The following is a 51,375-nucleotide window of genomic DNA, read 5'->3' as shown; positions in this document are numbered from 1 at the left end:
ACAGAAGAGACAAAAAAGAAGCAAGAGAGAGACGAAGGACGAAGGAGAGGGAGACTAAATGACTGGAGAAAGACATTTGGAGATGGAAAGGAAAGCTAACTCTGCCTTGCAAGCATATGATGTAGATTATTTTATTAGATGGCATTAAATCTATGGAAAGAGTTCAATTCCATTTAGTACAAATGGGAGTATTTGAAATTTTTCTCGAAAAAAAAAATATATATATATATATATATATTAGAAGAGTCTATGATGCATATCCGCATATAAAAGAACCACATTATAGTATTGCTCTATATATATTTATCTTGATATAGGTTTTCCCGTGTACAACCAAAATCCAAGATTCTAATTGCATGAAGGATTAATGCTGCCAAATTGCGGGACCTTGTATCCTTAAGCTAGTTTGGTTTGTCTCCAAGTTGTAAATTTGAGTTTTTTGCTATTTTTTTTTTTCCGATAACTTTTGTTGGTAATGCAGGTGGCATATGAAGGAGGTAATCAATGATTCAGTGAAATTTCGTTGTTTTCAAAATGCATTCTTATAACTTTGTATCATGAGTATACATACAATCCAAATGTTGTTTTAATTCCTTATGTATGGTAATGATTTTTTTTTCTTTTTTCGGGTATAGATACTTAGGAGCTAATTTTATCAACATAGGAAGAGTTATGTTCCACTATTGATAACTAATATAAATTCGTGTGATGTACAGTATGTATAATCATAAGAAATGATTACAAAAATAATCTATAATAATTAATTATATTCAAATATAATAATGACATATGAAAATTTTTTTTACTAATTATCTTACTGTTATATAATATAGAAATATATATATATATATAATATAAGAAATAATAATTAAATAGTAATATTTAAGATTTGATGTTATTATATATATATATTACATGCACATTTACATACAAATGTTAAATTATATTATATCTATTATTTGTTATAATAATAATTTAAAATAATCTGAAACAGTAAATTAAAGAATAAATAAAAATTAGATTTATTGAAACAAATAATAATAATAATATTAAATATATCATCAATATGTAACAAAAAAATATTCATCCATTAAAATTATTTCAATACTATTGATTTCTGATTTATCATTAAAGTTTGTGACCTTTCAAATTTTAGGGCTCAAACTTTGAACATTTACTGCATTAATCTTATTTATATAGATATATATATTTATAAATTAATGCTGATTATGGCTATGCAGATATAGACTGTGAATGGCCAGGAGGTATGCATCAATCTTACTTCTTTGTGGTTCTATTTAAATTGTATTAATTATCTTCTAAACCTAATAAATGTGGTAAAAGCTTTTTTATAGTCAATCAATGCATTACAAAAACCTTTATTTTGGCTTTAATAATGCTAAAACACCTAATTGTTCACTAAGTATATCTCTTAGATGTTTTGGAAATTAGTGGTTCTACTGTTAGACTGTTTTTGGGACACTGGCATGAACTCTGTGTTTATTATTATTATTATTTTTATTTTTTTTTTGTTAAACTATTTTCTAATTGAAAACAGTCTACTGGTAAAATGACTAATTCTTGGGAGATCTTAAATTTAAAAAAGAGCATCTGGACTGACCAAACTAACCAAATCAAAGAAAAAGTTTGATTGAATTGATTCCATACAGGAAAGCAATAATTCAAAGGGTCATATGAACAATATTTTTTATTTGAAAGCAAAATAAATATAAAATATTGTTGAAAAAATATATATACATTTATTTGTATAAAATATGCTACAGTTCATAGGTGAAATATAATTACACCAATTTTATAAATTTTGAAGGTGCAGAATAAGTAATTAAAAAAACTCACAAAGTAAACTATATAATGCTGGTGCAATATTTTCCTAAAAGAAATATTTTCTAAGACACATTAAACAATACTTATTAAATGTTCTCTCCGATTTCTTAATCTTTATTAAGGGCAATTTAATTTCCATTAAACAAAAAAACTACAATATGATAGAAAATTTATAGATTGCTAGCCAAAAGCCAAAGTAAATGGAAAAGCAAAGACAAATAAAACTAAAGGGTTTTTAGCATCTATACTCTCAATTATTATACTTTCGAATTTTGGTATCTAATTTAATTTTTTAAGGTACTTTGATCCTTAAATTTTAATTTTTTTGCATTTGGCAGTTAAGCTTTTTTTAAAATTTATTTTTAATAGTTTTGAAGCATACAGATTACTGATAAAATTTTTTGCAGGTACATCAAGTACATTGCATATTTTTAAATTATTAGAAGAACAGATAAAAATAATTTGTGAATGAATAGTAGATCAATAATTGAAATTTAAGGATTAGTGGTAAAATAAAAAAATTAAGGGATTAAAGTGAAAAATTCTAATAATTAGGGGGCATATAGGTGCTAAAAATACGAAACCAAACGGTTAAAACCACACTCACTCTGCTACTCTCTTCAGACTGCTCTCTTCTAGTGGCGGTGGGTTTTGGGCAACACGATGCTTCCGTTTCTTCGTCAAAGCTCTGCAGAATCGCCTTGATCACTACCCCTTTATCCTTTCTCTACGATTGTCTTTCAGTAAAGCAACCAAAGCGTCGCTATCAGTTGAACATTCTATTACTTTCACTCTCTCAGTTATTTTCTCAAACATCTGGCACTCAATATTCGCACCTCTGCAAATTTATTCTCTGGTACATCGGAAAAAAACCATGTTGCGGAGGTACCGATACGAAAATTTACGAATTTGGATTCTTGATTAAGATCATTGGCATTGCTATTGATGGCATTGATGAGGTTTTTTGCAGGTCAATTTTGGAGTCGTCATTGCAGCGTGCTGTTGGAATAATCCCTGGGTAGTTTACAAATCTGGTATTTAAATTGTAATTTTCTATGTCAAATTGCATGTCAATGTCGATTAGGTTAAATTGGGAAACACCAAAACAATAATGATAGTTCAAAATTATTGGTATTAATGTGTCATTGTATGCTTATGTGATTACTCTTAAGAAGTTTGTATCCCCTATATTGACTGTACCCATTGCATTACTAATGTGATAGTATTTATCTTTTTTAATTGAACATGAATTGGATTTATATTTCCATTTTTACCTTCTTCTTTTTTTCTTTTTCTTTTTTCTTTTTTTTTTTTGGGGTGCAATTTTGTTTTTTCATCCTTTCAACAATTGCATCAGATACCCACATTTCTTGGAAATGAATTTCAACTATACCCCAGAAAAATGCATCTCCAAATCCTGGTTTTGCTGCTGCCAAATGGTGCTGCATGGGTCGCTTTTTTGGCTCTTTGTCCAAGGTTTGTATTCAATCTTCTGCAGCATTTATGTGTTTTTCTTAATTCTCTGAGCATTTTTTTTAAGCATGTATGCATCTAAGTGACTTTCAAGTACATTTCATGGGCGTGGGTTGTCACATTTGTTTAAATGAAAAACATGTTCTTTAAAAATAGAAAAAAGGTGCAAAGAAAAGAAAAACTAATTCTCCATCCTATGCTTAACAGGGCTATATTAAATAAAATAATACAACATATTAAAGGTATGTAAAGATCAATCCTATTTTTTGAGGCCATAAGGGGAACATAATCTATTCTCCTGATAGGAAATTAGAAGAAGAATTCTTCTTCTTTTCCATTTAAAACTTTACTGTTCATTTCACTCTGAATGACCAGTAATGATGCTTTAACTGCACTTCTTTGTAAAATTTACCTCTTTTTGCATGCCCATATTACTTTGATGTCATGTTCTTGTGAATTGAAGTGCACAATTTTTGTACCTGATCAATTACTAGGCTTTCTACTGTTTCAATATATGCTTGTAATATATTCTCCCAGACATATTCCAGCTGCCTAAATGAGTCATCAACAATCTGTAGTAATGGTTTACCATCAGTATCAGCGTCAGTCATATATCATGGACCACAGTTGGTTAAATGTGCAGCAGTGCTACCTCCTTTCCCCATCAGGTGCATTACAACAGTGGGAAATTCACTTGAATCAGCCTCACATGATACATCTGCATCTGTTTCCGTTGTAGCTCCCTGCATCAAATTTAAGAGGCTTGATAAAACTGCCAGACACATAATGCAGGCTAGCATCCAATTTATTGGATGATAACAAATAGCTCAGTCTCTCTTCCCTCCCTTTATTTTTTCACGGTTGACATTGCAGAGTATAGATAAGGAAGCTGTTGAGGAAGTGAAGGCGCATAGAGAAATACCAGATATAAAACCTGGTTATATCATGCAACTGAACGTGGTATGCTAAGTTATTGTTTAAGGGATTAATTTTTCCATTTTTCTGGTAACGGCAAATGCGGGTTTGTTAGAGAATTAAATTGTTACTTATAACCTTTTATATGTAAAAAGGAAGTAGCTGAGAACAAGCGACATGTTTCAATTCTAAAAGGCATTGTCATAGCAAGATGTAATGCTGGTTTAAATATTACGTTTAGAATAAGGAGGCTAGTGGCTGGGGTTGGAGTTGAATCCCTTTTTCCACTGTAAGTAGATCTAGAATTTATCTCCTTTAATTTTTATTTGAGTGGTAGATAGCCTTTTGGACTTGCTGCTTTTATATGGAGAGGATGCATTATTATTGTATATGCTGATATTGCTAACTGTATGGTTATACATTCTAAATAATTTCAATGAGCGCTTTTAGTACTTTCTGTAGACATCACTTACCTCTTGTAAATTCTATTGATGGTGAAAGAGACAGTAATTTATTGTAATAAGATGGTGGTGAAAGAACTATCTAATCACAATTGTCCGTCAGTCTAACTTTTGATTCCATGCAATTTTGCTTGTTGATCTATTATTTCTAAAACAATAATTAATTATGCTAGGTAGTAGAAGCAAATTTTGCCTTAATACTATCAGACTTGAACCTCAGTAAAAGTGGGCATTGCAGCTGATTGACAGCCAGTGTAAAATTATCACTTCCTTTGAATAGAGGTCCTTTAGCAGATTCCCCATTTTTAAGAATGGAAACTTGTTTTCTGTTGCTTAAGTATGTTAAAAATGATCTCATCATCGCATGCTGAGATAACAAGAGTTTGATTCCTTAGTTACTGTTTCAGATGAATAACTGTTTATTTAATCTGCTTCTTGGTATAATATTTTTTTTTTCCTCTGAAAATTAATCTGTGGTGATCATAGAAATTTCTGACGTCCCATGTATACGGTTTACCTGCTTGGATCATTTGTTTCTAAGTTGAATATGCTCTCTCAGCTTCACAAAATGACCATAAGCGTTGGGCAATTTATGATAGGTATTCCCCTAATATTAAGGAGATAAAGGTGCTGGACTAAAAGAAAGTGAGAAGAGCCAAGCTTTACTATCTCAGGGACAAGATGAATGCACTTAAGAAGCAATAATGGCTTACTTAGACTGCAGGATCAAAAAGAACCTTCGTTGTTAAAGAAGATGGTGGTATGCCTTGCTTTTTGTTAGAAACGTCGCCACAGTCCTAGACTCCTAGTAATTTCTTTCGCTTTTGTTGTTATTTCTTTTTATGCTGAAAGCTTTTATTGTTAGTTCACTATCCTATGAATATTGCTGACATTATAGTTTGTTACAATGAGGAACAACGGTAGATTTAGGCGCTCATAATAGATTTTTCTTTTCTTTTTTTTTTTTTCTTTTTTTTTGGGGGGGGGCTGAATGCTGAGAAAGGCACTCATAATAGGTTGTGGAATAGAACATTTATTTATTGAGATTAGTTGTATGGATATTTTCTTCCAACAACAAAGTTTGTTTTGATATTCGAAATCTCTTTTTTCTTTTTTCTTTTTCTTTTTCTTCCTTTTCTGGGAATAATTCCCAATTTTAAGACATAACTATTCTTTTGAAACCCAAGCAACATATATATTCTATCACTCAGATGAAAGCTAAATTTTAATCGTGTATGTTGGATTCTTATTAAGAATTTGAATCTTAATGGTTAGTTTATATAATAAAATTGTCTTGGAAATATGTTTTTTGGGGTCACATTACTTAAAAATAAGTTGGGAACCAAATTGAGGCATGATTTCAAATAGTTATTTCAGACTTTAAACTTTCAATTAAAACATATGATAAATTCATTTTATCTTCATTTTTATTTATTTATTATTATTTTTTTTTTGGGTCTTATTTTAGTTTCTCTACCTAAATCTATGCCCCAAGCATAATATATTATTGGTAACACACTCGCAAAAAAGACAACCGAACATACAAGTAACCACCAATTTGGTAACTCAGTGAAAATTGAATCTCCGAAATGGTATTTGGTTTTTATATAATCATAACTAAATTCAATATGATCAAAATTTGAATAAAGAAGCAAACAAAGTGCCACAAAGTGTAGGAAACCAAGATGATCAAATTTCCTATCTTTGAATCTTTTGAAGCATGGAATTGAGCATGAAACAGCATGTTCTTCATCAACAATCTCTAATCTCCATGCTTATATGAAGGGCGGGTCATATGCTCCCCCAAACATGTCTGTACTTACGAGTTTGTAGGCAGATATGTGATTGAACAAACTATTCTATGTGAGACAACATCTTTTTAACTTTGTAAAAAGTCGAGGCAAGGGCCTTTTTTTATTTTTTTTAGCTTTATTTTTATTTTTATTTTATTATTTTTTTTCATTGAAGAAGAATTTCATTTCTTTGAATAGATGGGCCATATTTTTGCTTTGAAAACTGTTATATTTGAAGGAAACAAGCAATTTGTTTGGAATTTTTGGCATGGATCTTTTTCAATATCATAGATATCAATATCTTTCTCATGCATCCACATTCCACAAAGAAACTCATCCAATGTTGGGTATTTTCTTACAATGACAGTTCCCCTAAATGTAATCTGATATTTTCTACTTATTTGCCACATTCAGAATAAACTTTAAATTAAAAGTTAAAAGGTCCATCTCTTCTATTTTTCTAAACTTCCAAGGTGAACAACTCAAATAACAATAATAATCATTTACTTCAAAAATAATAATAATAATAATCTTTCATTATAATAATAATAATAGCAGTCATCATCATCATTCCTTATTACCTATGCCAATTATTCTCAATACTTAATTTATAATTTTTAAAGAGACAATTCAATGATAAAGTCAACCATTTTGATGTAAAAATAGGAGTTGGAATCCTCCACTCCTATTATCCAGAAAAATAATAATAATAACAATTATTTCTCCAATTTTTTTTTTATCCATCAAAATGGATATTAAGGGCAACAAGACGGCTACAGTCCTTCTGCCATTATCACAAGTACAGCTATAGTACCAACTTGTTTACTAAAATTTTGGATATAAAATGATGTAATAATTTATTAATAGTTAACAAATTAATATAATATAAATTAGGGTTAATGTCATTTTATTCTTTGAACTACGATACTTTTTTCACCTTCTAAACGATGAATTTTCTCACGTTAATTTTAAAAATTTTGTTTTTTTATCACTTTGATCTAATTATGCAATTTTTTTTTTCCCAAATGAATTTGGCTAAATTAGCCATACATACTACCAAGGAAAAAAGAAATAAAACTTAATAAAATTATTTCTAAACATAGCTACGTAGCTTGTATACAGCTAACTTCATTAAATTTATCTGTAAAATGCTTTTAGTTGTACTAAAATGTTACAAAAACTATAATTTGATGATAAAGTGAGAAAATTTTTAATTTAGGATGCAAAATAAAAAGAATAATGTGTCATAGTCCAGCGAGTAAAATTTAAATGATACTAACACTTTTTCATTTTTGGTAAATATTATATATATATTTATATATATATATATATATATATTATAACCCTATAAATTATAACTAACTGAAGGCTTAAGGGTGTTTTGTATATTCACCCTTTATCTACAGTATATAAATGCAAAGCTCATATTTGATAAAATCGTCCAATATTTGATACTTTTTATTTTTATAATATTTGATACTTTTCTATTTTTCTATTTTACCTTATTTGCACCAATGCCCATTGTTTGCCTTACTCATTTTGCCTTTAAAAATTGGCAACTTACCCAGTATTGAAAAATAAATATTAAACATGCTCTATCTGAATCTGGTTCTTTTACTCCTTCCCCCCCCCCCCCCCCAAAAAAAAAAAAAAAAAGGGGAAAAACAATAATATAATATTTCATAAGAAAAAAAAAAAAAACAATATAGTAAAAAATTTATGGATTTGCCATTGAACACCCAAGAAAAATCGAGAAAAAAAAAAAAAAAAAAAACAAGGGAAATAAATGAGTTAAACTCAAAAACTGAACGGTAAAACTTCTGTCTTTCTCTGCTGCTCTCTTCGGACAGGTCTCTTTTAGTCGCGGTGGGCTTTCGGCGACGCGATGCTTCCGTTCCACCGTCACAGCTCCGCCGAATCGCCTTGATCACTTCTTCGGATCGTTTCTCTACGATTCCCTTCCAAATAAATCAAGCAAAGCATCGCTACCAGTCGACCCTTTCCGTTCCTTCCACTCTCTCCGTCATTTTCTCAAACATCTTGGCCTCAAATTTTGGAACCTTTTCGAAGTCATTCACTGGTGCACCCAAAAAAACCATGTTGCTGAGGTACTGATACGAAAATTTACAATTTGGAGCCCTGATTAAAGTCATTGACATTGCTATCGATGGCATTTTTGAGGTTGATGTGAAATTATGTGGGTTTTGCTCTGCAGGTCAGTTTTGGAGTTTTCATCGCGGCGTGCTGTTAGAAGAACCCCTAGGCAGTTTACAACTCAGGTTTTTTAATTCACTTGTGACATTCACTGTTAGATTATGGACGCTGGGCATAATATTTGTGCAATATAATTAATGTTAATTGCCTGTCAATGTCGATTAGGTTAAACTGGGTGGTTCTAAATTTTTTACGTTCTTAATGTGTCAGCACATTTTGATTTTGTATGCTTATGTGATTACTCTTAGGACGCTTATATGCCTCTTATATTGACTGTGTGCACATTGTTACTGTGATAGTGCTTGTCTTGTTAAATGATGCATGTATTGGATTCACAATTTCCTTTCCTTTTTCTTTTTCTTTTTTTTCTTTTTGTGGTGTAATTTTGTTTTCCATCCTTTCAACAATTGCATCAGCTACCCACATTTCTTAGAAAGGAATTATCAACAATACCCCAGAAAAATGCATCCCAAAATCCTGGTTCTGCAGGCAAGCCACCCAGGTCGGGCGGTTCTATGTCAAAATTTGTCCTTGGAGGTGCTGCTGTTGGTGCTGCCCTTCTAGTTGCTTACCAGACTGGATATGTGGATCAAATTCTTAGTGGTAAGGATCAGCATGATTCTCAAAAGGAAGCTAAGATTGGTGATGAGAATATAGATGCAAAAAGTGTCCAACATTCTGAGGATAAAATAGTTGTTCCTAATAGCGAGGACTCTGACAAACCGACTTCTGCAACTGAGCAAGCTGAGAAGGTTGAAACTCATTCAGATCTTCCTCATATTGAAGGTTCAAGTGAAAAACAAGGTGAACCCCAGTCTCATATGCAAGATAAGTTGGACACGACACCTGAAAAAGTTGCCCCGGATCTCAAAGAGAAAGATATTTCAGATTATTCTCAGAGCAGACCCTCATCCACTGATGAAATGCCAAATTCTAGAATATCACCTGAAGGAAATCTTGATATAAAGAGCACAGAGGCCAGTGCTAGCACTGGGCCGAGTGATGAGGTTCAAACTCCACCATCATATACTCATACCACTACATCTCAGGAAGAAAATGAGACAAAAACAATGCCACATCCACATTTTACCACACAAGACAAAGGGGAGGTAATTGTCTCGTTCACCCTTCTTTACAAAGTAATACCTGGTAATATTTGAGATCTTAGTCAATGAACATCTCGTCTTTCCTTTACAATTGTTTAGAAGAATTGTTGGTTTAGTTTGTAAAGGATTTGTCTAACTTAAACTCAACCCTAAGTGTTGTATCTACATTTTTACTCATATTGTTGTTTATATATATAGATATATGTATTAATATTATACTAAGGATCAGAAATTATGCTAATGATTGGAAATTTACTCATTTTTTTAATTCTCGTTGGGACTTTGTTCAGTCAATAAATAATAAATAAAGATGGAGAAATGAGAAAAGGCATGTTATATAAAAAGTGAGTGTGTGTTTGTGCATGAAAATACATGATACAGCATGTGATCTCGTAACTTAATGGATCTCCATTTCTGTTTTGTCATGGCAAGGATTCTCAATATACTCTCTGACCTCACAAATAGGAAAAACTTTTCAGCAAGTTAGCTTGTTTTACATTTGTGCAACCACATTTTGTAAACCAAAATTATTTTGGTAGCACAGCATTTCAAACTGTTTTCTACAATATAGTATCTCCTTTCAGTGTTTTGCTACTTTTAAGTACCTGAGATTCCTATTATGAAATTCCTTTCCTGCTTTTTGTTCAGTTTACATGGGTTTATTTATGAAGTTGCTTTTGCCAATACTTTTGCAGGATGTGTTACGTAAAGGTATAGAACAGCCAGATTCTCTTCTCAAGGCATATCATTTAGGGGACAAGACCAATGAAAGCTTTTTGAGTAGACCAGGGAGTAATGACCACAAACACGAGGTTGATAGTACTCCCTTCTATGCTATTTGACGCCTAATATTGTTTTGTGATGAAAAGGAGGCATAAATCTGCACTAAAATCTGATTCTCTGGATGGACAGGCCTTTATTAATGCCATTGAAGATTTGAATGATGGTTACATATCCAAAGATGGAAAATTAGTTCTTGATTTTTTACAAGCTATTCATACGGCTGAGAAAAGACAAGCTGAATTAGATGCTCAAGTATATGCTGAAGAAAAGAGAGCACTGAAGGTTTGGAATGTTACTTTTATTCTAGGAGGGACTACTCAGTTTTTTAATACATAAAATTATTGGCCAGCTTGCTTGATGAGCTTCTATTACTTTGTTCAATCTTTTTATTTTTATTTTTTTTATTTTAATAGGAGAAGTATGAAAAGGATTTGAAGGATGCTGGGGCAAGGGAACTGATGCTTGCAGAAGAGGCAGCAATGCTGGACAAGGTTGCCTCTCTGTCACTCTCTTGTTTATTTCAAAGTTTGCCTTCTTTTGGTCAAAACTTTGTATGTCATTAATATTGTTGATCTGTTTAGTTTTGATTATGGGGCAATAAGTTTTTAATTTGAAGACATTCAAAAACTTTTAAATGCTGATACTCCTCTGGGTTATGTTTTTAGTAAGTTTTCCACTGCTTCCTTAGCATAAAGAAATCTTTTACCTAGTTACATACACCATCACTTGAGTCTCTTCTGTAATTTAACTCCAATGCACCAGTAAGTGATTTATATGGTGAAAAAGATAGCAAAATACAGCTGGAAACTCAAATCATATATTTGAACATGCATGCTTACGTTATTAGTCTAGTTCCCCTTCCAATTTGAAGTTGTTGACTTTTTATTGAATCCTTGCCTGGTATCATATTTACCAGATTTGAATAAAAGGTTGATGAACTTTAAGAAGCATAATGATGTTGCCATAAGCAGGATGTGCAGGATTAGGAACTGCTCCTCTCTCACCCCAATGTTTTCTTGCAATAATTGCCCTGATAAGTCTCAAACTAATCCCAAATATTTTCTCCACAATAGTGATGCAGACCTATTTTCCGGAGCTCTATTACAATTCCTAAGTATGAGCGATTTTATCATGAAAATGTAGTAAAAAGCAAAAAATGCCCAAGTAATGACATATTGCTCCATTGACCATGCAATGTTTGGTTTTGTTAGAAAATGAAATAACATCCAAGTACTTAGAATTTACAGATTTTTTTCTTTATCCAGGAGCTAAAAAGAGAAAGAGCAAAAGCAGCTGCTGCACTCAGATCTCTGCAAGAAAAACTTGAAGAGAAACTCAAGACAGAACTTGAACAGAAGGTGAAAAATTAGACATCGTTAAAGTATTTTTCTTTTGTGATCAATTTATGGTAACTATTGAAACTCGAGTTATAAATTTCTTGCAAACACAGGAAACTGAAGCTGAAGAAAAGTTGAAAAAGGTGCAAGAATTAGCAAAAGCAGAACAGACTGCATTGCTTGCTAAGGAGAAGGCAGCCCAGATTGAAAAAATGGCAGAAGCAAATCTTCATGTAAGATCTGCTTGAGCCACTTAATAAAGTCTTTACAGTCCTATTTTTTCGATATTGTTTCTAATCTGGTCTAGTTGAAGAAGAAGATTTAATGTAAATTCTTATGCAAAATATGACTCCCAAGGAAGATTTATAGGAGAAGTGGTCGAATGCTTTATAATTTCACTCACAAGGATTGTTAGATAAATTATTTCAAAGTACTTGGAATTCTGCTTGATGAACTCTTGCAACAAATAAATAGTTTCAAAGTAAAATAATTTCCATTAGGTATATGCAACTATAGAAATATGTAGCAGCAAGTGTTGTCTTCCTATTAAAGGAAACTCATTTTGAGTCGTGCCTCATTTACAGTCCTACAACACACTTGCTGGGTATGCCTTGGCGTGAGGCACCATGAAAGGCTCAAGGGTGCCTTTTAATTAGGTGGTAAACCAAAGAGGCACATGCCTCATCCACTGAGGCATGCATCTCATCTTTGAAAAAGCAATTAGATTTAAATAATATAGTCACAAAACAATATGTGAGAAATAAAATAATATCAGTTAGATTTTAGTCAAAATAAAATCAATTTATTTGCTTTTGACTTTTCGATACTTAAAAGTGATTAGATAAAAATTAATTGTTTTAAAATATATGGCTATAATGATCAATTTATGTAGTTATTTTGATTATGATTATATATATATATATATATATATGTCATGCATCCTTTTATATGTTACCCAAAAAAAAAAAAAAAAGAAAAAAAAAGAGTTATTTATTTATAATTATTATTGCATATGTTGTTGATTGCTTATATTTTGACTAATTATAAAAACCTATCCTCCTCCTCTTCTTCTTCTTCTTCTTCTTCTTCCTCTCTCTCTCTCTCTCTCTCTCTCTCTCTTTTTCTCTTTTCCCCATTGCATTGTGAAAAGGATATTAATCTGAATGGTTGGGTAAAAAAAAAATCTGGCTGCCACAAAGTGTTTTGCTTTGGAATTTTAAGAAAAAGATAAAATTCTTGAAGAGCTGTTGTAGCACAGGGCTATTAACGTTTTATCAATTAAAAGGTAATGCTCATCATATTGAACTTGTAGGAGGTAGTGCTTTTTATTTCCAGCTTGAAGGAAATGTGATTAGACTGGTTCAAAGAATAACTGCTTGTGAACTTGATGATCATGAATTGCATTTAGGTTTTGTAAAATGCTCTCAGTGAAAGGGTAACATGCTCAACTGTATACAAAAGCAATCTTTTACAGAAAAGACCACATCATATTTTGTTTTTTTTATTTATTTTCAAAAGGAGAGGAGGAGGGGCAGGCGAAGCACCACATCCATTTCAGAACTAACAAAGCTTCGAAAGAACTCCCCATGTGTCATTTATTAGATATTGTAGGTTGCAGAAGTAAACCGCAGTAAACTACATTGTATTATTTCTCCTTTTTATACCTTATTAAAATAGCCAAAGTCCAAAGATAGTTTTTTGGATTCACATAGTCATGGAAGTTAACATGGTTAATTTCTTATTTTGTAGATAAATGCCTTGTGCATGGCATTCTATGCACGATCTGAAGAGGCTCGTCGGAGTCACTCAGCTCACAAGCTTGCTTTGGTAATTTTTCAAACTTCTATTATTAGAGAACCATTCTATTCATATCCTTATGCCTTTTCCAATCCAGAAAAATTACAACCTTCAATTGTATGCTTATGGCTTTTGTAGGGAGCACTTGCATTGGAAGATGCACTTTCTAAAGGATTGCCTATTCAGACCGAAATTGAAGCTTTACGCAATTATCTTGAAGGCATTGATAAAGATTCAATTTTGGATGTAGTCCTATCATCCCTTCCACATGAAACACGGAACAAGGGCACTTATACTTTACTGCAATTGAACGAGAAGGTAAGTTAATTATATGCTATTTTATTGAGTGTATGCTGCTGAGGTAGTACTACTGTTATTGCCCGTGATTTGTAATATGCTTAGGTCTTGTTTTTGAAGCTTACATGCTTTACAGAAACCTTTTTGTCGCTTGCCACTAAACCAGTCTGGATATATTGCAATATCTTTGATAAAGTTTCTTATGAATTTAAATGCAGCAAAATCTGCTAGTCAATAAAGTTGTCTAGTTGTTTTGATGCAGATCACGAACCTGTAATCTAGGATTCCCAAGTTTAATAAGGAGTTTTAATATTTCCTAAGAACTTTATTTGAATTTTTTCAGTAAGGATTCTTGGTTCGTGAGTTTCTTACTTGATTTCGACTGTCAAACATATATGTTGCTCATCTAAAACCGCAACATATATATTCTCTCTCTCTCTCTCTCTCTGTCTCTCTCTCTCTTTCTCTCTCTCTCTTCTGCACATTCTTCACATAATGAAAAGTTCACGAGGCAGTTGTGCAATCTGTCAGTTGCATCCTTCTCAAGTGATGTATACTCAATTTTCAGCTTATATCTTAAACAAGTATATGATCCCAAACCCTCATTGAACATGTAACAGGCGCATAAATCCAAGTAGTATGATATTGTGAAACCTATTGAATGCTTTGGTGTCTGAATGCTTTGAATCATACTAAATGGATGATTCTGTGATGAACCAATTTGCTTACTTCAATTTTACACTGCAGTTTGATGACTTGAAAGGAACACTTCGGCACTACAGCCTAATACCTCCTGGTGGCGGTGGGATCTTGGCACATTCTTTAGCACATATAGCATGCTGGTTAAAGGTATGAAATTATGAGATCTTGGTCTTGCTCATGCATATCTTTCGGCTTTGCCGGACTCATCTTTGTAATTTGCCTTTTGAGTTTCTTTCAGGTGAAGGAGGTCGACCAATCTGGTGATGGAATTGAATCTGTCATCAATAAAGTTGAGGGCTACTTGGCTGAAGGAAAAATCAAAGAAGCAGCAGATGCTCTTGAAGAAGGTGTTCAAGGCAGCCAAGCTGCAGAAATAGTTGGGGATTGGTTGAGGAGTGCAAGGAATAGAGCTATAACAGAACAAGCTCTAACACTGCTTCAATCCTATGCTACTTCTATCAGCCTTACTTAAAAATTCTCGAACTTTGATCACTCATTCTCGGCCTATGTCATTGTTTAGGGGTAACATTTTGAGACACTAAAAATTCATTGATTTAGAAATCAGAGCACACTGAATTTTTATTTTATTTTTTTTTTTGGGTGGTACTCATCAATACAAAAAAATAATAATAATCAACTATATTGTATTACCGGCGGGATGAAGAAGATGACTTCTATTTTTTTAATGTTTGAAGTCGTTGGAAGTTTTGTAAGAAATTGTGAAGGTTAGTTATATTATTCTGAATAAAAATTTTGTTTCTACTACTACAAAAGTGGGAATGCATGAAGTACAATGCAATAGACCCTAAAAGATTCAATTTGTTGCAATTTGGTCTAATTTAGAATCTTTAGTTTTAATTATTTGCAATTTAGACTTTTTAATTTTACTCCTTTGCAAATAAGGCCCTTTAGTTTGAGAAATTTGTACCATTCTTTAAGGCTTTTAGTTGCGTTAAGAGGCCCGCCTAAATAACAATGTTTCATATCAAAAGTGTAAATGCTCCAAACTAGAATTGATATTGTAAGTGTAAATGCTCTAGAATTGATATCAAAAGTGTAAATGCTCCAAACTAGAAATGATCAAATGCAATAAATTTTTTTTTTCTTTGTTGAGTTTATTGCATTATGGTATCTTTAATTTTTATAGCTGTACTATTTAAATTTTTAATTTACATTTTGTTGCAATTTGAATTATGCTTAACTTTTTATAAGATTTAATGTTGTCTCATGTGAGTTATGCATGGTATTAAAATGCATTAAATTTTCAAATTGAAGGGAGTAAAGTGAAAATTTCAAAACTAAAATGTATTAAATGAATTTAATCCAATATGGTTTAATATCTTCTAATTTTAAAATTTTAAACTTTAATATCTCTCCATTAAAAAAATAAAAATAAAAAAATTGCATTTTAATACCTAATATGCAATTCATATGGACAGTGGTCATACGTCAAACATTATTCAAATTGCAAAAATTATAAGTTGAAGGACCAAATCACAATTTTTGAAAGTTAAAGATTTATATTGTAAAATCGAAAATCAGATACTAAAATACAATAATTTTTTTTTTTTTTTGGGAGGGGTTTTTAGTTTAGTTTGTTAATGGGCAACTAGATTTGGAATCTATGCATCATGGCCAGTGAAGAAATCCGCTGGCAATTGAAAGCCAAATACTCAATAATTTAAACGTATATTGGTGATACTTTCGGAATTTTATTAATATAATAAGCTTGCAGCTGATATATCAAAACAGATTAGAAAGAACACCTAAAATCTGACTATTAGGCGTTGATCTGAGCTGTCAGTACACATGTCCAATTTTTATTTTTGAAATATATTTACCTTATTTTTTTAAGTTAGACACATGCCTTTGTTGTTAGGACTTAGGATGCAGTCCATCATTGGCAGGCTCTATTTTATTTTACAAATTTTTTTATAATTTAAACTTTTTTTTTTTTAATGAGATTGACTAATATTGTGAGTATTAGCCTTCTGTTGTTATTAATTACTAACATCTTAGCCACAAAAAATAAAAAATAAAAAAATTGTATGATTAATTAAATATTGATGGCCCAGTGGAATGCAATATTATTTTGGACATGTTTTGCTTTTGGCATTGGGTATTTTTGGTAGCTGTTGCTTGAACATGTTATATAATATTTATAGTGTTTGTTAGCAGTCAATTCAGGGTAATTTTATTTCCACATCAATCAATGAGATAAAATATGTTATTTGCATTATTTTTTTTGTTTATTTATTTTTTTTTTTTGTTTTTATTCTATTATCGTAGGATTGAGAATTTCAAATTCTGAATCGTTAGGATCTATCCTCTACCATTTGGTAGTAATTGCCTTATCCATCACTTTCCAAACCTATGCTGGGAATTTTCAAACTCCATCCAATCATATGGTTTTTAAATACTTAATTAATAGTGAAAAAAACAGTTGCTTTCTTCTTGGCGCTTAGGACATGTTATATGGCTTGCCTTTTAAATATAAAAGAAAAAAAAAATGTATTTTTGATTTTTTATTTATAAAATGATTTTTGACAATTTGTGGATTTGTTGCTGGTGTTCTGATTCTCAAAACATCACCATTCTTGGTTAAATTTATTCTCTACGAAGCCGGAAGTTATTCATAAAGGCAAACTCAAATGCATAATTTGACAAAAGCAATCTACCAAATTTTTTTTTGGGGGTCTTATAGTCTTTGAAGCTATTAAATATGAATGAAACAAACTACCATTTACCTTTTTAAAACTCAAATTATTATTATTTGGTAGGGGTTATCCAAGTGTCATATATATAATACATGTAAAAAAAAAAAAAAATTATTTAATTTGCAGCAAAGGTAATATTGATTAAAAGGAATAGCATCACTCACCGAGATATCTGAGAGCCAAGAAAATCCTCGTCAATCCACACAATACAAGTAAACATAAATAGGTAAATATGGTAATAGATTCTGTATGACAGAGAAAAGAAAAAGGACAAAGGAATTAGGTAACAATAATGGTGTAACATTTAACAACAATATAACAGTAACACCTCAGGTTAGGTGTTTAATAATTCTACTTCCATTCTGTATAAAAAGATTATATATATATATATATACACATTCTGATGCCACGTGTTGGATTATATAGAATTATTATGTGCTGGGATTATATATATAGAATTATGATCATACACATGGAGGATATCTTCTGTGTCTATAACATATATATATTTATCTTCATCTTAATAAAAAGAGGTATATATATATATATATATATTTTTTTTTTCTTTTAGAAAATAAGCTAAGTGCAAAGAAGAAAATCATGAAATAGAATGACTACAAATATTTGAATTTGTGTGCGATCAGGTTGTTTGAAAGTTTAGAAATTTTAAGTATCATATGATAACAAACAAAAAACAAATAATAAGTTTTATCCACATGGTTAGAGAAATTGGATAAGAAAAAGTTACAGAAATTGGATAAATATCCATAAAACCCAAAAAAAAAAAAGAAAAAAAAAAAGCCCCTACTGTGGGGGCATTACTTCAGTGTTACACATTGATGGCGTCTAGCCAATGTAAGAGGTTTTGGAAGACTTTTGGCGTAAGGATAAATATAGAGATCCATAATATTAGGGTTTGTGCTCCAAAAGGGACACATATTATCCATATGATTATTGATTATTTTATACATAGGTGAATGATCCATAATCAAGCTTTTTGACAAATTTAATTTTGAAGTTAACTAATAAATTGTATTTTTAATAGTTTTACCACCGAATCAGAACCTCTGAATATAATCATTAAAAGAAATTATATCTTATACAAATTAAAATAACTATCTACTATTAGATTAAATTTGTTTAATGACTAGTATAGTTTGTCAAAGAGCTTCTACCTTGGTATTTTGTTTTATTTCATCTACAGGTTAAATACAATTCTACTTTTTGGTATTCATTTATTTGCTCTCTTAAATTAACTTCATTAGACATCGAAATCTTAAAGAAAAATAATATTAAAATTATAAAATAACATTTTCACAATTGAACTCTCATAAGAATTCCCATTCAATATCACAAATAAAAAAATCTATTATCACTCTTTATAACTTAGTTTTGATTTTATGTCTCTCGGACAACTACTAATTGACCCCATATAAAAACGTTTGCAATTTTTCAAAAATGCTTGAATGAGAATATATAGTAATAATATGCTACAATTATTATTGTTTAAACAAGAGAAATATAACAGTTTAGATGTCAAATTCATGGAATTTGTGAGAGAGAAAAAATTTTGTAGGACAATATGAGCAATCTATTATTACAGATATAAACTTTCCTGACTATGTAAAACCACACTGATTGCATATCAATATCATTTGACTGGGAAGCAGAATAATTCATAAAAATTATTAAATTGCCGGTATAAGTTCAGAGTCTCAATCAGAAACTGGTGACAAATCAACTTTCATGATCAAAATCTTTCTTTAAATTAAAAATAAACAGTAACATGGGCCACAATCAAGTTATAGAAAGAAGGAAGAGAGAGATTTTATTTTATTTTATTTTTGTGTTTGGGGAGACTATAATTGAACTAATGGAAAAACTCTGATTTTCATGTTCTTTACAAATTTAGCAGCTGGTATTGAGTCTTAATCATTTCTCTCATGTCCCACATAGACCGGTTACAGACAGGATGAACAATTTGATTACTAAGAAGAATTTCTGAACAGTGATTGGGAAATCAAACTTCTAATTTAGACACTCATAAACACAATCTTTCAATCTACACAAAGTGTTTGCACCTGTCTCCTTATATCATTACCCCTTTTCAGCCTTTGTGATTGATACTCAAAAAATCCCAAAATTTTAATAAACCTCTATTTTTATTTATTTATATATTTAACTTTTTTGATAATATGAAATTAATGAATATATTAAAAAGAATATTAATCAAACTTAATACTTGCAATCAGAAACAAAAAAAAAAAAAAAGACTAAATGTTTTATTTTGGTCATGTATTAATATTTTTATTGATATTTCAAAAGCAGAATTTTATTTAACAATTGAATAATTATTTAAAAAAAAAAATAGTTTACCAGGGTCTAACAGCTAAAGTGGAGAGTTTGAAAAAGAGTAACTAGTTTAAGACAATTTGCAGATAAAACTGGACAAGACCCTAATAAGCAGGTAAGGTTAAGGAATTTTGGTCACAAAGCCAAAATGCTCATCTTTATTCAGCTTTTTATTTTATTTTATTTTATAGTTAGGTAATAATAAATAATTTGTCTACCCTTATTAGGTGTATCTTACTGTCTGTGCAATTAATTGAGTTTTTTTTTTTTTTTTTGAATGAATAAACAAGTTTCATGCTTGCTTAATCACCAAAAAAAATAAAAAAAAAATAAATATAAAACAAAAAGAAAAAGTTGCAAACTTTCTTCTAGCCAAGGAGCCAGCCAACTAATAGAAAGACTATTCTCCTATGCTATTTTTCCACCGGCTGGCTCAATTTCAACTTCAACTTCTCTCTATAAAAATATCAGCCAACTGTACTCCAACTAAGCGTTTTTCTTCTCCTACACTCATCAAATGGCAACAACATAAATAAGCCCCCCAAAAAAAAAAAAAAAAATTGATGATAATAATAATAATAATAATAAATATATAAATAAAAAAAATGCAAATTTTTGTTTGGAATTCATTTTGAAAGCGAAAACAAAAAATAAAATTCTTATATTTTAATTTCCGCTTTTTTGTTCTCTGACTTTATTATTAACATTCAAAATAATTTTTATAATAATATTTTTGTTATACAACTTGATGGTTAAGTATTATAATGCAACTTATTATAGATAATATTTTTTTTGTGTGTTAGTTATACTTGTATGTGGACCCACTAACTTTTTATTATATATATGCTCTGCTATATTTTTCTATTATAGTCCATTCCAATTTTATCTTTTATTTTTTTTAATTATAAATTATTTTAAAATTTTGTTATATTCATTATTTGAATTTATATTTTTATAATACAGATAAAAATACTCAATCATTGAAGTTATTTTTTGCTCATTTTATCTCTTATTTTAAATGGGTGCTTGAGGCATTATTACAATTTTCCCATTTTATTAATCTCTACCTTAATAATCATCCCACCTTCACCAAGATTTAATTAATTGTATTTACACAAAAATGTGATGATTTACTAGTGTAACATTTAAAAGAAAAAAAAAACATGAAACAAAAATTGAGATTCCAACAAAATCGAAATATTAAGAGGTATCTCTGTAATTTTTAAAAATACATGAATAAATCTACAAAGTCGATAAATTTATAAAAAGTTATAACAAAATTTTGCCTACAATGTCAATCTTTGTTTTAAAAAATCATTTCATCTTCACTTTTCTTGTCATGACAAAAGATCACCCCAAATGGGGGGAAAAAAAAAACAATTTTTGTTTTTGTAATTTTTTTTGTCCGTTTATTTTGATAGTAAGATATTATTTTAAAAATACTTTATAACGGTAACAATCGCCAAATTGCGAGCAAATTATTTGATAAGAAGTAATTTTAAAAGTAGTTGAGAATTTTCACTTACGGTGCGAAATTTAAATAATTAATTTTTTATTTATGGAAAATAGAAACTGAAATTTTTTATTTTTTATTTTAATTTAGGACATAAGGAGAGGGTAAAACCGAGCAAGACCAAAAGACAAGCCGAGCCGAGCCGAGCCGAGACTGGAAGCCAAGGGAACATACTATTGTCGGTGGTCCTAGTCGGCTTTGACGGTGTGTCTCTACTCTCTACTATTGGCATTCACTTTCACTCTCTCTCTCTCTCTCTCTCTCTTACACGGTATCTATTGAAACGTAAATACCTGTTCAAGAAACCAATAACAACCAAAAAGAAAAAAGAAAAAAAGAAATCCCAAAAATTAAAAAAATTAAAAATAAAAATAAAAATCTCTGACCCCCATGTCTTTCTCTTTTTTCTCTCTCATTGTTTCTTTGATTAGCTGCCGCTTCATATTTTTCTTGTTCTTGTTCGCTTCTCATTAACGAAACCTATTGATGCTCCATTAGAGCTTCCACATTCTTCAGTCTCTCAAGGTCGGCTTCTCTTTCTCTTTCTATCTTTGCATTCATGAAAAGATTGTGATTTCTGACAATTGTGAGCTGCAGAAAAAAAATGTTGTTTTCTTTCTCTTCTTCCACACTGAGTCCGTTGAAATCCTTCATTTTCTGCCATCGGATTTCCTGCATTTTTTGTTTTTCTTGTTTTTTTTTTTTTTTCTGTTTGACTGTATGTTGAAACTGCAAGACTTTCACTAGTTCTACTTGATCTGCTCTGGATTTGTTGAAATCTAGCTGAATCTGTAAGATGGTCTTAATCTTTTTTGGATTGAATGGAAAAAAAAAAAAAAACTGATTTTCTTGAGTTGAGCAAATGGTCTGGCTAGGCTTAATTGAGCTTGCTATTTCACCATGCTTAGCAAACAGAGCACAATGGGAAAAGCCTTGTTAGATAGAGTGATTGATCTGATAAATGGTATTGGTCTAACTTGGTTTGGTTGTGCTATTTCATTTGTAATACTTACTTGGATTTAGCTCTTTGAATGGATTCGATTTTCTTTCTTTTTCTTGTTTGGTATGATTTAGATTTTGGATATTTTCTCAGTTGTTATTTCAGCTAAGTTAGGATAGTCTGATCTGCATTTGCGTGCGGTTGAAATTTCTTCTGGGAGTTCAATTTGCCAGGAGGCTTTGATGCTTTTGATTGCGTCTCTGAGGTAGATCTGGAGAAGGGCAAGTTCTCCATTGACTTGCTTTTTTGAATCTTGAAATCAAGCAAAGCTGGCGGCAACACTGTCTTGGAGGTTGGCTTCCACCAATGGAAGCAACCATCCCACTAATGATCTGGTAATTGTTCCAATCCTTTTTCTATGTTTCGCACCTAGGTTCCTCTATTTTCCGGTCTGAAGAGGATTGAGGAGGGTGGAAAAGATGTACATGTAATGAAATGAGATTATAAGTTGAAAGGAGAGGGTGGAACTACACTCAATTTGGCGTGCTCTTGGATGTACGGGATAGGGTGGATTCTGTATGTCCTGCCCTGCAGTGAATTTAACTGCATGGTTTTCTTCTTTGGTTAATGTAATGGAGATTGTTTGTGTGGACTGCAAATCTACATTTGTCTTGATGTTTGTAATTTCAATCATGAGAAATTAGGAAAATGTGAGATGTATAGTTTGAAAGTGATTTTCAAAACGTTAATTTTCTGATATTTGTTTTAATATATAATATATTCATATTAAGAAAATTCAAAGAAGAAGAAGAAAACAAAACTAGTTTTTGAGAAGTTATTAGTAGTTTGTTACAACAAACGGTTTAGATTGGTCAACACACCTATATATGTACACATCTTATACAAAAAAAATGAAACGGTAGGACCAAAAAAAAAAAAAAAACCACTTTAATGAGCAGTACATAAATGGATTGCAAGATCTAGTAAAAAATGTAGCATAAAATTATTTACTGCTAGATGTACAATGCCAATGCTGCAAAGGAAGTGATGGATAGCTGAAAACAACTAGTAATGCCACTTGTGAGGTTGTATTTTGGCACAATATCCTTGCATCTCATATGCTATTTGAGATGCTCAATAACATGCCAGACCGTCCATTATCTTATTAACATTCTTTCTGTCCCTAGGAAAAGGCAGTAAAACCACAGATTACCTGCAATTTTATCCAAACTTTGTGGCTTCACCTTCTTAAATTGATTTTAACTTATAATTGGCTAAAATTTACTCTTGATATGTTTCCTCTTACAGTAAAACCAACCTTGATTTTATCATTACCTTGTGCTCTTGGTCATTTTCATTATTTGAATTTTGTCTTTGGTTTTCTTTAATAGGAGAGTCTATGGATATTCATACTTATGTTCATTGCTTTTATTCTTTTTATAACAGGAGAGAAATGGTGATACAAAAGTTCAAGATTCAGAGCCTCCAACTCCACATTCTCTTATGAAGATGGGTTCAAGGTCTGGTCAAATTTGAGTCTGTTCAAATATCTTTTTTGTTAATTGAGAACTAGTCAAACTTTCGAATTTGTTTTCATCATGCTTATATATTTAAGCAAGCATCTTCATGGATAGGTGAGGAACACATTTAGGGATCTATATTACATAGTCCCTCCACATAATGCTTAATGTATCTGTACAGTCCAAAAGTGTATGTCATATTAATTTGAAAAGACTCTAATGCAGTGGTCTTGGACCTTTATGAAAACATCCTGTCTGACTTGTAAGTGAAATAGCTTTTGACTTTTTAGAATGAATTAACAGGGGGATGGCAAAGTAATGTTGACTAGATATAGGCAATGCTTGATATTCTGAAACAATATGATCTTTAGGATCTTTTATTATAGGCTTCAATATCCTTTTGGATGTGTTTTGAAAACTAATTCACACACTCTGAAAGCTGTAAATAAATATGAATGCTTGGATAAGATGGAACGAGTCCAAATTCAATTTTATGCAATCACTGTTCTTTCAAGCGGTATTTTCCATTTATTGGTAAATCTTACATATTCTGCCACTTATTTCTTTCTTTTTTATATTTTTAATTTCTAAGAAGACATATAATATTAATAGTCTTTTTGGCCATGGGCTTGTTGCTCTCTTTTTCCGTTGGACACCCCTGCCACCTGACCACCTAGATGATGCATGGTAAAGAGACATATTATTGATAAATTATTAAGCAGATGCTTTGTCATAGTCACTGCATACTCTGTCAAGCCAGTATTAGGTCAATGTAAAGTTTTAATTTGAAAAGATGCTAATTTTTGTGGCTTAAGTATCTTACATTCTCTAACTGCTTACAGAGAGCGCAGTAGCATGGAAGACCCAGATGGGACATTAGCAAGTGTTGCCCAATGTATTGAGCAGCTACGTCAGACTTCCTCATCAGTACATGAGAAAGAGTCTTCATTGAGACAGTTGCTAGAACTTGTTGACACTCGTGAAAATGCTTTTAGTGCTGTTGGATCTCATTCTCAGGCAGTTCCAGTACTTGTTTCTCTTCTTCGATCAGGATCACTTGGAGTGAAGATACAAGCTGCTACTGTTTTAGGTTCTCTATGCAAAGAGAATGAACTAAGGGTAAAAGTCTTGCTTGGGGGATGTATCCCACCATTGCTTGGTCTACTCAAATCCAGCTCAGCAGAAGGTCAAGTTGCAGCTGCAAAGACCATTTATGCTGTTTCTCAAGGTGGTGCTAAGGATCATGTTGGATCAAAAATATTTTCTACGGAAGGAGTTGTTCCAGTGCTATGGGAGCAATTGCAAAATGGAATCAAGGCTGGTAATGTAGTTGATAACTTGTTGACTGGGGCATTAAAGAATCTTTCCAGCAGCACTGAGGGATTTTGGACTGCAACATTACAAGCTGGAGGAGTGGATATACTTGTGAAGTTGCTAACAACTGGACAGTCAACCACTCAAGCTAATGTTTGCTTTCTTCTTGCATGTGTAATGATGGAGGATGCATCTGTTTGTTCTAAGGTGCTGGCAGCAGAGGCTACTAAACAACTTCTCAAGATGTTAGGACCTGGTAATGAAGCTTCTGTTAGAGCAGAAGCTGCAGGTGCTCTGAAATCCCTTTCTGCTCAGTGCAAAGAAGCAAGGAAGGAGATAGCTAATTTTAATGGTATTCCTGCTTTGATAAATGCTACAATAGCCCCTTCAAAAGAATTTATGCAGGGTGAGCATGCCCAAGCATTGCAGGAGAATGCTATGTGTGCTTTGGCAAACATTTCTGGTGGTTTGTCATATGTCATCGCAAGTCTTGGTCAAAGTCTTGAATCATGCACTTCACCCACACAAGTTGCTGACACTTTGGGTGCTTTAGCTTCAGCTCTCATGATATATGATAGCAAAGCAGAATCAACTAGAGCATCAGATGCTCTATCTGTTGAGCAGACTTTGCTTGCCCAGTTTAAACCTCGCGTGCCATTCCTTGTGCAGGAAAGAACCATAGAAGCCCTTGCTAGTTTGTATGGAAATTCCATACTTTCAATTAAACTTGCAAATTCTGAAGCAAAGCGTCTGCTTGTTGGTTTGATTACAATGGCAACAAATGAGGTCCAGGATGAGCTTACACGAGCTCTTCTCACTCTTTGCAATAATGAAGGCAGTCTATGGCGTGCTCTTCAAGGACGTGAAGGGGTTCAGCTGTTAATATCTCTCCTGGGATTATCATCAGAACAGCAGCAAGAATGTGCAGTTGCATTGCTTTGTCTTTTATCCAATGAAAATGATGAAAGTAAATGGGCTATCACTGCTGCTGGTGGCATTCCTCCACTTGTTCAGATCCTTGAGACTGGCTCTGTGAAAGCCAAGGAAGATTCAGCAAAAATCCTTAGGAACCTATGTAATCACAGTGAAGATATAAGGGCATGTGTTGAAAGTGCTGATGCTGTTCCCGCACTTTTATGGCTTCTGAAGAATGGAAGCCCCAATGGGAAAGAAATTGCAGCAAAGACTCTGAATCACTTAATCCATAAATCTGATACAGCCACTATTAGCCAGCTAACTGCGTTGCTAACCAGTGATCTACCTGAATCTAAAATATATGTCTTGGATGCTTTAAGAAGTATGCTTTCTGTGGTTCCCCTTAATGATATATTGCGTGAAGGTAGTGCTTCCAATGATGCAATCGAGACAATGATTAAAATATTGAGCTCTACTAAAGAAGAGACTCAAGCCAAGTCTGCTTCAGCTTTAGCTGGGATTTTTGAAACCAGGAAAGACTTGCGTGAAACTAGCATTGCTGTTAAAACTCTTTGGTCAGTGATGAAGTTGCTTAATGTTGAATCTGAAAAGATCCTGGTAGAAGCCTCGCGTTGCCTTTCTGCAATATTTCTTTCAATTAAGGAGAACAAGGATGTGGCTGCTGTTGCTAGGGATGTATTATCTCCCTTGGTTGTGCTTGCAGATTCTTCAGTTCTGGAAGTTGCAGAGTTGGCAACATGTGCATTGGCAAATCTTATTCTGGACAACGAAGTTTCAGAGAAAGCAGTTGCTGAAGAAATTATTTTGCCAGCTACAAGAGTTCTGTGTGAAGGCACAGTTTCAGGGAAGACTCATGCAGCAGCAGCAATTGCGCGCTTGCTCCATTCTCGCCAAATTGATATTGTCTTAAATGATTGTGTAAAAAGTGCTGGGACTGTTCTTGCATTAGTTTCTTTCCTAGAATCTGCGAATAATGGATCTGTTGCCACATCAGAGGCACTTGATGCACTTGCTATTTTGTCCAGGTTTCAAGGTGCTAGTGAGAGTGTAAAACCTGCATGGGCAGTTTTAGCTGAATTCCCAAAAAGCATAACCCCAATAGTTTTGTCTATTGCTGATGCAACACCCTTGTTGCAGGATAAAGCAATTGAGATATTGTCACGCCTTTGTAGAGAGCAGCCCGTTGTTCTAGGAGATACAGTTACTAGTGCTACCGGATGTATATCATCAATTGCTAAAAGGGTGATCAATTCTTCGAGCACTAAGGTTAAAATTGGGGGAACTGCACTGCTCATTTGTGCTGCAAAAGTTAGTCATCAGAGAGTAGTGGAGGATCTCAGTCAATCAAATTCATGTATCCATCTTCTTCAATCTCTTGTAGCAATGCTTAGTTCTTCTCAGTCTTCTTTGGGAAAGATAGTGGATGGTGACAAGGCGTCTATTAGCATTCTTAGGCATACCAAAGAAGGAACTGGTAACAATGAATTTAATATGAGCACATCGGTTGTTTATGGTGTTAATCTAGCCATATGGTTACTCTCTGTACTTGCTTGTCATGATGAGAAAAGTAAAATAGTGATCATGGAGGCTGGAGCAGTTGAAGTCCTAACTGACAGGATCTCAAATTGTTTTTCGAATTACTCTCTGGTAATCCATTTGTTCTTCTTTTTAACTTCAAATCTTCACTCAGAAAGAAAATAAGGATGCATTTGTCAATTGAAAAGTTGTAGGTTTCTGGACAAGGTTTTATGAAAAGTATTCTGTTTTCATATTCTTACCTATTCTTGCATTGATGACATATGATTACGAGCTTATGTTAATACTCATGTAACCTTTTTCTGCTCCTTTGAAATGATATACAGGATTTTCAAGAAGATGATAGCATATGGATTTGCGCTTTACTTCTAGCGATTTTGTTTCAAAATAGAGACATCATACGAGCACATGCAACCATGAAATCAATACCAGTAGTCGCAAACTTGTTGAAGTCAGAGGAGTCAGCAAACAGATACTTTGCTGCACAGGTGATGGCCAGTCTAGTCTGTAATGGTAGCAGAGGAACTCTTCTATCCGTTGCAAATTCTGGAGCAGCAGGTGGGCTTATCTCACTCCTTGGCTGTGCTGATGCTGATATAGATGATCTTCTGCAGTTGTCAGAGGAGTTTGGCTTGGTGCGTTATCCTGACCAAGTTGCTCTTGAGAGATTGTTTAGAGTTGATGACATAAGGACTGGTGCCACTTCTCGCAAGGCAATACCTCTACTTGTTGATCTTCTCAAACCAATCCCAGATCGTCCTGGGGCACCATTCCTTGCTCTTGGGCTTTTGACTCAGCTTGCAAAGGATTGTCCATCAAATAAGATTGTAATGGTGGAATCTGGAGCTTTGGAAGCTTTGACTAAGTATCTCTCACTTGGTCCGCAAGATGCAACTGAAGAAGCTGCTACGGATCTGTTAGGTATTCTGTTTGGCAGTTCTGAAATTAGGAGACATGAATCTGCATTTGGTGCTGTCAGCCAACTTGTGGCAGTTTTACGTTTAGGTGGAAGAGGTGCAAGATATAGTGCTGCTAAAGCATTAGAAAGCTTATTTTCTGCGGACCACATAAGGAATGCAGAAAGTGCCCGACAAGCTGTTCAACCACTAGTGGAGATTCTTAATACTGGTTTGGAGAGGGAACAGCATGCTGCAATTGCTGCACTTGTCAGGTTGTTGAGTGAAAACCCATCAAGAGCTTTAGCAGTTGCTGATGTTGAAATGAATGCAATAGATGTTCTTTGCAAGATCCTTTCGTCAAATTGTTCAATGGAGCTAAAAGGGGATGCTGCTGAGTTATGTTGTGTTCTTTTTGGAAATACAAGAATCAGGTCCACGATGGCTGCAGCTCGATGCGTGGAGCCTCTAGTGTCTCTTCTTGTTACTGAGTTCAGTCCTGCACAGCATTCAGTTGTCCGTGCATTGGATAAACTTGTTGAGGATGAGCAACTAGCAGAACTGGTTGCTGCTCATGGTGCAGTTGTTCCTCTTGTTGGCCTTCTGTATGGTAAGAATTACTTGCTTCATGAGGCTATTTCCAGAGCTCTTGTGAAATTAGGGAAAGACAGACCTGCGTGTAAGATGGAAATGGTTAAAGCTGGAGTAATAGAAAGCACACTTGATATCCTTCATGAAGCACCCGATTTTCTCTGTTCTGCTTTTGCAGAATTGCTCCGAATATTGACCAACAATGCTAGCATCGCTAAAGGGCCATCTGCTTCGAAAGTGGTTGAGCCCTTTTTTCTGTTGCTGACAAGACCAGAATTTGGACCTGATGGTCAGCATAGTGCATTGCAGGTTCTTGTTAATATTTTGGAGCATCCACAGTGTCGTGCTGAATATACTTTAACCTCCCATCAAGCTATTGAACCACTTATCCCCTTGCTTGATTCTCCTGCTCCAGCAGTCCAACAGTTGGCAGCGGAGCTTCTGTCACATTTACTTTTAGAAGAACATCTGCAAAAGGATTCAGTGACACAACAAGTGATTGGTCCCCTCATCCGGGTTCTTGGCTCTGGCATACATATATTACAGCAGAGAGCCGTGAAGGCTCTTGTTAGCATTGCACTAACATGGCCTAATGAAATTGCAAAAGAGGGTGGTGTAAGTGAACTGTCTAAAGTGATATTACAATCTGATCCTTCACTTCCCCATGCATTGTGGGAGTCTGCTGCTTCTGTTTTATCAAGTATTCTGCAATTCAGTTCTGAATTTTATTTGGAAGTGCCTGTTGCTGTGTTGGTAAGATTGCTTCGTTCTGGCTCAGAAGGTACAGTAGTTGGTGCTTTGAATGCTCTGCTGGTGCTGGAGAGTGATGATGCAACCAGTGCTGAAGCAATGGCTGAAAGTGGTGCCATAGAGGCTCTTTTGGAGCTTCTTAGATGTCATCAGTGTGAAGAAACTGCTGCAAGGCTGTTGGAAGTATTGCTCAACAATGTGAAAATCAGAGAAACTAAAGCTACCAAGTCTGCCATCTTACCACTGTCCCAGTACCTATTGGATCCGCAAACCCAAGCTCAGCAGGCAAGGTTACTGGCTACTCTGGCTCTTGGTGATCTTTTCCAGAATGAGAGTCTTGCCCGAAGTGCCGATGCTGTCTCAGCTTGCCGTGCTCTGGTAAATGTGCTTGAAGAACAACCTACAGAAGAAATGAAAGTGGTAGCCATTTGTGCTTTGCAAAATCTAGTAATGTACAGTCGATCCAATAAAAGAGCCGTTGCTGAGGCTGGTGGTGTTCAGGTTCTGCTGGATTTGATTGGTTCTAGTGATCCAGATACATCTGTTCAAGCTGCAATGTTTATTAAACTTTTATTTTCTAATAACACCATTCAAGAGTATGCTTCTAGTGAAACAGTCAGAGCCATAACGGGTAAGTTCTCACTGTCTCTTTCTCCCTCTTCTATCTATCTAATGCAGAAAACATTGAACTTTTCTTGTGGCCAAGTATGCATTTTCCTTGTCATACCAAATACATGTATCAGCCAAAGTAATTCTCTTCATTTTTCACAAGCTCAACTGTGGTCTGCTTCCAGGATGTCAAGAAAAGAAAAAGTAGATTCCCTTTTCTGATCCAGAGGCCATCCTTGATCCAAGGCTTTTGCATTCTTTAGCTTGGTGCAAAGGCTTCTGTTGTGGCCATTATTCCTTGTTTAGTCCTTTGCATATTCAGATAAAATATTCTAGTCTTACCACAGTAACTATTATAAATCTGCATAGGCTATAGCTAAAATTTTGGATATGTATTAGGACTTTTTCATCGGACCAACGTGTCATAAATGTATTCCATCATTAATAACGAAATTTTTGTTATTTTTCTTTCTTTGTCGAGTAATAATTTGTTAAAGCAGGTAGGATACAGCCACATACACTTTATGTTATAGAAGAGGTGGAACATGCCTCCATTAATGTTGTGAGATACAATTAGTAACTTTCAGAGTTGCATTTATGGATGAAATTTTGAGCTCGTGTACCTTTTATCGTAAAATGTGGTAAAACTACTTGGTATCTTTACATGTTATGCTGATAAAGAATACAAATTATAACGTAAATGCTAACTACCTGAAGGCACACATATATCTTTGTCATAGAATATATGAAATACATTCAATATTCAGTATGATATGTTATGCTTTTCATGACTGATAAGATCTTGGAAATATGGTCCTTGATGAATCTGCTTAGAATGTTTAATTGACAACGTATATTTTATGGACACAGCTGCCATTGAAAAGGATTTATGGGCCACTGGAACTGTGAATGAGGAGTATCTAAAAGCTCTAAATTCGCTTTTTAGCAATTTCCCACGCTTAAGAGCCACTGAGCCTGCAACCCTGAGCATTCCCCATCTTGTTACATCTCTCAAAACAGGAACAGAGGCAACTCAAGAAGCTGCCTTGGATGCACTTTTTCTTCTTAGACAAGCTTGGTCTGCTTGCCCAGCAGAAGTTTCTAGGGCTCAGTCAATTGCTGCTGCTGATGCAATCCCCTTGCTGCAATACTTGATCCAGTCTGGCCCACCTCGATTTCAGGAGAAGGCAGAATTTTTATTGCAATGTTTGCCAGGAACTTTGGCTGTGATTATTAAGCGTGGGAACAATATGAAGCAGTCAGTGGGAAACCCCAGTGTTTTTTGCAAGCTTACACTTGGTAATACACCCCCTAGGCAAACCAAGGTAAGAATCATTTTATATACTTTTCCAAACCTGTTTTCCTTTCAGTTTTTAATAAAGTTCGGTAATTGTTTTTGTCAGATTTGTATTCATCATTCATTCATGTGCCTCAAATGAATATTTAACAATGAGACCATGAGCAGAAAACACCACCAATTTATCACTTCACTTCCGTAATTTGAGCATAGTGTAATTTGCTTTCTTGAAGCAATGCTATATATAGCGTATAAACTTCACTAAATGATGCTCTCAAGATTTTTTGGAAGTTCTCTTTAAGATATGCCACCTGAATAGAAAGCTACTTACCAAATGCATTTGGCTTGCTAGCTCATTCTTCATGTCAAAGATACCTTAGAATAAATCTTGCATTTTCCTTGGTGGGCTGATTTCAGGACGATCCATAGATTTTTATCCATAACCCATGAGTCTGTCTGGAAAACTGGTATTGGCATACAAAGAAACTGGATTTGTGGAAGTGATCTATTTGTTTGTCACTCTATGTGACAAATTCATTGGAATTTATTGGATTGAATCTTGTGAATTTTTCAGGTCGTTTCAACTGGCCCTAATCCAGAATGGGATGAGAGCTTTGCCTGGTCCTTTGAGAGTCCCCCGAAAGGCCAGAAGCTGCACATATCATGCAAGAATAAGAGCAAAATGGGAAAGGTAAATGAACCAACCAATAAAAGAACATGAAGTATCCCTTGTAAACATCCCAGATGACAATAACCATTTAGGAATACCACCAGATCCTCTTCGACCAGGCGGGATACAAAAAATTCCGCCATCCCCAACTGATAGTAATATTAGTATCTAGTAGTAAGAATAGTAACAGTTAGATTCACATTATTTTTCATGTGACCTTTTACTTTTATTCTTCTAACCGTTGAGTAAATTACTTTCCTGACAGAGTTCATTCGGAAAAGTAACCATCCAGATCGATCGGGTGGTGATGCTGGGAGCTGTTGCTGGGGAATACACCTTATTGCCAGAAAGCAAAAGTGGGCCCTCTCGGAATTTAGAAATAGAATTCCAGTGGTCTAATAAGTAATAAAAAATGCTGAGAAATCATTGTTTTGCTGCGTAATGATTTAGTAGGAGAAAGAAAGAAAGAAAAAAGTTCAGCAAAGTGAATTAGTTCTTTTTCTTCTGTTCCATTTTGGATGGATTACAATATCAATGTACATAATAATGTCACAAAGAGTCTGATTTTTTATTTTATTTTATTTTTTTCCTTTTTCTTTTTGCCAACTGTGTAGAAGTAGTGATTTGTCAATTGTATTCTTTTGTAATCTGATTTTAATATTTTCTTGGGATGACCAAATGGGCAGAGAGAGATGTAAGTTTCTTTGTATTTTTTGTGTGTTTGTCAATTCTAGAGGAACTAATAAGATTGGTTCTGGATTTTGTAATCGATCATTTTTCCTAATGTGCTGTATTTGTTTTGTTAAGCTGAATCAGCATATAAACAGAATTGCCATAACAATTTTGTTCATTTTATGAATTTGGTTGAAGTATGTAAGTTGTAACCAAATTAAAACCCGAAATTGTATGAGTCAAAGGGTGGGTAAAATCTAAACCAATTTGCTTAAACTAACCAATTCAAACTGTTTTGGGCGGTGCAAGTTGTTTTTTTTTTTTTTTTTTTGTTTTTTTTCATATAGATTAGAATGTATTGGATTATAATTATTAAAAAATCTGGTTACAAAATGGGAGCGTAAAACTAATCTAACTCAAATTGAATATAATATAATTAAAATAATTTTATATATTTTATAATATATAAACTTTTTTATTTATTTATTTATTATATATAACTTCATTAATTTATTTTCATTATTTTAGTTTGCATATTATGTTTGGAGATGTATAGGTTGCTATTTATACTTATATTCTATGTTTGGATGATAAATAGAATTTAAAAATTAGAATATGTTTGGAGAATTTTCTTTTTTATTATATGAATAAACGTTATGTTTTATAAATATTTAATTGTCCCGATATAGATATACGGGTTAAAATTTAAAAATCTAAATTGAATTATAGGTTAAAATTTTAAAATTATATGATTAAATTAATTACTAAAAATATAGAAGGTTCGAGGCCTAACTCCAAATTGACTAACCAATCCACCAATCCAAACCAACATGATTATATTTAATTTTGTGTGGTTTGATTTTAGAGTTATGAATAGTTTGGATTTGATTGTTATATGAGATAAATCGAACAATTTCGTTTAGGTTAGATTTTAGTTTAAAACCCAACTGACCCAACTCATACTTATCTCTAGTTGCATATTCATAACCTAAAACCAAAAATTATCCAATAATTTTAACAATTAATAAAAATTAAAATTATAATATGAAATTTGAAATGCAGTAATCATAAGAAAATTTCAATTAATAAATAAATTGGAAAAAAAAAATTTATCACCTGAATTCAAAATTTAAATTATCATCAGTATGTAAAAGAAAAAAGGAAAAAAAGAAGAACCATAATTGTAATAATTTTCCAACTTAAACTATGTAAGGAAAATTTCATTTATAAATTGTAATGACTTATAGTAGTCTCTTCTAAAACGTGTAAAAGAAAGTTGAATAGTATGCCCAAACAAAAAGAACTTTTTTTTTTTTTTTTTCCTTTGCTTTCTCAGAAAGGGCTTCAAAGTGAGTATCTGTATGCCATCCTCTCCGAAATATAGTACACCATTAATTTTATATTTTTTCTAACATCACTTACAATCTAAACTGAATAATCTATAACTTTTTTTTTTTTATAAATATAATAATATTATATAACAATAAAATAAAACATATAAATTTTACATTATAATAATGTATGACCCGTTTCAATTATCATTATGATACACCCTTTATCATAGATTCATAGTAATATCAATTACATAAAAAAAGTTATTCCTCAAGATTGTTGGTTTTTAGGATGTCTCACATTCAGAACAGCAATGGCGGTAGACAAGGAGTAGTGGACTGGTGGACTAGTGGCTGTCAATTCTTATTGCTTGTAACATTTCATGCCAGTCGTCACATCCTACACCTGACCTCCCCTTTACAAAATTCAAAAATAAATAAAAAACAAAAAAGAGCAAACAAACAAACAAACAACTGTTCCTATCAACCCAAATAATTACTTTCCATTAAATCTTTCCGTCAATTATACAAAACAATCTAATACTTACAATTTAAATTCTTCTAATTCTTAATGTTCACGTTACTTAGCCAATTAATGTTTTATGTATTATATAAATTTTATCTTTATAAATATAGAAATTATCTCATCAAAATATTTTAATAAGATTTTCGTACAGATTCAAATATATTCAATTAAAAATATACAGTAATTTAAAATAAATATATATCATTAATTGAATATATTTGGGTGAAAATTTTATTGATTGTGCCGATGAGAGAAAGATTAAATGTATATATGATATTAATTTTTAAGATAACCACATTTTATCTCTTTTTAAACTATATTATGTTTTGTATTTTAACCTCTAAATTATAAAATCTCTTTATTTTGCCCCCTGAAATATTATTTTTCTGTCAATTTAGTTTAACAATGCAATTTCTTTTTTTAAAAAAAGATAATCTTGTTTGTTGTTCTAAAGTAAAAAATAAAAAATAATCTCTAAATAAAATTAGATGAGTTATATGTTTAATTTCATCAAGTTCAAATTTATATGCCAAACTTCATTATTGAATTTAACCAAAAAAAATTAATATTAAGTTCTAAACGACCTAAAAAAAAAAAAGAAAACCTGTAAGGTAGTAATATTTTACAGAATAATGTGAGGGATTCTATAATAATCGATTTAAATGATAAAACTATAAAGTTGACTTAGCAGGATTCTTGTTGTAGTGAACAAAGTACAAAAAATAGCATATTTAAGGATGAAAAACACAATTGTTCATATTTTTTTATTAGTTAAAAATTAATTTTTTAAAATTAAATATGGATAATTAAATCTTTAAAACATGCTCTGCCTAAATAAAGTTGGTAAAAACATTTTATTTAAGTATCCATATGTTTAAGAATTGTGAACTCAAGATCTCCTCATATAAAAATTCTTAGATCCCACTTATTTACTCTTCCATTATTTCAAAATGTTGATGAATTTATACATCACTTTGTCTCTAAGTTTTAATACTTTTAATATTTTATTAATATATATATATTTATTTATTTATTTATATTGGTTGAAGGCTCAAGACCACTGTAAGTTTTGTCCTCATTAGAGACATTCTATGTCACTACCAACCTAGTCCAAAGACATAGCACCACCTAATTCGGCGCTGATCCAGTTCATCAATCAAAATGTTTTCATAAAATATAAAAATTTAAAAAAGAAAAAAGAAAGATCTAGATATATTTTTCCTAATAATGATATAATGTTACTCGTTAAAAAGATAACAAATTAATATAAAATAAAAATAAAAAAGCAAAAGGGGATATGATTTTTCATCTCATTTTTTCTATCCCATCAATTATAATATTATATACAATGTCATTTTTTAACAAAGTAATAAAGGAAAAATTAAAATTAGTAATGTCATCTTATTAAAAAAGTAATAAATAAAAAAATAATGTAAGTTTTTTTTTTAGATAAAATGAAATTTTTTATCATTAGTGAAACAAAGAAACTCAAAAAAGATTAAAATAAAATGGAATTTTTATCATTGAATCAAAACACAATAAAAAAAAAAAGGAAAAAGAAAGAGAAAAAATCTTGATGGTATTAAATAAAATGGAATTTTATAATTAATTGATAGATGAGGGTAATTGACGAACCGGATGTTATTTCTCTCTCTCTCTCTCGCGCAAACACACCCCCGTTGGATCCCCCCATCCCACAAAAACACAATCATCACCCCACCCAACAATAATCACGCACAACAAAACAAAAATTAAAATTATTCATCAAAAAAAAAAAAACAAAAATTACTTATATATATATATATATTAAAAAAAAAAAAATGCAATACTAAAAGAAGAAACCGTTCCCTCCAATCAAAGCACGTTGCTGTATCTGACACGTAATCACCTCGGGGACCACTTACGTGGCGCTTCCTCCTACTTCTCCGATTTTATTACTCAATTATAATTATAAACAAAATATTCTTTAATTTCCAACTGATTTTTATTTTTATTTTTATTTGTTTTTCAAAATTTTTTTTTTTTCTTTAGGTTCGAATTCCGACAATGCTCTGTCTGCTCAACACGTAGAGAGAGAGAGAGAGAGTCAGTGTGTGCACATTGCGCACCTCTTCACCGTCTTCTTCCTCTTCTCCACTCCTTTTACTGCCATATAATGTTCGCTCTCAGCAGTCCACTTCTCAGTGTGCGCAACGTGCCCTAACCACTGACGCTTTTTAGCCAAAAAACAGTTAAAAAGAAAAACAAACAGACAAAGAAAACGTCTCGAGGGAAAAAAAAAAAAAAAAAAAAACAAGGAAGAAAAGTCTCTGAGCAAATTTTCACAAATACTCAGATCTCGGAGTGTGGTTAGGGTTTTGTTTGATCTCGGTTGGGCTATGGTGGTTCGACCTTCTTCTCTATTGGTTTTGGCTTCACTGTGTTTGGTCTTTTCGATTGGAAATGCGACGAAGATTGCTTTGTTGCCGTCGTCGTCGCGGTTGATTCACCGCTTCTCCGACGAAGCGAAGGCGATTTGTAGAGTCTCGAGGATTGGGAATGGGACGGTGGTGTTTGATGATGAGGAGGACACGTGGCCTCGCCGAAGGACTGTTGGCTACTACCGGAAGCTCTTAGCCAGTGACGTCCAGAGGCAGATAATGAAGGTCGGTTCCCATTTTCAGTATGTTTATCCCTCCGAAGGTAGCAAAACGATGTCGTTTGGCAACGACTTCGGCTGGTTAGTCTTCGTTCTTCTCTTCTTTCATAACTTTTTTTATTGATTTCATTTGCAGTTTCAGTGTATGTTTGATCTTCATTTGAGATGTTTTCTCTTTTTTGAATTTCAGGCCAAAATTAATTTTACTTTTAACTTTTTTATTTTTTTAACTATTTATGTTATTTTTATTTTTATTTTTTAGTTTTTTGCATCCCAAGTTAAAAGATAGTTACAGTGCTCGCTTTTTGAGGGAGTTATATATTTTATTCATTGTTTCCCTTTTTGGAGTTCTGACCAAGAACATTAAAGTAAAAGTATGAAGGAATTTCCATTCCAAGTTTATAATGTGGGTGTTCATGGATGTTTCATATGAAGCACAAATTTTTATTTTTTATTTTTTTAATTATAATAGTTGGGTTGGTATCCTGGTTTGGAAGTATGAATATCTTTGAATATATAATATTGTGGAAATGATGGGTTTTTGCAACGGAGATAGTCTGATGTTGGGTAAGTTTGGCGTGTGTGATTATAGGTTACATTACACGTGGATTGACATAGGGACGCCAAACGTTTCGTTTCTTGTTGCATTGGATACGGGAAGCGATCTGCTTTGGGTTCCATGTGATTGTGTACAATGTGCTCCGTTGTCTGCCAGCTACTATAGCAGTCTGGTAAGGCTATCCTTCTCTAATTTTGGTTTCGTTATTCTATCATCTCTTGCTTGAGTCTACAGCTTGCATTTTGTTGCCTTTTTTTTTTTTTTTTTTTGCTTTGCTTTTTGGGTTGTTAGAGGAGAGGTTGTCTCTCCACGCTTGTTCTTCTTCGGGAAATTGTTTTTATGTTGGAGCATCGCAAGATAATTCTGTACTTTCTTGAATATACTAGATGGGTTTAAATGTTTATATGAGAGAAATTACTAGACCAAAATATGTAGGAAACTCTTTTTAATTTAGAAATTCTAATCGGTTGTCACTTAATTAGGTCAAATATTAAAGTCTTATGCAATATTTGAGATGCAAAGGGAGTTATGGATAAATTATAAATTTTGGTTTATTTCCTTTGGCAAATCAAAATTATAAGCCAGTTTGTAAAATATAATTAATTTGGTTTTTAAGTAACCCTTTTGTAATTGAATTAATTGTTTCTCCAGTTTCTTGGAATATTATAACATTGTAATAAACAAATGCTAGATAAAAAATTTAAAATGCATTTCTTCCTGTTTAATACAAAGTAGTCAAGAGGAAATGAGGGAACATTATGTTTGTCAAACTCTGGGTGCATATGTTTCAATAACATCTTCAGTAAGACTGGATGACATTTTTAGCACTTATTTCCAATGATTGATTGGCAGGTGCTCCCTCGTATTTGGGGCATCTATTATGCAGGATAGAGATTTGAATGAGTACAGTCCATCTAGTTCTAGCACCAGCAAACATTTGTCTTGTAGCCACAGCCTTTGTGAATTGGGTGCAAGCTGCAAAACTGCCAAAGAGTCATGCCCTTACAATGTTAACTACTTGACAGAAAATACATCTACTTCTGGGTTGCTCGTTGAGGATATATTACATCTTGCAACCGCAGGTGGGCCTAATGTGTCAAATGGTTCTCTTCAGGCTCCAGTCATTATAGGGTATGCTTTTTATTGCCTAATCAGTTTTTGATCATGATATGAAAAGTGATATGATAAGAGTGATTGTAGAAGCTCAATCAATCTAATAATGGTTTATTTCTGTTATTAATTTTCTTGAATGCAGATGTGGCATGAAGCAAAGTGGTGGTTATTTGGACGGGATTGCTCCTGATGGTCTCTTGGGTTTAGGACTGGGAGAGATCTCAGTTCCTAGTTTCCTTTCTAAAGCAGGATCTATCAGGAACTCTTTCTCTTTCTGCTTTGATGAGGATGATTCTGGGAGAATGTTTTTTGGGGATCAGGGACCAGACCGTCAACAAACTACTTCATTCCTGCCTTCAAATGGAAACTAGTACAAACCATCTATGCACTCCTACTTAGTTTCAAATCGTTCAACATATATATTTTTTTAACTGATTTTCTTATTTGGACTGAAATGTTCTGTACGTAACCTACTGGCTCAGTGAGGCCTACATGGTTGGGGTGGAAGCATGTTGTGTAGGAAATTCTTGTCTCAAGCAGTCAAGCTTCAAAGCACTGGTTGACAGTGGGACATCATTTACATTTCTTCCTCAAGAAGTGTTCCAAAAGGTTTCTGAGGAGGTATTTTCTTCTTCCATTGAACTTTATTATATAAAATCATGATCACTGTCGCTTATGCTACTTTCTTTATGATAGTTTGACAGACAAGTGAATGCTACAAGCACTAATGATGAAGCATCTCCTTGGAAGTACTGCTATAAAACCAGGTGAATTTATGAGAGAAGTTTGGAATCCTCCTCTCCCTTCCATTTCCAGGCCCCTAAAATGTTTGCATATGTATCATGTTTGTGTCTGATGGTAATTTGTGTAACAGTTCACAGGAATTGCCCCAGGTTCCCTCTGTGACCCTCATGTTTCCTGCAAACAACAGCTTTGTGATTCACAATCCTGTTTTTATGATATATAATGAACAGGTATGTAATCTTTAGTGATTGGTGGTCACTTCTTAAGGGCATCAGCTTTTGGACCTGTGGTAATAACTTTGGTTAATATAATAGATAAAATACTGAACTATGAATTATGTAGTACTTTTTGTTAATATGAAATCCATTCTAATCTTGTTGGAAAGGTCTACATTTTTGGATCTTCGCTGCAATATGAAACAAATTCAAGGTAGCATCAGCATAAAATTCTACTATTTTTATGCTGCAGGGACTAGTGGGATTTTGTTTAGCTATACAACCAGCAAATGAAGATATTGGAACAATTGGACGTAAGCTGCAATGATGGCCTATCTTCAATTTACTATTCAACACTTCTCGACCTTCCATCTTTCTATTTCTACTTTTTTAAAATAATTTATTCCTATTTTTAGGTTTTCCTGAGTTTTTTTTTCCCCTTATGTAAATTATATTCTTCTTACTTTTGAAAATTTTCTTATGCAGAAAACTTCATGATTGGATACAGAATGGTGTTTGATAGAGAGACTATGAAGTTAGGGTGGTCAGACTCTAACTGTAAGTTATATATCCTTTCAATGTTACAGGCTTGTTTGTCCATGTATTAATGCTGTTTGGCATTGAAGTCTTAGCCCATATGCTATGTATGATGGCGTTAATACCAGCTGTGTATCTCACTTGTTTGCCTTTTGCCCTGTTTTTTTCTATCTTTTGTACCATACTTTCTCAAGATCTTCTGAATCAGCTTGATGTTAGGAACTCTTGTCTGCCATATTTTGACTTAATTATGGCAATAGGGATCCCAAATTCTAAACGAGTGTTCCATAATCTCTTTTCCATCTTGATGTTGGGAACTCTTTTATTCATACTACTAATGTAAACATGCAGGTCAAGATCTTAGTGATGCTAAGAATATGCCACTAACACCTCCGCAAGGGGCACCACCAAATCAATTGCCGACAAATGAACAGCAGAGCACCCCTGGCAGCCATGCGGTTGCTCCTGCAGTCGCTGTAAAAGCGCCCTCCAAACCATCAGCTGCCTCAGCTTGGTTCATTTCACCGTGGGTTGGTTGGTTGAGATTGCCACAGCTAATCTTCCTATGTCATCTTTTTTTGTCTTCATGGTGATTCCTAGCACTTCTCAGTTGTCTTTGTAAATGCAGAGTTTTCCCACCCTTATTATTATTTTTTTTAATATTTGGTTCCACCCCCCCCCCCCCCCCCCCCCCCCCCCCCCCCCCCCCCCCCCTGCTGTTTTGTCATCCAATGGCATAAGTAGGCCTTCTTTCTTTTTTATTTTTATTTTTATACATATTATATTTATATATATGTCATTGGATTGAGGCATCTAGAGACATCTACTGTACTTATTTTTGGTTCTTATATATTTATATATATATATATATACATATATGTATTCCTCGATTTTGCCTACTAGTGTGCCGTGGCCTTTGTGGCTGGCTATTTTACTCAAATCATGTTTTGTTTCCTGTACCTCAATTTGTTGTGATTGTAATTGTTCTTAGATGGATTTCTATGTTGTTGCCTACATTTGAAGGGTGGGTGATTAGTGATTAGTCAAGCATGCTTTCTTTCCATTGAAGGTGAAATCGGGTTTTGTTAATTTCGGGAAATATATAGATATTTCTGTTAAGAACTTGTGTCAAAATTTTTGCAATCCTTTTGGGCTCAGGAACTTTTAATGCTTAATAAGGCTATCAGGCTTATGTGTAACCCAATTAACATAGTCCAGTCCAATTCATCATGCCGTCGTCCAATATTCGATGGAACTTTCAGTTTCACAATCAGTGTGAGAATGGCAGCAGCAGCAGCAGCAACAATAACAATAATAATAATATTGTGGAAGATATTTAAATTTTGAATCAGAGTATGCAAGTCTTGAATAAAAGTAATCAGAAAAGTACCAAGTGATATCATGAGTTGACTACAGAGCGCAGATTACTCAGGAAAGTCATTACATTGATCTTATCATCAGTTTCATCAATTGGATCAAGAAGCCAAGTAGACCTGAAATGGACTTTACCATTAAACAAAAAGGGCCCAAAAAAAAAAAAAACAAAAAACAAAAAACAAAAAACAAAAGGGTGTGACAAAGTAGAAATTGGAAAATGAATTGAAACAAAGTGCTGAATTTATAGCACAAGAAACCAAAAGCCCAACTGTGCTTCAGGAAGATGTTGCAATCATGGTTTTGGTAACAAATATATGGTTCATTAAAATAAGTAAAATTTTGTCATGTTATTGTCTGTCTGCTTTAATTTTGAGCCTAAAAAAAATAATGATCAGATGTTGACCAACTACCTAATGACCAACTTGTCTTATAAATATCATGAATCATTGAACAACTGGTTTTTACTGGCTATATATAAAAAATAATAATAAAAAAATTGTTTTCAATATTGAACATTGTTTTTCACTGACTAATCCCATCACAGAGCACTAGAAGAGGCCCATTTTCTTCTTCTATCCATTTTTAGGATTAAACAGAGAAACTACAGGAAAAAGATAATTTAGTGAGGAATTCTTTTTAATTGAAAAAACAAATCTTAATATTTTTTTTTTATATAAACTATCATTTCAATTTTTTTATTTTATGAAAATTTGGAAATTTAAATTATTTTTAAATTATGATGTATGAACTTCTTATTTGATAAATAAATTTAGTTTTTCTATTATATCCTGTCTTTTATAATTTTTGTTTTCTTCATATCTGTGATTTTTTTTTTCTTTACATATTCAGCCGTAGAAAAAGATAATGTAAAGTTAATGCACGTATAATTAATTGAGGTTGAAACACGGAGCTGGCAATGTATGAAAATTAACATTATAAAAAAAAAAGAGAGATATTAATCAAAACAGAGTAAAGAGCAATCTAATTCAATGACGAATCTGATACATGCCATACATTATTCTTGGTAACACATTAATACTATAACATGAATGATTAGTGAAATTAGCTTAATTAATAAGCGCTTATATTTACATTTATAAAATCATAGATTTGATGCGAATGATAAATTTTTTAAAATTTATTACTCCTTAATTCTAAAATTATATATATTTTTTTAGTATTCTAAAATTATACTTTTTTTTTAGTGTACAATATATATAGGAGTGGAATCCAAACGTAATAGAAAATTCTTTGGGACATTTTGATAGCACCATTCTGTTTTGGATCTGAGACGGAGAATTATTTTTACTCATCCATTCACCGAAGACATTGACTATTGGAAAATATTAATGGTTAATTTTTTTTTTCTTCCTTTTTTCCCCCCTAGATTAAATTAAATGTACCATATAATATATCTTGATTGGACATTGCTAATTAGATAAACTTTTGGATTTTTTTTTTTTTTTTTGGAACTGTCTAGATACTGCTTTAATTAATAATAAGAATATTATTAACCCATTTATAAAACAAATGGGATAACATGCTGCACTGGTCGATGTTAAAGGGGATGTGAAAGAATTGTATATTTGTAGTTGAGCTCTAGATTTTCCAGACAAACAAACACTAATTCTGTCAATTGCCCAGTGATTCATGGCATAATCTAATTACACTGTTCATATATATAATAATCTATCTATATAGTATTTGGCCCTGTCATGCACGTGTGCATGTTTGTTTTCATCTTTTTTTTGTTTTTTTTTTTTGTTTTGGGGTGGTGCTTATTAGGTTTTCATCTTTGGTGCACTTTCCACCGTACTAACCCTTCTGAAACTTTTCTATATTTTATACGTATACATATATACATATATATATATATGTCAAATATAGTTATATAGTATCTTTAGCCTTTTTCAGTGGGGTATCGAGCTTTGGTTGGTTGATTTTGGACTGTATCTTAGTACAAGACAATACAGAAAGTAAACTATTATTTGCTGGTAATACATAGCCCTGTTAATTGTCTTTTGCATGCATTCCCTAGTGTCCGTGTGTGTGTGTGTGTGTGTGTGTGTATATATATGTGATTTTATATGGTAAAAAAAATTGTGAAAAATAACATTGACCCCTGTTAGATTTGAATAATTTTTATAATTTGATATAAATAAATGTCCCTTACAGTTTTTTTTTTTCATAAGCTTTCTATCATATTGTTTCTGTGTGTGTACATATATATATATATATGTATATTTGCGAACTTTCTCTTTTCAATATCTCCAAAGGTTTTTACCCAAAAAAAAAAAATATATATATATATATATACATATCTCCAAAGTGTTTATTTTATATATATATATATATATATATAAACAAGCAAGAAGCCAAGCAACCCAAAAAGCAATTTCAAAAGCACAAAAAATGGAAACCCTGCTTTTCTTTATGTGTGATACCTTTCGGCCTTTAGAATATAACACAAAAGAAAAGGCTCTACTTTTGTCCTAAAAATGGGACTTGCATGGGGACTACAAGTTTCTAAAGTCGTGAAACACAAAATCAAACCCACAGTCATATTCCTACTCTCTCTTTTACCATTTCAATTGTTTTGATTTTCTAGGGTTTAATATTCAGTTACCCCAAGTTGAAGTTTTCCTAAAGATTTCTCTTAATGTCATTGCATAACATGCATGCATTAGAAAGTAATTAAAAGTTTTCCAAATCTACTAAATGTATAAATATCAGCAAAACTGTGGGAAGCTTTTTATAGTTTATTCCCTAAATTTAAATTCTGTGGTTCAATTATTTTGTTAAATTAATCTTTAAGCTCCACCTTTTTTGTTCTTAACTTTTTTCTTTTGTTTTTCTTTTTGGATGGAAAGCTCCACTTAAGAACGTGCCAATCACAATAGCTTCACCAATGAGTCACGGCTCAATATAATAAATAGCCACTAGCTAAATAGCTTGCATGCATAACGAGGCATTTTCCATGTGTTGTTAATAGTTCTTAACCTCTCCCCATCAACCAAAAAAATGAAAATTAAAAACCAAATCAACGCGATCACGCATGATGCAACTAATTTAGAAGAATATATATATATATATATATTAGTTTATTTTGAATTTAATCAACAATGTTAAAGAGAGATTCTAAATTGTTTATCATGTTTATTTATCAAATAACATGGAAAATAATATGGCAGTTTTAATTTGATTGTTATTATATTTCACTTATCCATTTTCAGGTTATATATTAAATAATATGAATAATGATGTAGCAATATATAATTTTTTTAAATTCATCTATTCATTTAAAAATTCACTTATCCATATTTAAGTTATATAAATATGCTAACCAACAATATATCAACACATGTCATTTTGTAAATATTGTAGGTCAATAGTTTGATGCTTGTAGCATTACTACATTTATATTATCCATAACATCAGATCTTCCAAAAAAAAAAATACAAGATACTTGAACAAAAAAAAAAAAAGTTTCTCCATATGTGAACAAGGTTTTAAATATTGAACTTTTCTTGATTTTTTTAAGAGATCAAAAGAAAGTTTAAATTCCAAATGGAAACAGATAAAAGTTTTATAATATCCATAAAAAATTTTTAAATTTCATCAAAATTTTTATTGAAATTTCCATCAAAATATTTACATCAAATTTATAATAATTTAATTAAAAAATCCATAATATCCATTAAAATTTCAAAAATTTCTATGTAAATTTTCAAAATTTTCATAAAAATTTTGAAAATATCTATGAAATTTTTAAAAAAGTTTTTATCAAAAAAATTCACAAATATTACTGATGTTTAGTAATTTTTTTATATTTTTTAATTGTCTTTAAAATATTTAATGATATAAATAAAACAGAGTGAATTGAATTGAATAACTTTAATACATTTTATTTATTTTAAAAAATATATATACTTGCTATACATTTTGTATAAAATAAATTCATTAGAATCTCATAATTACAAGTTAATAGTTAAGTATATAAGAATAGAAAATAATAATATATAGTTAACTATATAAGAATAAAAAATAATAATATAGAAATATGATATTATATATAATTGGTATTGGTAGTATTTAAATTAATAACATTAAATATAATAAGAAAAAATAATGGAATATATTATACTAAATATCAAGGACAACCACATTTAATACAAGATTTTTATGATTGATATACTAATAATTACTCGAAAAGTTATCAAGAAGATACATATTTTAATAATTATTTTTTATATTTAACATCTTAAAATGAGAATAAGAAAGAGATCAGCAATTTTCATCTATTTAAGAATTCTATGAGTATTGAGATGATATTTATGAAATAAAATACAATTGTAATAATTGTTTTATTTTAATTGATAAACAATTTTATCAAATATATATATATATATATATATATTTGAATATTTTTAACAATAATAATTTATTTATGATCATATTACCGCTTACTATAAATTAAATTGATTAAGAAAAATATAATATCTATTTAATTTTTGATAATTGGTTGATCAAATAAACTAATACTAAATTTTCAACAAAAATTTTCATTTTTTAAAATAAATTCCATCATTTTTGTTAGTTTTTATCGATATTCGATACTTTCTGATATTCGTATATATATATATATATATTAGTATATAGAATCTAATTCTTACTTATTGTTTATAACATTTTTTTTAATTTTTCAATAATTTAAATGTAACAAACAAAAAAAAATATTAATACATAGATTATAATTTTTTTAATATCTTTTATTCTAACTGTCTTTTTTATTTTTTTATTACTTGCAAGTAATTAATTTCTCTGTATTAATGAAAAAGACAAATGTATTTGATTTTTTTGGTAAATAAAATAAAATAAAAAAATTATTTTGAATATAAATCCTATTTTGAAATGTTTAACAATTATATTTTGGGAAGAATATTTGAAATTTTTTTCACTGATAAAATAAATTATATCATTTATGTAATTTTTTTTTCTGTCCAAGTAAGTAATATCTTTATTATTTTCCATATAATAACATTTATATATGTAAAAATATTTAAAATACATTATATATAGAGATACACTTTAATTTATTATTTTTCAAATATAATATTATATTTTTGTCATAATTATACATTTTAACATTTTTGTCTTAATCAAGTTTTCCTTAATTAAAATGTCATATATAATATTATAATAATAAAATTATATATTTTTGGATACAATCAATAGAATGATATATCAAATAAAATAAATCAAAAAATTTGTTTTCAATATAAATACTATTTTACCAGGTTTAAAAAAGGATATCTTAAAGTTTTTTCCAATAATAAAATAAAATTATATTATTTATATCTATATAATTTTTTTTTTGTGTTCAAATAAGAAGATATTTTTATTGTTTTCCATATAGTCACATTTGTATATGTAAAAATATTTAAAATATGCTATATATGGAGATATACTTTAATTCATTATTTTAAAAATATAATATTATATTTTTGTCTTAATTATACATTTAATATTTTTATCCTAATAAAAATATATATATATATATATATATATATTTGGATACAACCAATTAATAGTAAAAAATCTTATGCTCTTAAATAGATATTTCTATTAATTGATATTTTGATAGGGTCGTAAATAATAAAGAGAAGGGGAATTAAATTTTTTTATTGATAATTTTCAAAGAAATTTAAAAAAATATTATGATAACACATGACGTATTTTTTCCATTGACTATTTAACTTTTATATATTATATAGATATATATGTATTCTTTTTCATACATAAATGTCAGTCAAACAATATCTATATGTACGTACGTATTTTTTCATAATGCAATCTATAATTATATTCTGATTCGAAAAATATAATATATCTATATATATATATATATATATATATATTTGCTGAAATAGATTTGTTTTCAATCTTTATTTTCCCTTTTGCATATATGTGCTATCCAAAAATGCAACCTATTCGACATCATATGATAGTGATTCTCACACTATTATAAGTTAATTGTAGCTATTTACCAAAAAAAAAAAAAAAAAAAAAGAAAAAAAAAATCAAGATTCATTGCATGCAACTGATCATGGAATTTAGAGCTGAGGGCTTTTTTTTATATCAATCAAGAGGACTGTATTGTTCCACGTAATTATATTCACAAAAGCAACAAGTTTTACAGCTGATCAAATTGCTACCAGAAAAATGTTAATTTGCGCATATCTGTAGCTTGGACTGTGATTTCTTTATTAGTTTCCAAAATAGCTAAAAGTACTGCCTTTGAAAAGACAAACTTTTTTTGTAAATATGATAAACTTATAGATATAAGATTGCCCTCTTAACGTAATTTCATTTCACCAATAAATTTAATTTTAAATTTTAATTATTAATACAATCTAATTGTTGAAAAATAAAATTTTGACATTAGTACTAATATTAATTAAGTTTTGATTTAAGTTTAGTTATATATATTAATTTTAACATAGTAAAAAATTTACAAAGAAAGATTGTGAGAGACAACCATTACAGCTATCAAATCATAAAATTATACAGATTTAATAGCTATAAATGTTGTTCCTTATAGCCTCTGTCTGTTGGTCATTTACCATATATACATATATATATATATATATATATATATATATATATATATATATATAGTGCAAATAAATCATGATAACATGTAAATGACCAATCTACAATATCTTATTTGCATTATATTCTGATTTGTAATATTTTATATGGTACATATAATCAAACTCATATTAGGTTGATATAACTGTTTTACCATCAAAATTTTATTATCAACCACGGGCTAAACCATAAGCATAAACTATTAAAAGATAGGTTAACAATATATTACTTTTTACAAGTTTGGCACGTATATGATTTTGAGTACACAGTTCTGCATATAAAAGATGTGCTAAAAATGAAATTTGAGATGAATCTGCTCGTTCTTTGAAAAGATGCTTTATGGATCGTCACGTTTTTCCAATTTATGTGCTGTTGAATTATAATTTGGTATATACTACGATAACCCTAAAAGAGGTAAAATTATAAGTACATGCTTTTGGGGGGGAAAAAAAAAATCTTTCCCATCTTCATTTGGATTGCTTTAAAAAAGTAATCCGTTTTTTTGTTTTTTGAAAAGAGGCAAGACTGCATGCAAGAACTTCCATGATTGATTAATTAATTAATTAAGTTGTAGACATAGAGATTGGGATGGCTGTCTGCCTATACATCTGATCAGTACAGGAGGATCATGGCCTCAATGGGGACCAAGCAATTAACTAATTGACAATTACATCCACTATTAATTTTTAGATAATTAATTAATGGAATTTATGAACAAAATTAACTCTTTTGCCAAAAAAAAAAAAAAGGAAAAATTTAACTTCATTTGTTTAGATAAAATATATATTTTACAACTTTTTTCAAGCCCTAATTGCTTGAACCATGTGTTTGTTTTATTAACTGTTGTGAACTCTATAATCATAGTGCAAGTGGGTGTAATCATAGTGCAAGTGGGTGTTTCCATTTCTTTTAACATATATATTCATGTCATAACAGTTTCCAGTGGATGGAAAAATAGGATTTTACTCGTATAGTTTAAGAAGCAAAGGCAGTATAATTATGCACTCTTGCTTCTTAAACTCAATTAATTAATGTACTGATGGATAATATAAGGGTCATCAAATTTATATATTATAATTTTTTATGGGTTTACTTTTTGTATATTTAGTTTACATTAATTTGTTCATTAGGAAGTTATATTAATTTGTTAACCATTGATGTAAAAACAAACATGATACTTGTAGCATCATTCGCATCTATTGACTTATACAATACAGCTTTTTTTTTTTTTAATTTTTTTAATTTTTTTTTTAAACCATATATTATAATAGGTTTATAGACCAAATACTTTACTATTAGACTCCAAATTAAAGGCACCCAAACATATGGTTGTTAGGAGACATGACATACCTTAATGTAACCATGCATTATACAAGCATTATTCTTATTTATTTTTTGGGGTTGGAAATTAAAATTTAGAGGAAAATTTGGGGTCGACAGAGAGTATGGGAGGAGATGGGAACTGGGAAGCATCGAAAATAAAAAATAAAAAATAAAAAATAAAAAAATAAAAAAAATTGAAGGATGTGAAAACAGCTGGTCTGCAGCTGTGTCCGCAGCCAAACGCGTCTGTTGGTTGTGCCTCTGAAAACTAATACCAATTTTGGGGCGGGGGAGCGTTTTGCACGATACAGCGGCACCAATTACACGCTCCCACCTGTCACTCTCATTTTACAAATACCCCAAAAACCCACTCATCATTACCTCATTGTTCCATGAAGGAGCGTGGCAAAAGTGACATTTTGATGATACCCCCTATTCCTTTTAGGCTACTTTTTATATGGTGCTGACCAATTAAAAAGCCAACCCAAAACCAACTCACACCAAGTTAAAAAGGGAGACCTACCTACTCGCTAAACCAAGCTTCCTGTTAGGCACCTCTTAAGGATCCCCACCGTTGGTTATATCCACGTGGCAGCCATCGATTCACTATATATATATAATTTTTATTTCTTATTTTTTATTTGGGGTATGTTTTTGGTGTTGTTGTTTCTCAGAACGTGGCAAGCTGCTTTCACTTTCTCAAAATGATTATTTTTCAAGCGTTTGTTGCTAATCATTTTTAAATTTTAGACTTTGAATTCAAGTTCTCTCTCTTTCCATAATGTTGCTTTCATTGATTTACTTATTATTTATTTTACTTGGTTTTAATTCTTGGACAAGTTTTTTGCGTCCCTTCTACATATATATATATATATATATATATATTATATTTTACTATCACTCTTATTTCTTTTTATTTTATTTTCCTTTTGCATTTCAATCCCTTGCTTTGTGTAGATTTTCAAGTTTGCCTTGCTTTATTATGTGATGTTTAATGATATTTCCAAACAATCTCCTATTAGGATATTATAATAGTTTTAACATTGAATATTTTAATATTAATTTTTGAACTATTTTAAGAGACTATATGAATTCAATAAAAATACTAAAATTTTAAAAAATCAAAATAAAATCAGATGAATTTAAATAAAGCTCTAATATATTTTTAAGTATTATCCTTTTAAAATGATTAATAAAATGATCAATAAAGAAAAATCTAATGGTACGATATTTCTCATTAATATTTCTTCATATTGAAAGTATTTCAAAAGAACTTTTGTCTTCTATAAAATTTAGGGTATATATTATATAGATACAATTTTTTA

The 51,375-nt window shown here is 31.4% G+C and overlaps 4 protein-coding genes across 21 annotated transcripts; all 4 read left to right on the top strand.

Annotated features, from left to right (window-relative positions):
* The first annotated feature begins 2,341 nt into the window (after positions 1-2,341).
* Positions 2,342-5,793, top strand: LOC125423960 (large ribosomal subunit protein bL19c-like). 15 transcript variants are annotated; one of them, XM_060819271.1, is made up of 6 exons: positions 2,342-2,730; positions 2,816-3,321; positions 3,856-4,110; positions 4,192-4,278; positions 4,389-4,522; positions 5,294-5,793. In XM_060819271.1, exons 2-6 carry the CDS (start codon positions 3,292-3,294, stop codon positions 5,331-5,333), a joined length of 546 nt encoding a protein of 181 aa, XP_060675254.1. In that variant the 5' UTR covers positions 2,342-2,730; positions 2,816-3,291; the 3' UTR covers positions 5,334-5,793. The 15 variants fall into 15 exon arrangements, 1 of the variants encoding a protein (XP_060675254.1); XR_009639790.1 differs by adding an exon at positions 3,526-3,560 and having other exon boundaries at positions 2,347-2,730; positions 3,856-4,522; XR_009639795.1 differs by having other exon boundaries at positions 2,348-2,730; positions 2,816-2,863; positions 3,244-3,321; positions 3,526-4,522.
* Positions 5,794-8,218: 2,425 nt separating this feature from the next.
* LOC107425405 (MICOS complex subunit MIC60, mitochondrial) lies at positions 8,219-15,488 on the top strand. The gene is made up of 12 exons (XM_016035409.4): positions 8,219-8,595; positions 8,703-8,766; positions 9,118-9,810; positions 10,503-10,619; positions 10,720-10,872; positions 11,004-11,081; positions 11,856-11,948; positions 12,041-12,160; positions 13,677-13,754; positions 13,863-14,042; positions 14,769-14,870; positions 14,962-15,488. Exons 1-12 carry the CDS (start codon positions 8,585-8,587, stop codon positions 15,193-15,195), a joined length of 1,923 nt encoding a protein of 640 aa, XP_015890895.2. The 5' UTR covers positions 8,219-8,584; the 3' UTR covers positions 15,196-15,488.
* Positions 15,489-21,600: 6,112 nt separating this feature from the next.
* On the top strand, positions 21,601-33,133 carry LOC107425387 (protein CELLULOSE SYNTHASE INTERACTIVE 1). Of its 4 annotated transcripts, none has more exons than XM_048479554.2 (8): positions 21,601-21,830; positions 22,479-22,640; positions 23,692-23,765; positions 24,608-27,662; positions 27,878-30,419; positions 31,268-31,722; positions 32,269-32,385; positions 32,630-33,133. In XM_048479554.2, exons 3-8 carry the CDS (start codon positions 23,749-23,751, stop codon positions 32,768-32,770), a joined length of 6,327 nt encoding a protein of 2,108 aa, XP_048335511.2. In that variant the 5' UTR covers positions 21,601-21,830; positions 22,479-22,640; positions 23,692-23,748; the 3' UTR covers positions 32,771-33,133. The 4 variants fall into 4 exon arrangements, with proteins under 4 accessions (XP_048335511.2, XP_060675081.1, XP_048335510.2 ...); XM_060819098.1 differs by having other exon boundaries at positions 22,466-22,640; XM_048479553.2 differs by having other exon boundaries at positions 22,411-22,640.
* A 3,780-nt stretch (positions 33,134-36,913) lies between these two features.
* On the top strand, positions 36,914-41,349 carry LOC107425404 (aspartic proteinase-like protein 1). Its single transcript, XM_016035408.4, has 10 exons — positions 36,914-37,612; positions 38,124-38,262; positions 38,977-39,221; positions 39,346-39,573; positions 39,686-39,824; positions 39,900-39,970; positions 40,078-40,177; positions 40,416-40,476; positions 40,649-40,720; positions 41,051-41,349. Exons 1-10 carry the CDS (start codon positions 37,272-37,274, stop codon positions 41,290-41,292), a joined length of 1,638 nt encoding a protein of 545 aa, XP_015890894.2. The 5' UTR covers positions 36,914-37,271; the 3' UTR covers positions 41,293-41,349.
* Positions 41,350-51,375: the final 10,026 nt, after the last annotated feature.

This window comes from Ziziphus jujuba, chromosome 7, assembly GCF_031755915.1.
Source record: "Ziziphus jujuba cultivar Dongzao chromosome 7, ASM3175591v1".
NCBI classification, from domain to species: Eukaryota; Viridiplantae; Streptophyta; class Magnoliopsida; order Rosales; family Rhamnaceae; genus Ziziphus; species Ziziphus jujuba.
The sequence above is the reverse complement of the archived record's forward strand: the minus strand, read 5'-3'. Positions and strand labels throughout refer to the sequence as shown.

Excerpts from the sequence above, each read along its gene's own strand:
- LOC125423960 (XM_060819271.1), top strand. The coding sequence starts at position 3,292 with ATGGGTCGCTTTTTTGGCTCTTTGTCCAAG. Across the intron at positions 3,322-3,855 it reads TTTTTGGCTCTTTGTCCAAG|ACATATTCCAGCTGCCTAAA; the intron begins GTTTGTATTCAA and ends ATATTCTCCCAG. Across the intron at positions 4,279-4,388 it reads ATATCATGCAACTGAACGTG|GAAGTAGCTGAGAACAAGCG; the intron begins GTATGCTAAGTT and ends ATATGTAAAAAG.
- LOC107425405 (XM_016035409.4), top strand. Across the intron at positions 10,873-11,003 it reads AAGAAAAGAGAGCACTGAAG|GAGAAGTATGAAAAGGATTT; the intron begins GTTTGGAATGTT and ends TTATTTTAATAG. Across the intron at positions 13,755-13,862 it reads CAGCTCACAAGCTTGCTTTG|GGAGCACTTGCATTGGAAGA; the intron begins GTAATTTTTCAA and ends TGGCTTTTGTAG.
- LOC107425387 (XM_048479554.2), top strand. Across the intron at positions 31,723-32,268 it reads CACCCCCTAGGCAAACCAAG|GTCGTTTCAACTGGCCCTAA; the intron begins GTAAGAATCATT and ends TGAATTTTTCAG. Across the intron at positions 32,386-32,629 it reads ATAAGAGCAAAATGGGAAAG|AGTTCATTCGGAAAAGTAAC; the intron begins GTAAATGAACCA and ends CTTTCCTGACAG.
- LOC107425404 (XM_016035408.4), top strand. The coding sequence starts at position 37,272 with ATGGTGGTTCGACCTTCTTCTCTATTGGTTTTGGCTTCACTGTGTTTG. Across the intron at positions 38,263-38,976 it reads CCAGCTACTATAGCAGTCTG|GATAGAGATTTGAATGAGTA; the intron begins GTAAGGCTATCC and ends TCTATTATGCAG. Across the intron at positions 39,222-39,345 it reads CAGGCTCCAGTCATTATAGG|ATGTGGCATGAAGCAAAGTG; the intron begins GTATGCTTTTTA and ends TCTTGAATGCAG.